Source organism: Vombatus ursinus, unplaced genomic scaffold (assembly GCF_900497805.2).
Source record: "Vombatus ursinus unplaced genomic scaffold, bare-nosed wombat genome assembly UNPS02014173.1, whole genome shotgun sequence".
NCBI lineage: Eukaryota > Metazoa > Chordata > Mammalia > Diprotodontia > Vombatidae > Vombatus > Vombatus ursinus.
In genome coordinates, this window is record NW_020953951.1 from 214,673 (window position 1) to 282,252 (window position 67,580).

The 67,580-nt window shown below is 39.0% G+C and overlaps 2 protein-coding genes across 10 annotated transcripts; both read left to right on the top strand.

Annotated features, from left to right (window-relative positions):
• The first annotated feature begins 11,148 nt into the window (after positions 1 to 11,148).
• Positions 11,149 to 26,839, top strand: LOC114041411 (zinc finger protein 883-like). Of its 9 annotated transcripts, none has more exons than XM_027859847.1 (7): positions 11,149 to 11,213; positions 15,683 to 15,800; positions 20,359 to 20,543; positions 21,508 to 21,553; positions 23,266 to 23,408; positions 23,645 to 23,758; positions 24,425 to 26,839. In XM_027859847.1, exons 5-7 carry the CDS (start codon positions 23,270 to 23,272, stop codon positions 26,023 to 26,025), a joined length of 1,854 nt encoding a protein of 617 aa, XP_027715648.1. In that variant the 5' UTR covers positions 11,149 to 11,213; positions 15,683 to 15,800; positions 20,359 to 20,543; positions 21,508 to 21,553; positions 23,266 to 23,269; the 3' UTR covers positions 26,026 to 26,839. The 9 variants fall into 9 exon arrangements, with proteins under 9 accessions (XP_027715648.1, XP_027715647.1, XP_027715644.1 ...); XM_027859846.1 differs by having other exon boundaries at positions 20,359 to 20,531; XM_027859843.1 differs by lacking the exon at positions 21,508 to 21,553.
• Positions 26,840 to 47,098: 20,259 nt separating this feature from the next.
• LOC114041428 (zinc finger protein 3-like) lies at positions 47,099 to 53,467 on the top strand. Its single transcript, XM_027859882.1, has 5 exons — positions 47,099 to 47,144; positions 47,689 to 47,772; positions 48,006 to 48,064; positions 51,739 to 51,796; positions 52,672 to 53,467. The coding sequence occupies exons 1-5, from the start codon at positions 47,099 to 47,101 to the stop codon at positions 53,391 to 53,393; spliced, it is 969 nt and encodes a 322-aa protein (XP_027715683.1). The 3' UTR covers positions 53,394 to 53,467.
• Positions 53,468 to 67,580: the final 14,113 nt, after the last annotated feature.

The following is a 67,580-nucleotide window of genomic DNA, read 5'->3' on the forward strand; positions in this document are numbered from 1 at the left end:
AAAACTATTTATTTTGCTGCGGAAATCCTAGGCACTAGAAAAAAAATGAAAATGAAAATAAAGTCAGCAGTGAGAAGAAAATGGGCAAAAGCCAGGGGAAAATTGTATAGTGCATAGATGCTTTTGGATACTGTTTAAAGGGATATATCATACTCGACACACCTATTTCTTGGGATTATAGAGGTAACTGGCATTAACTCAGAGGCAAGCTGTGAGGACATGGATTCTGAAGATAGTTCTGCCTCTGCTTTTTGGATGAATGAATGGTGCTTAACAAATTTTTTTTTTAATTGAAGATGGATTAATAGTTCTTGACCTTTGCTTCTAGAGGCTATTGGTCAGTGAAAACATCCAAGTCTTGAGTAGAATTTGCCCAAAGGGTCAAGCTGATTTTGGTGCTGTGTTTCCCAGATTGACACTAGGAAGAGAGCAAAGAAACGGAACTCGAAAGTGGTCTGACTGGATTTTACACTGGAATGAAGAGAGACCTTATGACTTTGGGCAAGCCACTTTATCTGAGCTTGTTTTTTCACCTACAAAATGCTGATTACATTTACTCATGGTTATATTTACCTTTACAGTTTACAAAACTCTTTATTTATGACAATCCCATGAATAAAGAGTGTAAGAATTGTTATTTCCATTTTACAGATGAGAAAGTTGAGGTTCAGAGAGGTAGTAAATTACCAGATTCACATAGTAAGTGATAGAATCAGGACTAGAAGTCTTCTTTCCACATCATCACATTGACTCAAGGGATTGTGGTGAGGATCAGATGAGACTATGTATGGAAGAATCCTTTTAATTGAAAAGCTCATATAAATATGACCTTTATCTTCCTTAGTGTCCCACTTGAGGGCAGTAAATCACCAGCCTGAGTTACTCTTTTGCAGCTATTGACTTTCCCCAAAGTTTTCAATAAAAGCTGGCTGATACATTGCAGTATTTTTTTGCCTGTACTTTAGAGCTTTTCCCCCGGAATGAGACAATCTTTTATGTCTCTATTCTTGAGGTTAAAAATGCCCAATGATTATGGACACCCTGTGGGTGAAGAAGGACATGAGACCGTCACTGATGCTCTGAGACCATCCAATTTTTGATATCCTGATTATTATCAATAAGTCAACAAGTATGAAGTCCCTACTATATGCCAGGCTGTGTGCTTAGGTATGAGGATATAAGAACCCAGAACAGGGCCTAAGCAGTGACACTGAGATGTGGAAGTAATTGGGAGCCCTAGCTGAGAACAAAGGAAAGATGCTCAGTCTTTATTGGCCCTTGGGTACTTTTGTCTACTTAGCTTGGCCAACATTTGAGATCTAGGGGTTGGACCAGCAGGCTTAGAACAAGAGAGCACACTAGTTTAAAACTAAGATCCATAGAACAAGGAAATAAAGAAATAAGTCCAAAAGGGACCAGCATTGGTGTCCCTGAAAGAGGCAGCTTTTTTATCATGGACTAAACTGGAAGTTTGTATATGTTAACCCCCCTCTTGTAGCTCAACTCCATCCCCCCACCAACCCATACCACTAGAAATACTACATATAGAAATACTATATATATATAGATAGATAGATATATAGATAGATATATTAGAAATACAGTATAATTAGGGATACTTTAAAATGCAAACATTTGACTTTACTTGTTATCTGGTGTGCTGCCTACCAAGGCAGTGGCTTGAAGCACTATAAGCCCAATTCAACTTTGTTGATCCTTGCAGAAACCTAAATAACATGATACCACTTCCTTATGAACACCTATTCATCCTTTCTGGTCCTTAGTCCCACTTAATCCTTAGTCAGACTTAGTGTTCCTTACAGGGATCCTTCAGTCAAATTTCTTTACAAAACTGAATTTATAAGCTGATTGACAAATAATACTTCCATATACAATGTACTTCACCTTTGAATGCATTAAATTAAGTTTCATTGCAAATGTGCAACTTTCATCTTGTAGATACAGCTTTTGCTGTATTGAAATGTATCACATTGAAAAACTTCTGACTTGGACCTCATGGTCCCAGTATTCTGCAGGGGAAGGGAATAAGTATTTATGTAGCTGTGCCAGAAACTGTGCTAAGGCTTTTCCACAAATATCTCATTTGATCCTCACAACAACCGTGTAAGATATTATTATATTATGAGGTAGTAATAATATTATGGATATATTAAGATCCCCATTTTACAGTTGAGGGAACTGAGACAGAAGTAAAGTGACTTGTCCAAGGTCGCACAGCTAGTGTCTGAGGCTGGATTTGATTTCAGGTCTTCTTGTTTTCAGGCTCAGCATTCTATAGCACCACTAGCTGCCTTCTTCAGAGAAACAAACGATCAGAAAGGCAAGTAGCATCCTTCAAAGAGGCCAGAGTATGTCAGATTTTCAGGGGAGAATGAGGTAATACAAAGCTGAAACTCAAGGAAGGTAGCTCACATACTCAGAAAAGGACGAGTCATTTCTTTCTGAGAGTTTAGAGAGTAGGAAAGGTTTGCTGAACAGAGCCCAAGATGATAAAGCTGGCTAGCTAAAAGTGGGTGCTGGCTGGGCCACAAGTTCTAGCATGTCATGTTGAGGGCTGGAGAGGAGAACAGCAGCTTTTACCAACCAATTCTTTAGCACAGGAACTAAAAATGTGTTGGTATCAGGGCCCAAACTAAGAAGGAAGTTAGGCAATACAGACCAAAGAAAGTGGACATATTCAAGAACTTGTAAGCTACAATATTGTAACCTTTTAGCAGGTTACTCAGTTACTTTTCTTCCCACGCCACCTCCATCCCCAGCTCTCAAATTGAATGTATGCTAAACCCTGCTTATACGTGTGTGTGTGTGTGTGTGTGTGTGTGTGTGTGTGTGTGTGTGGTGTCTCTCCCATGATAGAATGCAAACTCCTTGAAGCAAGGACTATTTGGCTTTTGTCTTTGTATCATAAGCCTCATCAGTCTTTCTTCAGGCTGACAATTTTATATTGCTAATATAAATTTTAATATTTTATTGATGTCTTTTGTTTTTATAGCACATTTTCCTCTGTATCCCTTTCCTCATCTCCTTTCAGGGAGCCATTGCTTAAAACAAACTGAATATATGTGTGAGTGTGTGTGTGTATGAAAAAAATTTCTGTAAAACTAATCAGTGTATCAAAAGTCTGACATTACAGGCAATGTACCACACCTATTATCCCCACCTCTACAAAGAATTAGAGGGAGATGTCTTCTCCTATCTCATATTTGGGGCCAAACTTGTTCAATATAATTTTGTAGCATTCACTTTCAGTTGTTTTCTTGTTGTCATTCTATTTGTTTCCATTTTGTAGTCATTGTGTATATTTGTTTTCTTGTTCCACTTTACTTTGTATCACTTTATATAAGTCCTTCCATGCTTCTCTGAATTCATCATGTTCATTGACTCTTTCAAAACAGTAATATTCTATTACGTTCAAATCCACAATTTGGTTGGTCATTCTACTTGGTTTTCATTTCTTTCCTACCACAAAAAGTGCTGATTTAATATTTTGGTGTGTGTCTGGGCTTTTTGTCATCGACTTTCTTATCAGCAACTTGGTAGCCCAGTAGATAGAAAGCTGAACCTGGAGTCAGAAAGACCTGAATTCAAATCCAGCTGCAGACACTTATTAGTTCTCTGACCCTGGGAAGTCACATAACCTATATTTGTTTCAGTTTCCTCAACTGTAAAATGAGGATAATAACAGCATCTACCTCACGGGATTGTTGTGAGGATCAAATTAGATATTATTTATAAAGAATTTAGCAGAGTGCCTGGCACTTAGTAGTTACTACATAAATGTTTATTCTCTTCCATTAGGATATTTGCCTAGAGGGAGAACCTCTGGGTCAGTTACTGATGAACATTTTGGCCACTTTGCATAATTCCAAAATGCTTTCCAAGATGATTGGACCAATTCATAGCTCTGCCAAAAAGGTATTAGTGTGCCCATCTTTCCAAAACTCCCCTTCCCAACACTAACTACTACCATTCCTTATCATTTTTGCCAATTTTCTGGGTGTGAAGTGAAACTTCAGAGTACTTTAAATTTGCATTTCTCCAGGTTAATATTGGTAATAATTTGTACTGTTTATTGTATTGAAATGAATTTCTATAAGGGTTCTGAAGTTTAAAAATATCTAATATTCAATCAACAAACATTTATTAAGTGCCTACTACATGCTCAGCACAGTGCTAAGTGCTGGGGATACAAAAAGAAAAAAAGACAATCCCTTCCCCCAAGGAGCTTACAGTCTAATGAAGGAGACAATATGCAAAGAAGTATCTATCTATACATATATATACATATATACATATATAATAGGATAAATGGATAAAATTAACAAAGGGAAGGCACTAGAATTAAGAGGAGTTGGGAAAGATTTCCTGCAGAAATGGGATTTTAGTTGGTACTTATAGGAAGCCAGGGAGATTAGTAGTCAGTGTAGAGGAGGGAAAGTATTCCAGGCATGGGGGACAGTCAGAGAGAATGCCCAGAGCTCAAAGATGGAGTGTACTCCTTGTACAACCAGGAGGCCAGGGTCACTGGATTGAAGAGTATGTGTCAGGAAGTAAGGTATAAAAAGACTGGAAAGGTAGAAGGGTCCTAGGTTATGAAGAGCTTTGAGTGCCAAACAAAAGATTTTGTATTTCATCCTGGAGGCAATAGGGAGCCACTGGAGTTTATTGATTAGGTGGAGGTGAGTTGTGTGTGACAGGATTAGACATGTGCTTTGGGAAAATCACTTTGGTGGCTGATTGGAACATGAATTGGAGTGAGGAGAAACTTAAGGCAGGTAAACTCAGGAGCAGGGTATTGAAATCAATAGTCCAGTCATGAGGTGATGAGGGCCTGCCTCAGAGTGGTAGCAGTATCAGAGGAGAGAAGGGAGCATATTTGAAAGATGATACAAAGGTGAAATTGACAGACCTCAGCAGCAGATTGGATGGGGGGGAGGGGCGTGGTGAGAGATAGGGGTCCAGGACAACACTAAGATGCAAGCCTGAGGGACTGGGAGGATGGTGTTACCCTCTACAGTAATAGGAAAGGTAGGAAGTAGGGAGGGGAGAAAGTTTAGGGTAAAGCATAATGAGTTTTGTTTTGAACATGTTTAGTTTAAGATGTCTACCATTTTTAGTTTGAGATATCTGAAAGGCAGCTAGAGATGTGAGATAGGATGTCGGCAGGATAGGTAGATTTGAGAATCATTAGCATGGAACTAGTAATTAAATCCATGAGAGAAGAGAATATCAAGGTAGTGTCAAAGAGGTCAAGGAAAATGAGGATTGAGAAAAGCCTATGGATCTGGCAACTAAGAGATCATTTGTACCTTCAAGAGAGAGCAGTTTTGGGGGCAGCTAGGTGGTGTAGTGGATAGAGCACTGGCTCTGGAGTCAGGAGGACCTGAGTTCAAATCCCACCTCAGACATATAACATGTACTAGCTGTGTGACCCTGGGCAAGTCACTTAACCCCATTGCCAAGCAAAAAAGTTTAAAAAAAAAGAGAGAGAGCAGTTTTGATGGAATGATAAGGTCTGAAGCTGGATTATAAAGGGCTAAGAAGAGAATAAGAGGCTAGAAAAGAGAGGTACCTGTTGTAGACAGTCTTTTCAAGGAGCAGAAGAAATGTAAGACAATTGTGGGGTTGGAAGGATCAAGTGAGAAGTTTGGGTTTTTTTTTTCAGGATGGGGAGGAAATGAGCCATAGATAGGGAGAGATTGAAAATAAGAGAATTGGGATGACAGAGGGAACAGTCTGTCATAGGAGTTGAGACCGAATGATGAAGAGTATGGTTTAGTAAGTGAAGGCAGAGGGAGAAATGAAAAGTCAAGAGGTTATTGTCAGATAAGGGGATTTTCAAAAATCTTGAACATGGAAGTGATATTTTAAGGGTGATGGCAAGATCAGGGGTATGACCATATTATAAATGTCTTGGTATGATCATTAGCTTCTAATATCTGAAATGCTGTCGGGTGGAAGATGTGGTAGATGTTCTGCAGGTCCACAAAGAATAGGACTAGGACCCATGCAGCTCAGAGAGGGTGAGGGAAGGAGTCTATGCTTTCTGTTTTAACTCATTGTTCTTGCTAATTGATTGTTAAACCCTTCAAATTTGGTTCCTTCTAAACTCTGAGCTCTGGGATAAACCCTGAGTGCTTGAACCTAGTTATGGTTCTAATTATGAGGAGTCAGACTTTGCCTTAATAGATCAACAAGCACCCCTGAAATATACCAAATACTGTATTAAGCATTACAGATACAAATCAATCAGCAAGCACTTCCAGTGCTTAGCACATAATAATCACTTAATAAATGCTTTTTTGAGTGAAATATATAATAACTATGTTTTACATAATTGATAGTATATACCAGCATATTTACATGTGTACATTTATCCACATATGATATATAATCTGTATTATATTCTAATAATTATTCAAATTTCAAGGAGTATGACTTCTCTAATCAGAAAGCTAGGAGATTTGGTAGCTTAACATGGAGACATTGGGTGTAAGACCTGAGTATTCTCATGAGGACGTATAAATGGGGTTTATGAAAGGCAAGTGTTCTGTTTGTACCCTTTGCACCACATTTACCCACTGCTAATGAATCTTAAACCATCAGCTAGATGTCCCAATGGATTGAGCATTGGACTCAGGAAGACCTGAGTGAAAACTCAGTCTCAGATGTTTACTAGCAAGTCACTTAACCTCTGCCTACCTGATTTGCCTCAACTGTAAAATGGGGATCGTAATAGTGCCTGCCTCAGAGAATTGCTGTGAGTACCATATGATATAATAGTTGTAAAGCACTTTGCACAGTGCCTGGGACATAGTAGGAACTTAATGAATGGTTGTTTCATTCTTCCCTCTTTTAAAACCCCTTTCTGTGCCCTGGGCCAGCATTCACATATTTGGACCATGGGACTCTTCCTTTCTGGTTTCCCTCATGTTGAATCGGCAGTATTTCAGAGAATGTCACCTTTGGCAACCTGATCTTAAGTCAACTGTTTTACAACTGCCTTTGTTCACGAAGTCCACCTAAATTGAGATCACTGATGCTCGAGTGTATGACATTCAGCTGTAATTCTCCAGATCTTGATTACATTCTGTCTCTAAATCTCATAATGGCCGTGTCACCAAGTGTGTCTCAAAGTCATCAGTGACTAAACTGTCTACTTAGAGTGAGATGGTTGAAGACAATCTTCATAGTACAAACTGATGCTACAAGTGCTGAAATGTTTAGTTTGCACCCAGCCTATCCAATTATCTGGTAGCTTTTTATTCTCTTCTTGCTTTAAGTAATCAAGGAATATCACCTTTTTTTTTTTTACTTAGAAAATTGTAAAGTTTACAAAGCATTTTTTCTCACAACCACCATTGAAGGGATGTCATATAAAGAAACGTGGAAGGCCTGTAGAAATGTCTGTTATTATCCCCATTTAACGGATGAGAAGACAGGTCCAGAGAGCCTATTTTTTTCATTCATTAAGTATCTTGACCAAGGTTGCCCAGGTAGTATGTGGTGGAGTGTAGATGTGAATAATATGCCCCTTCCACTAGGCTATGTGTCACTACCTGTATTTAGCACACAGCTTGGAGAGCTGCATTGGCTTCTATAGGTCCATGTTTCTCAACCGCTTTTCCTAGCAATGAGCTACAAAACCTTTGCCTCTGAGGCTCCTTTAACTTTGATGAAACCTATGATCTGATTTCTCTTGTTTCCTGCCTTGTGCTTCTCCCATCACTAGATTGCTCACCCCTGGCTCCTGATCCTCACCCCTGAAAGTTTCAGGAACTCTTAAGCTGAGGCTATGAAGGAGTGAGCTGTCTGTCTGCCTTAAAGAAGTCAGATAGTTCACTGCCCCTCCCCCACTATAGTTTTAGTTGGGAAACGTAGCTGAGTGGTTTATAAAAAAAAATAGGCAAAAATTCTTTGATTTTGAATTGTGAAATAGCAGGTAGGAGATTGTAGTGGAGCCTACATCACTGTTCAGGGGATGTAAAGGGGGTTGTTATGAGAGAAAACAATCTTCTTATAGGCAAGGGAGAAATGGAAGGGGTCGTTAGATTCAGTATTTCAAGATAGCAAACCTTTTTAAAGCATCTGTTTTGAATAAGGCCTTGAATGCTATGTGAGAAATATAGAGGTAGATACTACACAGGGCCTGATTTGGAAGAACTTGCTCTCTAACAGGAAAAAAGGCATGTACACAAATAACTATGACGAAAAAGAGACTGAGATTTGCAAAGGAAAGATCCATGCAAAGTACTTTGGACAAATTGAGGTGGAGTAGATCAACTGCAAGAAGCATCATGATTCAGTGGGTAGAGAGCTGGCCTTCGGATCAGGAAGATCTGGGTTCACATCCTGCCTCTGATACATACTTGCTGTGTGGCCCTAGACAAATCACTTAACCTCTTCATACCCCAGGCAATGTCCAAGATTATAAGTTGCAACGCAGGTATTAATCTACATTAATAGTGAGAATTTACTCACACCAATGAATTCACAAGATCCAGTAAAACACACACACACACACACACACACATACACAATTATTTTCACTTGGTGAGGACAGAATAGGGTGAAGGGGAGAGGGAAAGGCTCATGTAACAGGTGATACTTGAGCTGCTCCTTGAAGGAAGAGGAGCATGTCAGCCAAAGCATAGCAATAGAGTACATATTTTAAAATGTAAGGTCCAGACATCCATATTTAGGTGCCATAAGTAAGCACCAGGGATGTGTTGTTTCAGGAAGTGGTGACCTTTGATGATGTTGCTGTGTATTTCACACAAAAGGAGTCAGAGTGGCTGGATCCTGCTGAAAGGTATCTCTACAGAGAGGTGATGCTGGAGAATTATGGGAACACTATGTCCCTGGATAAGAATTCGTCACTAAGGTGCCTTTTGCTAAAGTGCCTCCATGAGAAGAAATTCAAGAGCCACATTCAAAGGCAATTCAATTAAATTCAATAAACATTCACTAAGTGCCTACTATGTGCCAGGCACTGCAGTAAGCTTTGGGGATTAAAAGAGTCAAAAGACAGTTCCTGCCCTCATGGAGCTTACACTCTAATGAAAATATAGGTTCCTTTTGCTATCTTTCTGTGTTCTCCTGGGAATTACATCAAGGATCTAATGTCTTCATCCTGGTTCTGTCACTGATTCCCTGGGACTTTGGGCAAATGTTTCCCCTTTTGGCCTCATATTGGTCCTTATGCCTGACTTTCAATGTGAATTGGGCTCTAGTGAGACTGTCCTTGATGGTGACATAGTTAAATCATAAGAAGGAATAGGTTTAGGAAGAAAGTTAGCTTAAATTTGAACATGTTGAGTTTGAGGTGCTTGGATACCCAAGTTCTTTGAGCAATTGGAAATTTGGATCTGAAACTCAGGGGAGAGGTCAAGGTTGAAGATCTAGTCAGTTGATCAGTCAACTAGGATTTATTAAGTGCCTAGTTTGTGCAAGGCACTGTGCTATACACTAAAATTACAAAGAAAGGTTAAAAAAAAACCAGTCCCTGTTCTAAAGGAGCTTATAGTTTAATGGAGACAATATACAAACAACTATGTACAAACAAGCTATGTAGTCAAAGGGAAAGGACTAAGATTAAGGAGCACTAGGGAAAGATTTCTTGCAGGAGGTGAGACTTTAGATGAGATTTGAAGGAAGCCAAAGAAGTCAGGAGGTGGAGATAAAAAGGGACAGGCATGAGGGACAGCCAATGTCCAGTGAATTCACTCAGAGTTTAAAGCATAAGTGCAAGGAACAGCAAGAAGGCCAATGTCTATAATAGAGTTCCATCTCTATTTCTCTTTATTTCCTAGTTCTTTGAAGCTTTAACATAAGGGAGGAGAGAGAGAGAGAGGGAGAGAGAGAGAGAGAGAGAAAGTTAGCAAAGCAAAAAAAAAAAGGTAGGAGGAAGAGGCAAGTCTTATAGCTCCTGTGCTCTTCAGAGGTTCAAACTGTCCTCTTTGTGTTGGGGGATGCCCCCGTCCTGCTCACCAGTCCCACCCCCATCTCCGGAGCTACCAAGTGCAATTTCAGCAACAACTACTTTCCAAAAGCTCCCCTGCTGCTTTCTCTCAGAACAGCTTTCAAAGCCTGGGGGGAATCTCTTTTATTCTGTGGATATATACCAGGATAACAATCTGACAGGAAGACTGCAACCGTGGGTCCCCATCATCTCCTTGGGTTCCCTGACCTTGGTTCTGCTCCTGCTCCCTGTCCTTGGCCACTTGTCATAGCACTTCTTCCTCTTGTATATCACCTCCTTGAGAGTCCCAAACAGAGTTGTTTTAAGAGTGCAGAGGGGAGAAGCTAGAGGGGCAAAAAAACGGACTGTACCTTGCCTTCCTCAAACCTTCAGGATTAGTAATCCCTAGAGGAGGCCTGAAAGGAAAAATCTGTCAAATCGCAGAGGAAACAGCCCACCAGAAAGTAGGAACAAAGGTGACTGAACTGGGGCTACCCTCCTTCTGAGGCTGTCCTTTCCACAGCAGAGAGGAGGTTCTATGATCATTCCTCCAAGGCACACCCTGACAGAGGTCCTGGGCTCCAGATGAGGCAACATCCTTAGGGATGGGAGGGAAGAGAAGAGGAAATACTGAACTCAGTAAGATGGCCTCCATTGACTGGGACTCCCTTTAACTCCCTATTTTTTCCATCCTAGGTCATCTGTCTCTAGGGGGCTGGGGGCTGGATGACTGATCAAGCCTGTTTCTCCCTATTCCTCTCTTCTTTTCCCTAGTTTATGGCCCTTTTCCCCAAAGGCTATTCCCCCTACCCCATCCCCCTTAAAATATTTTTTTATTCAATCATGAAACAAGCATTTATTAAATGCCTACTGTGTGCAACATTGGCTCTGCTCTCAAAGAGTTTACAACCTAGAATAACAATTTGCCAATTTTGTGTCTCTAACCAGATGGAGTGGGATATTCCCTCCCAGCCCCCCTAGTAGAAAAAAATAAAAATAAGACTCCTACATTCTTGTCTTAACCCTCAGCCCCTTGTCTAAATCAGAAGACGTAGCCTGGGCTGCCGAGCTCTATGGTTCCTAGCGCGTCCTAGAGCGTCCTAGAGCGGAAGTGCGGGGAGGTGGGGCCCGAGGCGACAGAGAGCCAGCGGAAGTGCGGGGGGCCGAGGCGAGGGACGATCGCGGCACTTCCTGTCTGCCTGTGCGCTGGCTAGGTGGCAGCTGGCGGGCGGTAAGAGAGCGGGGCTAGGTGGTGGAGTGGGCGCGGGCCCCCTCCCTCCCCCCACCTCCACACCCTCTCCATCACCACCACCACCAGCATCCCCCAGCCCAGAGGGCCGACCCGGGGTCGGAGTCGGGAGGGCCCGGCTGAGCTTCCTGCGTCACACCGGCCCCGGTCCTTGTAGTCCTAGCCATCCCCGCCTGGCGGCGACTCTAGAGAGCAGCCCGGCTACGGTCGGAGGCTGTGGACTGGTGAAAAGGTGGGACTGTCAGTCTTGCAGTCAGCTAGCATTAATTAAGCGCCTGCTGTGTGCCGGGTGCTGTGCTAAACGCTGGGGCCACAAAGAAAGGCGATGACAAACGGTCCTCTGGGTCCTCTGCCCGGGGTAACTTGGCAGCCTGGCAGGGGAGACAGCATGCAGACCCCTCTGTACCAGCCAGATGTGTGCGGGGTAAATCGGGGTAGTCTGGGCGTTCTTAACTTTTGTGTGTGGGTCCTGAATCCCTTGAGAAGTGCGGTGAAACCTATGGACCCTTTCTGAAAGTAATGTTTTTAAGTACATAAAATAGAGGATTACAAAGGAAACCGTATGGGAATACAGGTATAGAATTCTTTTTTTTTTTTTGGTAAGTTCTTGACCAGACTGCCGTAGATGATGGTTAAGATCCCTTCTAATTCTAAATTTATGCTCCTATACTCTGAAGTCAGTTAACTTTATTGGTCCTCAGTTTTTTTCCAATGTCAGATAAATTGGTTAGACTGCAGTAAAATTGGTTTCCCTTTGTAATCCTATGCATTTTATGTATTTAAAAATAATCATTCTGAGAAGGGGTCCATAGCTTTCACCAGTCTGCCAAACGGGTCCGTGACACAAAAAAGGCTAAGAACTTCTAGGCTAGATGATCTCTAAGGCAACTAGGTGGTACAGTAGGTAATGGATGAATGAATTAAATATTTATTAAGCAATACAAATAGAAAAGTAGGGCAGTCCCTGCTCTCAAAGCCCACATTCTAATTGGGGAGACATCACATGTAGGTTTCAGCTGCAAATTAGATTGAAAGGTCCTATGGTCCTTAGGGTGTAGGGGCAAAGGAGATAGTCATTCTGTTTCTTTAATATCATTTTTTTTTAAAGTCGTTTTTCCCCATGGCTGTTGAGTTCAGGGTCCTGGGCTGTCACTATCAGAATCTAAGGGGAGATGGTGGTCAAGGTGATAGTGGTGGTAGTGGTTTGACTTGCCTGGCAAGTCATTAGATAGAGGGCTGAGCTTGAAATGAGGAGGACCTGAATTTGAATCCTGCCTCATTCACTTATTAGTTACTAGCCCTGGACAAGTCATTTCACTTCTCCCATCTTCCAGTTCCTCATCTGTAAAACAAGCATAATTATAGCACTTTCCTTGTAAGGTTGTTGTGAAGTTCAAATGACATAATATGTAAAGTGCTTTGTAAATCTTAAAGTACCATGTAAATATATTCTAATTATTATTTTTAAGGTCCCTTCTAACTCTGGATCCTCTGATGTAGTATAATCCTTTTATTTTACCAAATAAATCAGGTTGTAAGTAGTAGAGAGGAGGTTTGAATACATGTCCTCTTTTATCAAATCTAGAGTTCTTTTCTGATTGCCACACTGTCTTTCAAGTAGGAGATCAGGGAAAGGAAGAAACATTTATTAATCATTACTTTGTGCCAGGCACTGTTTTACAAATATCTCATTTGAGGTAAGTGCTGTCCTTATCCCTATTTTATAGTGGAGGAAATGGAGGCAAACAGGGGTTAAGTGACTTGCCTAGGGTCACACAGTTAGGGTTAGACCAGATTTTAATTCAAGTCTTGCTGACTTTAGGCCCTGTGTTCTGTCCACTGCACCACTATCTGCCTATCAGGCTTAGATTAGGAAAGGCCTTATGTAGAAGATGGTGTTTGAACTGAATTTTACAGGAAGCTGTATTCGAAGGGGAAGAGGTAAGGTGGGTATTTAGGGAAGAGGGGAGGTTGAATATTTTATGTAAGGAATAGCAAATAGACCCTTTTTACTGGACCATAAAGTATGTAAAGGGGTGTAATATAGGCTGAAGCCAAACTGAAGGATTTGAAATGGCAAACAGGAGCTTTTATTTTATCTTAGAGGCAAAATAGAATTATTGGAGGCTCTTTGGGGAGTGACATGATTAGACATGGCTTTGAGGATATCACTTTTGAAGCTCTGTGGAGCATGGATTAAATAAGGTAATATGACAAAATTGTCTAGGAGATCCTTGACTAAGTACTGGCTACCAGTGATGCAGAGATAGGAGAAAACTGCAGTTTGTTATGCTAAGAATGAAGGCTACACTGAACACTTAGTATTAAATCAGTGAGCCCCAAGCAGCAGTTTTAAGCTACCTTATATAGATTTTGAATACATAAGTAGGATGGGTACAATAGAATTTCAAAGAGCAGCTGGAGAAGATAAGGATTTACACTTTAGAGATGAGATGGCAGAAGGGGAAGATCTGTGTTAGAAAAAAAACAGGATATGAGCCAGTTAACACAGGAGCTGTAGTTGCTATCCCATACTTGGTTTTACAAACTTTAACATGGTATGTAATGTGCTTGTGAAGTAAATGGCAATAAGAAGGTTAAACTAGATATGTTTTTATCACAGTACTCCCTTTTCATCTATATCACATTTGTGTATCTTAGATCACATTCATGTTCATTCTGTCTATCACTTCTTGGGATATCTTCATAAAATTTTTGGCAAGCATTTCTAAAGACAGATGCAATATGATTGTTAATACACAGGGTTTTCAAAACTTCCTTAATCCAGCCTGTGTATTTTACAGCCAACCCCAAATGTCCCAGGTATTCCTTCATGTTTAATGTGTTCTAGTTCTGTTCCTAACTTTCAGTTTAGTTAAGATAATTGGAAATAATGAGGATTTGATCAGATACATGGGTAACATTCAGCTCCCATCAAGGTATTAAATGTTTGCAAAGTATGCTTTACGCTATGCCACTGATTCTGTCCAAGTTTCAAAATCAAGAGATCCTTCCTGTGGCTATGGGTGTCTAGTTTTAGAAGTTAATCTAGTCCAGACATTTTCACAAAGATGCTGGAAGTGGACCTTACACTGGGTTCTTCGAAGGGAATTTTTTTCCTATTAGCCGGGAAGACAATCCAAAGGGGTAGACAATCTAGAAGAGGTAGTCTGGCCAGATCCCATATCAAGATTTGACCAGGAATAACCAGACAAGAATTATCCGAACTGGAAAGATCCCAGAATGATCGCTAACTCCTCAAAGTTAAATGGAGGCTTCTATCAGATTCGTATGGTGCGTGGTAGGGATCACTCAGAATTTGTGTCAGACCAGACTAGTCCCAGGACGAACCGTATTTTTGGCCAAGATGATACAATAAGTAATCATACAAGTTTCTTGCTTATTTTTTCTATGGGAAATAGGGTGAAGGGATGCAGGATTTGGAAGATTCCTCATCCTAGCCTGAGTACCCACCCAGAAACAGAGTAGAACCTCTCTTTAAAACATGAACTTCTTCAACCAGATCTTTGCATTTGAATCCTGAATCACAGCCCTATGCTCATCAGGGTGCTGGTGCAACTGCTTGAATAGCTTCCTTAGAATTTAATGACTTAGATCTAATGCAAGAGATAGGTAGATAATACAGACAAAATATGCAGGATACTAATCTGTCTCTGGTATTTTACGAATAGTGCTGCAACTTTGCCAGCCAGTTGATTTTTCCCATCCAGAAGTCTCCCAAGATGAAGTCTGCTTTATGCTTGCTAGGGGGTTGTCAGGCTGGAAATCTTGAGCTTGGTCCAACCTAGTTGGTCCTCTCTGAGTCACAGACAATTGTGACAATTGTCTGGGAGTGGGTAGACTAGGCAGTGCTGCCAACAACCCATCAGGGACACTGAAATAGGAGAAAACTGCAGTTTGTCATGGTCAGGCTCTCCTAAACACTTGATGTTAAGTCAGTGAGCCCCAGGAGCCAGTTTTAAGGTACCCTATTACATAATAAGCAGGATGTGTACATTGGAACTTCAAAGAGCAGTTGAGGAAGATAAAGATTTACACGTTAGAGAAGAGATGGCAGAAGGGGAAGATCTATGTCAGGGAAGACGGGAAGCAAGCAGCTTAACCCCAGAGCTGTGATTGCTTCCTCAAGCTTGATTTTGCCGACTAGTGTGGTAAATGATAGGCTTATCTTAAGTAAATGGCAGTAAGTCAGTTAAGTCAGAAATGTTCTTATTGCAGGAGAAACTTCAGAGAGTGAGGCCAATTAGGAGACTAATACAGTAATCTAGATGATAATTTTATTCTCGCAACAACCTTAGGAAGTACATGCTATTAGTGTGTCAGTTTTATGATTGAGGAAACTCAAGCAGACAGGTTAAATAAGTTGCTCAGAGTCACACAGTTAGTAAATGTGCAAGTCTGAATTTGAACTCAGGTCTTTCTGACTTCAGGCCCAGTGCTTTCTCTACTATAGAGAGCTGCCTCTGTTGAAAATGATTCCAAGGTTGCAAACCTGAGTGACAGGAAAGATGATGGTGCTCTCAACAGAAATAAAGAAATTCTTTAGAGGTGAGTTATCATTGGGAGAAGGTAATGAGTTCTATTTTGGACTTGTTGAGTTTGAGATGCCTGTGGAATTTCTGATTGAAAATAGCCCATAGGTGGTTCCTGACACGGAAGAGAAAGACTAGGGCTGGGGATATGGATTTGAGAATCATCTTTATTTTATTTTCTTTTTTAAATAGTTTACTTATTTTTTAGTTTTTAATGTACATTTCCATAAGATTTTGAGTTTAAGATCCCCCCATTTTCCCCCCCACACGATGGCATGTAATCTGACATAGGTTCTACTTATACATTCATATTAAGCATATGAATATATACATTAGTCATGATGTATAGAAGAATTAGAACTAATGGGAGGAACTGTGAGAAAGAAGAAATAAAACAGAACAACTAAAGAAAAGGAGAGCAAATAGCATGCTTCAATCTGACTCCATGGTTCTTTTTCTAGATGTGGATAGCATTTTTCTATCATGAGTCTTTTGAAGTTATCTTCGATCCTTGCATTGCTGAGAAGAGCTAAGTCTATCAAAGTCAGTCATCGCACATTGTGGTTGTTACTATATTCTCCTGGTTCTGCTCACTTCACTCAGCATCAGTCCATACAAGTCTTTCTAGGTTTTTCCTGAAGTCCACCTGCTCATCATTTCTTACAGCACAATAGTATTCCACTGCATTCATGTACCACAGCTTGTTCAGCCATTCCCCAATTGAGAGGCATCCCCTCCACTTCCAGTTCTTTGCCATCACAAAAAGAGCTGCTAGAAATATTTTTGTGCATGTGGGTCCTTTTTCCTTTTTTATGATCTCTTTGGGATATAGCCCTAGAAGTACTACTGCTGGGTCAAAGGGTATGCACATTTTTATAGCCCTTTGGGTATAGGAGAATCATCTTTTTAGAAATGATCGTTAAAGATAAGGTCACTAAGAGAATTTAGAGAGAAAAGTTCCGGGATAGGATCTTTTGGTACACCCTCAGTTAGGAAGTAGGACACGGATGATGATCCAGCAAAGGAGACTTGAGGAGTCTCTTTTATTAGATAGGAGAAACAGGAGAAAGCAGTGTCACATAAACTCAGAGAGTATAAAACATCTTAAGAGCATTGTCTTTACCCTTGAACATCAAAAGGTCATAGATTTATAGCTGTAAGAGGCCTTAGAGACCATCCAGTCCAATTCTCTCGTTTTCTAAATGAAGAACCCAGCCCGGTGAGGTTAAATACCTTGCCTGAGATGACATAGGCAGTATGTGGCAGAAGAAGTATTTAGACTCAAGCCTTCTTATTCCAATCCAATACTCTTTCTGGTTTACTGTGCTGTCTTACCACATTTGCAGTCTTGTTGGGGAGGTAAGATATGAAAACAGATAAAGAAAAGAGTAATTATACAATTAAGTGATAAGATACTAACTGACATTTATGTAGTGCTTTAAGTTTTTCAAAGCACTTTACAAAATTACCTTTTTTATTGTATTTGTTTTTAATTTTCAACATTCACTTCTATAAGATTTTGAATTTTAAATCTTCTCCCACTTCCCCCTCCCCAAGATGTCATGCGATCTGATATAGGCTATACAGGTACATTCCTATTCAACATATTTCCACATTCGTCATGTAAAGAAAAATTAGAACCAAAGGAGAAAACCATGAGAAAGAAGAAAGAAAAAAAAGAGAGAAAATAGTATGCTTTGATCTGCATTCAGACTCCATAGTTCTTTCTCTGGATGTGGAGAGCATTTTCCATCATGAGTCTAATGGGATTCTTAGATCCTTGCACTGCTGAGAAGAGTTAAGTCTATCAAAGTCGATCATTGTACAGTGTGGCTGTTACTGTGTACGGTGTTCTTTTGGTTCCACTCACTTCACTCAGCATCAGTTCATGCCTTTCCAGGTTTTTCTGAAGTCCACCTGCTCATTATTTCTAATGGAACAATAGTACTCCATTACATCCATATACTACAGCTTGTTCAGCCATTCCCCAGTTGATGGGCACCCCCTCAATTTCCAATTCTTGGCCACCATAAAAAGAGGTGCTATGAATATTTTTGTAGATTTACATAATTACCTTATTCAGTTCTTACAGCACCCCATGAGGTAAATATACAGGTATATTCTCTAAATTTTACAAATGAAGAGACAGACTCAGAGGCATCAAAATCAACATTTAGCACCTCTTAAGTGAAAGCCCCTATACTGGGCTCTGCTGATAGGAAATAAAGTGATCTCGGCCCTCAAGAAGATTACCTGTGGACGTTGCATGTACACAGATAGAATATAAGTTAATAACCTGCCCATAGTCACTCAGTTAATAAGTGTCAGAGTCAAAATTTGAACTCCTGTCTTCCCAACTCTTAACAGCATTCTTCCCACAATTTTATATGCCTTTTTTAAGAGTAGTGTTTGTTAGAAGTGATAACAATTTTTCCTTTAGGCATCAGGAACAAGTCTAAGCAGAATAGCTAAAGACTAAAGGAAAGATAAAAGAGAGCCATTTCTATAGCGTTCCAAAAGTCTTAGTGCAGTTTTAGGTTACTAAAGCTTAAAAACTGCATTAAAACTTTGGAGAGTATTGTATGATATTACATGCAGAGATACATACTTGCAGTGTAGAGTAATACAAGGTTTGCATCTAAAGGGATTAAGGAAATTGACAGAACTAGGAGAATAAGGAATCCTTAGTGTCCATAGCTACTAAAAGAGGAAAATCTTACACATTTCTTCAGACTAGAATTCATCTTTCTGGAGGTTACTTCATTATTATTTTTATTTATTTATTTTTTTATTTATTTTTAGGCATTTGGGTTTAAGTGACTTGCCCAGGGTCACACAGCTAATGAGTGTCAAGTGTTTGGTCTGAGGCTGGATTTGAACTCAGGTCCTCCTGACTTCAAGGTCGGTGCTCTATCCACTGCACCACCTAGCTGCCCTTGGAGGTTACTTTAGATGAACAATTTGAATAATAAATTAATCAGTGTCTCTCTTAGCTATTCCCTCATACAGCTGGAGAATGACTTAATCTGCTTTCCCCTGCCCTGTGTCCTTGGGAGATAATTCTATACTTTGATGTTTTGGCTGAATGACAGCTCATTCTTCTAAGCTTGCTCTGTTTTTATCATCCACAGATCTCTCTCCGTCTGTGTGTAGGATCAGGAATCTTATTAGGGAGACAAGTTATCCCAGGAGTCAGTGATTGCTATCAGCTTCTCTTCACCCGGCATCCCTCTTAGACTGCATCATCAGGAAATTTTTTTTTTTTTAGCCATCTACTTCATTGTAGCATGGTAGTTAATCCCTCTACATCTGAGCTTCTCTTTTCAGATGATGACTACCTTGGCTTTCTTATGACCTGTTCTCCTTATGTCACCAGTGACCACAAATTCAATCCCTCACTGTAAAAACATTTATATAGCACTTTACAATTTTCTAGAAACTTTCTTCACAACCACCACAAGGTAATACTGTAAATATTATTATTCTAGTTTACTAATGAGGAAACCAAGGCTCTAGAAATTTAAAAGATCTTTCAGAAGCCATATAGTCTGGAAGTAGAGTTAGAACTATAAGCCTACTCTCCTCCGTCTAAACCTGTTGCTTAGTTTTTGTCTCTTTCTACAGTTGCTGTACTTTCCTCTGGACTCTCTGACTAAATTACATACTACTTAAAGACAAAATGAATAAGTATCAATATAATAGGTATATTTATTACCTTATTGACTAATAATAATAATTAAATTAATTAATTTAATTATCAATGACAAAACAATAAATAAAATAATTGATAATGATTAAGTCATTAATTATTATTAATTATTAAGTGCCCAAATCAAAATAAGGATATTATGAGTAGTCATGGTATAGCATGAAGACCCCCAGAGCCCTCAGACTAAGTATGAGTTAATGAGAGCTAAATACTAAATGAGAACTTTCTACTAGATGATCTCTAATATCCCTTCACCTTGAAATCTATCATCCCATGACTTAGTGCCTGCATGTCCTTTGGAATGTCCATAACTATATTTCAATAGAAACTGTACTATTCTGTGGCTCACCTTCATACAGCATTGTTGGAAGACAGTGTGATCAGGATGGAGCTTTGTTTCAGGGAGAAACTTGAGATCATTCAAAGCACTGTAAAAATTCTTAAAAGCGTGTTCTTCCATTTGTTTAATTCTACATAAGGCCTTTGCAGGTCGTTTTCCATTTGCAATATCTATCTGAGATATATGAATTGACAGACCAGATCTATGGATTATCTATATTATCCTCCATCTCTAGAGCCAGAAGAATCTGATGAGCCACAATGTATATGAAAGTGCTTTGTAATTATTAGTATTTATCATTGCTCTTATCCTTCAGAGGATCGCTGGTGCCTTCATATTTTTTATATGTTTTATATGTTTTTCCCCTGAAGTGAAGTGGAACTTGTCTTTCAAGGGTAGTTTCCATCCATTCCGAAAGGTTCTTGTGGTAAGCAATAATCCTGCCCATTATTTGGGATTTGGTGGGTTACGTTTTTGTAATACTACATTTGTCCTTCTGATTTTGTTATTGTAATTCTATTACAGCCGTGCCTTAATGCCTCATGGCATGGAACCAGTCATGACTTCTAAAAGCCTATTCCTGCGGTGTGCAAATTCTGGTGGTTCCTGTCAAGCTGTAAAGACTTCAAGTTCAAATCCAGCAATAGATTATCATCTGAGGACCAGCCTTGCTAAGTACAGAGGCTTATCAGCAGAAGGTTGGCCACCAAGTAATGAATATTTTCTTTCTACAGTAGCTCATGAATCTCTCTGCTAAAGTGTGAAGAGGTTGCAAGCCATATTGGTGGAGAGAATAGCTTTTGAAGTAGTGAATTCCTTATCATAACATGTTGGCATCTCATGGGGGAAGAACATAAACAGGGCAAGTGATTCATAACCTGGAGTACAGAAGTACCATGTACCTAAATAAAGAACATGAGAAATATGTCCAGTGTTAATTGACCCTTATTTATGTTTGTTAGCTTAGCAAAGAGTTGGAAGTCAGGGTATGGCCTGTTTTATTTGTATCTCTATATATGGTAACCCCCAGTAGAAAGTAAGTTCTTAAGGCCGAGAGTTGTTTATCACGCTTTTCCTTGTATCCCCAGGACCTAGACCAGTGCCCTGTTCATAATAAGCACTTTCTAAATGCTTATTGAATTGGATTTTCAGATAGGACATGAGGCCAGAAGCCTATTTAGCAGGCCTACACAATGTGCAGCTTGCCAAAGAATTTCAGGTGGCCCTCGAAAAATGTAGAGGAAAACATCCTCCACATTTTTTGTGGACCACCCGAAATCCTTTGGCATGCCCGTGGGCTGTAAGCGACCTGCAGGCCGCAGGTTATGCAGGCCTGATATACAGTATAGGAAGATAGATGGCATTTTTTTTTTCACCAAGGACTAGACCTACTAAAAACTCTATCTTGTAGAATATTCCTGAGGAAACTAGTCAGAATTCATAACAGGATGGCAAACAGCTTCCAAGTTGTCAAGTAGCTTCTGAAGACACTAAACCTTGAGTGAAGTGGTACTAGCCTGAAACCTGAGAAGGAAGCAAGTTTGGGGGCCCAGATGTGGACGATTTGTATCTTACTGGGAGTTGTTTGTTTTGGTTTTTTTGTGGGGAGGGGGACAGGTTTGACTTGCTTTATTTTTTTAATTGTTTTATTGATTTTTTTTTCTTACATTGTAGTAATTTCCTGGTATGTCCTAAACCTTAAACAAAAATGACCAAGAAGGTAATGTTGCCTAATTGTGTGTATAACATTCTTTCTCTGTAGTTCCCCACTGGAACCAGAAGAGATTCTTACAATTAATCTGAGTTCATCTGCCTTTTGTATTGCTCTTGTTTACATTATTATTGTTATTATATATATTGTGCTTATACATTAGTTTATATGAATTTTCCCATGTTTCTTTGAATTCCTCACCATTATTTCTTATGGTATGGTAACATTCCATTACATTTATATATCCCAATTTGTTCAGCCCTTTCCCAGTAAATGGGCCCCGGGGCTCACCAGGTTTTTGCTACCACCAAAAGTGCTTCTAGAAATATCTTAATATATATAATACTTTTTTTTTCTGTCAACTCTTCCTGAGATGTATGCTTATTTGTAGGATTTCTAGAACAAAAAAGGCTTTCCCAAGCCTCAGCTGTTAGTTTGAAGTTGGGAGGATAGAGAAAGCAATTCTTTTCCTTGGTCTCACAATCCTCTGCTCCATATGGAAGATTAGAGAGGTGAAGGACAGCTTTAGGCAGCTAATTACATGGTATTGGAGCTAGAACTAAATCCCGATAAAGGTCCATATAAAAAAGAAAAAAATTAAGTAGATGGAAACTAACAAGAGTAGGTAGATGTTCACATATCTTTGTTAAACCATGAACCATGAACCTCATTCTTTGCAGTTTCACCCTTACTTTCCCTATTGTGTATCTCCCTCTATAGGCCTTTATAAGTACATCTCCTTTTAAGTCACCTAAGAGATAATTGTACTTAAAAGTTTTCTTTGTGATTTTCCCTTTTGTTTGAGGTATTGGGAATCCCCAGAAAACTGGGATTATGGTAGCAGCTTGAAAACTGAACATGATATCAGTGAACTAAACTCACTGGTGGGAGAAAGGTATCCTGGTGCTTGTATTTACCTGGTCACCATGGCTGGATCATTACTGATGAATTTCATACTGTAATCTGTGTATCAGGCTTTCACTTCAAAACTCTGCCTCTGTTGTTTTACATGTAATCAGCAGTATGTTAAAATATCTTAGAAGATCTGACCTTAAGCCTGCTACTTAGGAACTCACTGTGATTTTCTAAACTTCCCTCAGATTATGTAGATCACCAGTACATGTTGTATAGATATAGATATATATCTCAGAGCCAGTTATATGTCTTTAGTCTTTGTTTTCATTTCCTATTGTCATCCAGATATATTAAAATATCCATGGATATTTTAAGCTACCTCTTGTTCTAGGTAATCAAGGAATAAGCTCTTACATAGAATGGCTACATAGCACCTTACTAAACTATAAGCTATATGAGGATAGGAATATGTTACTATGTATTACCTAAACTTTACTTTTTAGTGCCTACCTGCCATAGTACTCTGCAGTAGTATGATTAATAAAATTTAATTAAATGAATCTTTAGTTTCTGATTTCTTATCCAATCAGTCTGCTTTTATACTAAGGAAGAAGCAGTAAACCTCTTCTATGGTGGATTTGTAGTCAAAGGATCTGAGTTTGAATCCTGCTTCTACCACTGACCACTTATATGACTTTGGTCAAGTCAAAGTCACTTAACCTCGTTGGGCCTCAGTTTTCTCATCTGTAAAATGATGATCTTGGATTACATGTCCTCTAAACTCCTTTCTATATCTAAACCTATGTTGTGAAAATTCTTCTTTGATCTAAATTCTATATATACTAAAATGTTTCTTTATACAACAGGAATATGTTATTTCAGCAGTTGGTGACTTTTGAGGATGTGGCTGTGTATTTCTCAAAGGAGGAGTGGGGGCAACTGGACCTTGCTCAGAGAGAGCTTTACAGAGATGTGATGCTGGAGAATTATGAGAACCTTCTCTCACTGGGTTAGTATTTATTACTGTAGTGAATCAAACCTCTCTGGAGCTCTACCTCCTCAATGAAACAGCTTCATGAACTATTTCCAGGTCTCTGTACCTAGACTTTATTACCATGTTATCTGTGACATTACCCATTTCCTCTCATGTGCTGCCTGTATACCTCAAGCAAAGAACTCAGTTTTCTGAAAGTTCTGGCTTTCTAAAATAAATGACCATACTTCATCTCATTCATTTTCAATCAGGATTTCCAGTTTCCAAACCTGATATTATCACCCAACTGGAACAGAGAAAAGAGGCATGGATCCGAGATATTCAGGGCCCTAAGGAAAGGGAGTTCTCCCAAAATGCTTGTAGAGGTAAGTAAGTAAGAGATGCATTGGAGTCACAAGGCAATAAGAACACAATTGTTTTGTGAGCTGGTGCATAGTACCAAGGAAAGTTTTTTTCTCTGTACTCCATACTTCTCCTTTCTGTGAGTACAGGAATACCTCATCTGGAGAACTATCTCCCTTTCCTCTCTCTTTAATCTCACTGGTTGGCTGGTCACAGCCCTTTGCCAGTCTGCTTCCAGATTTAGTCCTACCCATACATTCTGTCTGCTTGGCTCCTCAGGGCTGTGTATACTTCTTCTTTTGAATCCCTTAAATCTCATCTGTTTCCTAGTTCAGTTTGACTTCAGTATACTTGTTCTCTGACTATCCCAAACATTCATGCTTTTCTTTTAGTGTTCTGTCTAACTTGTTTCCTCAGTCAAACTTTCCACCCTTTTTGTTGGACTTGTTCAGTTGTTTATGATCAGCTTATTCTCTGGCCTAGGATTCACTTCCCACTCTAATAAACACCTGGTTACCCACATGCCCAGCCTCATTCCCATGTTTGATTGCTGGGCTTCTTATAGAACTCTTAATTCTGCTTATTCCTAATCTGCATTCATTTCAGTTATGAATTCCTGTTTGTTCTCTTACAGTTTATATTTTTCTAATAAGGAAAAGAGATAACATTTGTTTTTTTGTTTGTTTCAGGTTATAAGAACAGATCCGAAAATGAAAATTTGACTGTAAGGCAAATTCCTCAAGAAGTTGAATTACTTGGAAAAGAATCAGAAAAACACCTAAAAGATGTTGCCCAGGTCCCAGACTTAAGACGAACCTGTGGCCGGGAAATTAGCTTGGAGAAGCAGATAAGAAACCACAGAGAGAAAAGACAGAATAAACTAGTTTTCCAGCAGAGGGTTCCCCAGCAAGTTTCCCCAAAGAAAACTACTGGAAGAGAGAGAGGTCGTGAATGTAATGATTTTGGTAAAAACCTCATTTTGAGTTCTAATGTAGTCACTCATCAGAGAGTTGAAAGAAACCATACATGTACTGTGTGTGGTCAGAGTTTTTCCCATCCTTTAACCTTAATTCAACATAGGAGAATTCATGGTGGAGAGAAGCACTATCAATGTAGTGATTATAGGAAGGATTTCAGTCACAAGTCACAATTCATAAGACAGCTGCTAATTCACACTGATGAGAAGCCCTATGAATGTAGAGAATGTGGGAAGTCCTTCAGTCGTAGTTCACATCTTACTTTACATCAGAGAATTCATACTGGGGAGAAACCCTACAAGTGTAACAAATGTGGGAAAGCTTTTGGCACGAATTCTGATCTTATTCGACATGAGAGGATTCATACTGGAGAAAAACCATATAAGTGCAGTGATTGTGGAAAAGCTTTCAGTCAGTCTTCAGTGTTTATTCGACATCAGAGAATTCATACTGGAGTGAGTGCCTATAAGTGTGATGACTGTGGGAGAGCCTTAAGCAGTAAGTTAAGCCTTATTGAACATTGTAGAATTCATACTGGTGAAAAACCTTTTCAGTGCCATGAATGTGGAAAAGCCTTCACTCACTTCACAAGTTTAATTTATCATCAGAGAATTCATACTGGAGAAAAACCATATGAGTGTAATGAATGTAGAAAAGCCTTCAGTCGACATTCAGTCCTTATTCGACATCAAAGAGCTCACACTGGAGAGAAACCATTTAAGTGTAGTGAATGTGGGAGTGCTTTTAGTAGAAGGTCAGTCCTTAATGAACATAAGAGAATTCATAGTGGGGAAAAGCCATATGAATGTCATGAATGTGGAAAATCTTTCAGTCGGAGCTCCACCCTTATCCAACATCAGACAGTTCATAATTCAGACAAACCTTATAAATGCAATGAATGTGGGAAAGGTTTTGGATGCCGCTCACATCTTACTGTACATCAGAGGATTCATATTGGGGCTAAGCCTTACCAGTGTAGTGTGTGTGGGAAAGCTTTTAGTCGAAGCTCCATCCTTAACCAACATCAGAGAATTCATACTGGAGAGAAGTTGTATAAATGTAATGAATGTGGGAAAGCCTTTAGTCGGAGCTCCATCCTTAACCAACATCAGAGAATTCATACTGGAGAAAAGAGGTATAAATGTGGTGAATGTGGGAAAGCCTTCAATCGGAGATTTAGCCTTATCCTACACCAGAGAATTCATTCTGGAGAGAAGCAATGTAAATGTGATAAGTGTGGAAAAGCCTTCAGTCGGAGAACCAATCTTCTCCGGCATCAACAAATTCATACAGAAGATAAGTCTTGTGAATAGAATATTTAAATGAAGTCTTTTGCTGCCTGATGATTGAACAAAGAGAAATCAAATCCAGCTCAGTTTGTGAATGTAATTGGTATTGGAGAAGGATTATCTCTGGATCAGAGTCCATTATTAATGGAGTAATATAGTAAATTGTAAAATCTTGTGAGAACAGTAGATAAGTTTTTCTTCAGTTTATGTAGCATCCAGCCCTAAGCAACCTGCAAAATATTCATTTTGTTTGAATGATGCAAGTAATGCTTGAACTGAAACCTTCCATTAGAGCTGATTCCTTTATCTTCATATGAAAATTCTAGTCTGAAAATCCCTAGGATGAAAACTAAGGGGAATATTTTACTTCTGCCTGAAAATAGTACAACTTGAATAGAATAATCTAACTTCTGTTCCTACAAGCATTATTCTGAGAGATTGTTTATCCTCCATAGGTCAAGAAGATGGTGCCACAGTCCTTGTTGATTAATGATAAAGGAATGTGGAAAGAGTAACTATAGGAAAGAGAATAATGCCTGGAATTTTGTGTGTTGGTGGCTAATACACCCATACTCCCATAGGTAATAAGTAGTTAAAACAGAACTAGATACTAGCAATCTTGATTCTCAGGCAGGTGATCTTTTAACTATATTCTTCTGCCTTTCTCAATGGTGGATCTGCACAGTATTAAGCAGATAAGTAAGAAAGTACATCTGGAAAAATCTAGGAGAGCAAAGCATTCCCCTGTTTAATTTTGTTAATGAGTCATTTCAGTAGTGTCCGACTCTTTGTGACCCTGTTTGGAGGTTTCTTTGCAAAGATACTGAAGTAATTTGCATTTCCTTCTCTAGTTCATTTTACAAATGAGGAAAGTGAGAGAAACAGGATTAAGTGACTTGCCCAAGGTCCCACAGCTAGTAAGTGTCTAAGGCCAGATTTGAACTCGTGAAGATGAGTCTTCCTGATTCCAAGCCCAGCATGGTGCCACCTAATTGCCCCTGTTCCTTAAATATTCCCCCTCATTTCTACTGGTAGATTGAGGGGAAAGATGTAAATAGAGCTACTAAAGGGAAGAGACACGTTCAATGGAAGAAATCAAGGTTGTGGTTGCCAACTGAAATCTGAAGCCAGCTTTTATCGGAAATAGATGTTCATTAATTGATTAGACCTGTTTGTAGGGAGTAGGCCGGAGGAAGATATGAAGAGGTAATTAAACAATTGCTAGATGGCTGATTGTTGTAAAGATGAGAGAACCAGGAAAGTTATTGTATGGATCTTAATTGTTTCCTAAAAGAGGGAACATGCAATGGTATCAAATGGAGCAGACAAGTCCAGGAACTAAATTGGCAAAACTTTGGATCTGGTTGGGAGGAGGGTATGGAAGACTAGAGCAATTTGTCAGCAACTTTATCAAACACATTCTCTTTGGAAGTGTGTTAATGGGAAACATTTTGATAAGGGTCATGAGCCAGAAATAGGAGTAATGCTCTGTATGAATATACTATGGACCGTCTGTACAAGAGGAAGAACTAAATAAGATAGGAAATAGAAGAGAAACCTGGAATGGTAGCAGAATATTGTAATAATGGAAGGATTCAAGACCATTTCTGAAGCTATCACTCTGGTCATAGCAGATGACAAATTATTGACAAGCTTCTAAAATGACTTTGCTTTTCAAAAGAAGAACAGGTGGAACTAATAGTTTGGGCCTAATTCTGAGTAATAAATGGCAAAATAGAAATGATAGGAACTTTGGAAAAACCTGACCATTCCATCTTATGAATTTGTGATAGGTAAGGAGAGAAAAGCCAGGGATAGAAGCACACTCTAGATGTTGAGAAAATTGAGTTTCAAATAATTTAGAGATAGGGTAGGTTAACATTCTAGAGAAGAAGTAAACCCATAAGTGACCTAAAGAATGAAGTTTTGACAACAAATATTCTAGTGAAAGAGGAAACGTCTCGTGAAACATGGATGCACAGGGTATTCATTCACCACCTTATATTTCAAAGGCATGTACAGAGGATGGAAACAAAGACAGACGTCTTAGAACAGATACAAGAATGACAATGTTAAGAGAAATGTCTGAAGTCATGACAACAAAGAAGGCACCTTTTACAGAAATGGTGTAGCTACATTTTATACACTGCAATTCATTTACTTGAGATTAAAAGTTTAAAACTAGATGTATTGATACTGAATATTAAATTTACAATAAATCCTTTTAAAAATGGATCTGACACCTTAGAAATCTCCAGCTTTGATGGAGAGAAAATAATTATTTTGTGTCTGTTTTATCAATAAGATCTTTGAACTGGGAAATACAAGAATTATTAACAGAATCAAAGCCCAAAATAATTGAGAAAGACGGTGGTTGAGTATCTAAATATAGTCAGCGAATGTAGTTAACCAGTCCTGACCAAACTAGATCCAGGCTATTGAAAGGATTTGCTCTGTGATTGATGAACAGGAGAGCAAACTGCCTTTAAGCAGTTCTTTTAATGACCCTATACTTCTTTAATCAAAAGGCCATCTTTTTAACACCACTAATTTTTTGGTAACATATAGCTGTGAGTCATGGAATATATTTCTGAAGTGTTAAAATCGTATCTCCCCTAAAGGGGCTGAGAGTTTATTAGTACTATACTATTAATAACTGATTATTAATGTCATCTAGACTTTTCCTCCTGTTTTCTCTAAAGGACATGTGTGATTGATCTGATTACTCTTAGCCCTCAAGGAACATGCTTGTTAATCTTGGGGACAGTCCCACCCCAGTAGGAAACCCAATTTCTTTTTTTTAATTAATTTATTTTTAGTTTTCGACATTCACTTCCATAAGCTTTTGAGTTTTAAATTTTCTCTGCCTCCCTTCCCCCTCCCCAAAATAGAATGCATTCTGATATCGACTCTACATATACATTCTTATTAAATATATTTTCACATTAGACATGTTGTAAAAAAAATAATTAGAACGAATGGGAAGAACCACAAGAAAGAAGAAAAAAACTCAAAAAGAAAATTGTATGCTTCAAACTGCATTCAGACTCCATAGTTCTTTTTCTGCATGTGGATAGCGTTTTCCATCATGAGTCTTTTGGAATTCTTAGATCCTTGTATTGCTGAGAAGAGCTAAGTCTATCAGAGTTAGTTATCGAACATTGTGGCTGTTACTGTGTACGGTGTTCTGGTTCTACTCACTTCACTCAACATCAGTTCATGTAAGTTTTTTCAGATTTTTCTGAAGTCTGCTCATCATTTCTTAGGGCACAATAGTATTCCATTCCATTCATATACCACAAGAGACCTAATTTCTGTTTAGAATATAAACAATCCAGTCTGAAAGAGTCCTTGCCCTGGGGAAAGGAACCCCTGTCCTCGTAGAATTTAGGGTGACCCAGATCCTGAAGGAGAAAACTAACCAGAGAGGTCTGGATGGAGATAGCTTCCCCCTCCCCCAATTGTTGAAGGCTGCTGAATCTCATGATCAAGCCACATTCTTAACAGGAGGAGCTGAAGACATTTATTCTACCTCCTCATTAAATGTCCACCAATCAAAGTTGATTTTCACTTGTCAGAGAAATTTCCTTTCAGAGAGTATTTAAGGCATCTCAGGATCTTGCTTGGCATCCTTGGTTACCAAGGGAAACCACTGACCATAAATTTGTTGTTAGCCTAATTAAGAAATTAATTATTAATTACCTAGAAAATTACGGTTAATGACTTACATGAAAATAAAATACATCAATAAATATTTTTGGTCCAGACCTATAATTATCAATGTAGGGATCTCCAGGAGCAGATTTTTAAAAATTCATTTTCTTTGGACCATAGTAGAATTGTGATTACATTGATGCAAGCTCTGATTTTGTTCAGTCATGTCAGACTCTTCAGGACCTCATTTGGAGTTTTCATGGTAAAGATACAGGAGTAGTTTGCCATTTCCTTCTCCAGTTTATTTTAGAGATGAGGAAACAGAGACAAACGATGTTAAGTGACTTGCCTAGGGTTACACAGCTAGTAAGTGTGTGAAATCAGATTTTAACTCAGATTTTCCTGACTTCACCCAGAGCTCCACCAAGCTGCCCCCATCGGCATCTTCTTTATAGGGATAAAGAGTTGCCTAGAGCAGGGAGAAGCTCTGACCTGCTCAGGGTCCCACTGCCAATAGGCATCAGAGTCAGGTCTTTCTGTTTCCAAAGCCAGTTCTCTCTACTAAGACACATGGTCTCTCATATCCCATTATTATTTGACAATCCCTTGAATATTTGAGTTTCGTGTCCACTTCTCCCCCCTCCCAAGTCTGATTCAGACTTAAGTTTTTTGGGGGTTCTTTTTTTGTTTGTTTTGTTTTTTAATCTAAAAAACATCTAAACATAGGAATAGGGTTGCTTTAGCTATATTGGCAAGATAAATGCAAACCACTAAGACTCCCATATCTTTTTTAAACAAATACCTCTTTAACCTTCCCTCCCTCATCTTGTATTTGAAAAGTTGATTTTTGAACTGAGGTTTCAAACTTTATCCCTGTTATATGTTACTTGATTAGATTTGGCTGAATGTTCTAGCCTAGAGATATCAAACACACTGTCCACTGCATGCAGCCCACAACACCCCCAATGTAGGCCAAACCAGATTAAAATTTAATTAGAAAATAATTTAAAAATACAACAAAACATAATGTTAACATTATTTTCTAAGTCACTATGTGGCCCACAAGAATCCTTATATACAGTTTAGTAACCCCATTTCTATTTGAGTTTGACAAATATTCGAAGGCCAACACCCCAGAGTCAGTACTAATCCAATGACATTTCAGTAGAAACTTGCCAAGCTAATATTGAACAATTAGCAACTATTCTGAGTTTCAGTGATTCAAGTAATTCAAATCCATCTTACTGTGTTATTACCTAGTCCACACTTTCTCTAGGCAACTAGGTGGTTCAAGGGCAGCTAGATGGAATAGTAGATAAGTTCTGGGCCTGGAGTCATGAAGACCCAAGTTCAAATATGGCCTCAGAAACTTACTAGTGGTATGACCCTGAGCAAGCAAAAATTCCTAATAAACAGTACAATAATAGTACATATTGCTTTCCATTTTTTATATTTTACTAATTATCATAAGGAAGTATATGTATTTTAAGAGTTGATATTTTGAACCCAAGTAAAGGATTTCAATATATCCCTACTAAATATCAGATTCAGCTCATGGTTTTGATCTTTTGGGATATTTTTGGGTTCTTATTCAATCATTTAGATCATAGGTCATCCTGGATCATAGATTTAGAACTATAAGCCCATTAGAGGTCATATAAGCCAATCCTCTTGCATCCTATTTTGAAGGTGAGGAAGCTGATAGCCAGAAAAGTGAAGTGATTCGCCTAAGGTCACAAAGGGAGTAAATGAAAAAGTCAGAATTTGAACTCAGGTCCTGTGATTCCAAATCCAGTGTTCTTTCTATGGTACCATGCTGCCAGTGTTATGGCTCTCCCTTCAAAATTTGTTTCATCTGCAAATTTGATAAGCATTCCATTTATGCTTTCAACTAAGACAATGATTTTTTTAAAAATGAATAATGAAAAACTAGGAAAAGGTCCATTGGGCACTCCACTAAAGACCTCCCTCCAAACACTTAACTCTATCATCTACCCATGTCACTCTACCTTATCCAGGAGGATCTGTTAATTCATATTGGAAAGGAAACTCATGAACGTAATACATAAAGGAAAGCCTTTGTCAGTCACTTCTCACTCAATGCCAGAGATACCACTCTCAAGTAAATTTGTGTATATGATAGGTATTAGGGAAAGAAAATGTTAAGAAACTAGAGGGTCCACAGTGTATGAAAATCCCAAAATAGGTTATCAACACACTGATAACTAAATTTACATATTTGGAGAACTGTTCAACCACTCCTATATGCTCTTTCCTCACCCTGTTACTAATTCATTTCCCAGAGGGGTTATCCAGTTTAATTCTCTTTCACTTTTCTATAAAATTATATTAAAGTACAAAGGACCTAGGAAGGAAGATGTTATCCACCTCCAGAGAAAGAACTAATAAATAGAAGTATACATAGTATGATTTTACATACATACATACATACATATATGTGTATATATATGTGTGTGTGTGTGTGTATATATGTATATGTCAAATGGTGGTCTTCTCTAGTGGATGGAAGAGAGGGAGGGAGACAGTTCAGAAATTAAAATGTAACAAATTAGTTTTAAAAAGAAATATTAAAGGATTTGTAATTTTCTCTATATTTTTTAGCTCTGAACTTCTAACCACAGGCAGAACCCTGGCATAACACCTCAAGGTCATATCCCCAGATTATATCCCAGATTAACAATGTTGAAAAAAAAATACAAGAAAAATTAATAAAGAAAAAAATACACTTCAATCTTCACTTAGATTCCATCAGTTTTCTCTCTGGAGGTAGATAGTATTTTTCATCATGAGTCCTTTGGAATTGTCATTGATTGCTGTAATGATTAGAGTACCTAAGTCTTTCACAGTCGATTACCATTACAATACTGCTATTAATGTGTAAAATGTCCACCTAATTCTTCTCACTTCACTTTGTATCAGTTCATATAAGTCTTTCCACGTTTTTTCTGAAATGATCTCCTTCATCATTTCTTACAGCATAGCAGTATTCCATCATAATCATATACCACAACTTGTTCAGTAATTCCCCAATTGACAGACATCCCCTCAGTTTCCAATTCTTTGCTGCCAAGAAAAGAGCTGCTATAAATATTTTTGTACATGTGGGTCCTTTTCCTTTTCCTTTGATCTCTGAGGTATAGACCTAGTAGTGGTATTGCCAGGCCAAAGAGTATGCATGGTTTTATAGCCTTTTGGGCATAGTTCCATATTAATCTCCACAATGGTTGAACCAGTTCATGACTCCACCAACAGTGCATTAGTGTACCTAATTTTCCACATACCCTCTAGCATTTATCATCTTCCTTTTCTGTCATGTTAATCAATCTGATAAGTGTGAGGTGGTATCTTATACTCAAGATAAATAGGAAATAATTGAGAGAGGGAAGGCACTAGAATTAAGAGTAGTTGTCAAAGACTTTCTGTAGAAGATGACATTTTACTTGGGACTTAAAGGAAGCCACAGAAACCAGTAGGATGAAATGAGGAGGGAGAATTATATATTTATAATTATAATTCCAGGGATGAGAGACTGCCAGAGAAAATGCCAGGAACCAAAAGGTGGAGCGTCTGATGTGTGGTACAGCAAGGAGGCCAGTGTCACTGGATGAAAAAAGTATACATAAGGTGTAAGAAGATTGGAAAGTTAGGAAGTGGCTGGGTTATGAAGGGCTTTAAACATCAAATAGAGGATTTTGTATTTGACCTTGGAGGCAACAGGAAGCCACTGGAATTTACTGAATAGTGTCAACAGGAAGTCACACCTTCACAAAACTTACTTGAAAACTAGGTTCATTACAAGAAGAATGAACATGCATGTGGAAATCAAAGGCAAGCAAAGAGTTCACAGTCCTTATAGAAGTTTACATTTTTATAATAGCAGGACAAAGGGAGGAGGGCATACCAGGAAAGGGTATGACATGGAAGACGGAATAGTGCAGCAAAGGTGGGAAAAAAAGACAAGACCACTCCCCACAGAGAGGAGCGAAGTGATGGCAAAAGCCCATTCTTTTCCCTTGGGAACTCCTAGACTATGAAGATAGGAGGGACAGCTTATCTGGACCCTCAGTTTCCTCATCTGTAAAATGGGTGTAATAGTAGCAACTACCTCACAAGGTTGTGAAGACCAGCTGAGATAACATGTAAAGTGCTTTGCAAACCTTAAAGTGTTACATAAATGCTACTATTATTAGGTAAACATGAGTGATATAATTCTTTACTTTGGCAACAGAAGCATAGTTCTTATTTACAGTAGCTTCTAAATCCAAGAAAACGTTTAGAGCTCCAAAGGTTCTATGGATGTGACCAATTACGGAATGATTCTATCTTTTCTGGTTCAGTGCTTACATATTTGTTCCTAAATAAATCACTCCCTTTGGCTCTACCCAGTGTACTAGCCCTTTTGCCATAGATTAAAAAAGGTGGGGGGAGAGGGGAGGGAAGGTAGTGGGGAAAGCAGTTTAGAAAAATCAGCCACTACATTGACTATGTCATGTTCCACACCCATAGTTCTCCACTTCTGAAAAGAAGGGAGGTACGTTTTCTGAATTCTTCTCTGGGGTCATTTTTCCGATCATTATAATTATGGAGTATTCAATAGTTTTGTTATTGTTGTTCTTTCTATGTACATTGTAGTCACTGTAGATTGGTAGTAAGGTGTCAGAAGTAGAGTGTCTGACCTAAAGTCAGAAAAACTCATCTCCCTGAGTTCAAATGTGGCCTCAGACACTACTCCCGACTTCTCTCCTTTCCCTTGGGGCAAAGTTATCTCCTCCCTCCACTAGGCTCACCCTACCCCCGGAAGAACCACAGAGTTAGGGAAGTCGGGCTCCTCCGCGTCTCCTAGAGCTTCCCGGAAGTGTGGTTACAGAGGAATGGTAGTGAACTTCCTGTCACGGGCCGCAGTTCCTGTGGTGGGCCACTCGGCATCCGGCGGGTGAGCGAGCTTCCGGCGTTGGGCACTAGGCCTCTCAGGTTCACCTGGAGGGTGCCACGTAGAGTGAGGGTCTTGGGGCGAACTCCTAAGACTGGCACGAGACCAGTGAATGAATGGCTTCTCCATCCCAGCACCCGCCGTCAAGATGGAAGAGAGGAGCCTGGGCTGGCGTCTGGGGGTGGGCTGTGCGCTGGTCCCCTGACCCCTGTCTAGTTTTCGGGCACAGCCTTTGTCAGACCCTTTGGACAACGTGATGCGGCCGGAGCGGTGGCGTAGGTGTCGAGCGACCTGTGTTCTAGTTTGTGTCACTGAGTAAATTGTGTGGGGTGGGGGAAGAAGAGAGACACTGAATGACCTGTCTACGTCGTGTCATCCTTGAAGTGATGATCACGAAACCTGAGGAGCAGATGATCTGATTAAGTCAAAACTACTCTATCAAGATTTTTTTTTCACAGCAGGAAAGGAATAAATTACTTAAGGTTTCAACTTTTATGAAACAACCAAAAGGAATGTTTATATTCAATCATTTGATCATAAGCACAGACAGCGCAGTCTCAGATTATCTTGAGATGTACATGGTCACTTGATTGCTATGGAGCATAGAAGAAGGCTTCATCAGATGAAAACAGTGTATTATCCTGGGCAGCAGAATAACTAATTTTAGTACAAGTGGGCATGAGTGACTTAAGTAATCTGAAGTTGGGAGGTCATGGGCAATTTTAGTTGTTAAGAAGAAGACTAAAGGACAGGAACTCTGGAGTGGTATTATTTGAAATAGTACTGATTTCATGTGAAAGAACCATGTGATGAGCAGAGTTCCAGGGTCTAAATTTGGAGGTGATGATCTAATATTCAGAAGGTGGTTTGAGAACCAGGAATGATGGGGGTGCTTTTATATGAATAGAAAATTCCAAATGAGTAAACTCTGCCATTGCAAATGGGTACTTTCTTTGTAAGTTGTCCAGAGTTCTGAAAGATTAAGTGACCTGTTCAGGGTCACTTAGCCAAAATGTATCAGTTAGTACTTGAATCTAGATCCTCATGACTTCAAAGCTAGCTCTCTTGTCCACTACACCATGCTTCCTCTCAAGAAGTGTATTGTGGCAGGTGAAAAATGAAATGACTGAGGAAACAAAGGTTTGAGCTTCCAAGAATATCAGCTTATTAAGCAGTGCATGCTAGTTGCATAACAAATCAGGACTAGATCTCCTCAGCTTTGGTATTGGACCCCAAATACAGAGGGAGACAGATTTTTATGTATTAAAAACAATCAAGATCAAGTAATTACAAGAAAACAACTAGGATATAAAATTAGGTCATCTGATTTCTAGTTGGAGGAAAATGGAGCTTTCTGAGTTGGCATGGGGAGTGAACAGGTGTAATTCCCTAAAGAAGTGTTCCACTTTCCCTAAGCATCCATATTCAATCAAAGAAAACATGGTAACAATAACTGACCAGTATGGGGCTGGTTTTCATATAAGACATATGGGTTGTTTGAGATACATAATTGTGAGAAAAATTCTTGCATCAATCTTCAGATCTGACTAGGTTTCTAGTTAGCATAACCTAGATCCTTAGTTAAGGGTAGAAGTGGTCAAATTTCACAACCATGCAGGGTTAGGTTCAAACAGTGCAATAAAGTTTCCTTACAAGTCTCATAATTGAATGAAGTTTTCTCACAAGACAGAAATTGGACTAGACCACGGGTGGGAAACCTGTGGCCTCGAGGCCATATATGGCCCTTTGACTGAATCCCAATCCGCAGGTTCCCCACCTCTGGACTAGACCTATAATTGAACAGAAAGGAAACTGACCCAGGTCCAGAATTGAATCACAAGATGGTGTCAGTGTAGTTCACTCAATTCCAACAATTCCCTCAATTCCCCCGTTTGATTCATGGGAGAGTAGCCAGTCCACTCCCTACATGAATCAATTATCTATAGGCCAAATCTCTAAAGTTCTTTATATATTCATAATCAGAATTACTTAAATCAAGCTACAGATCAAGGTACTTAGAGGACTATTGTGGGAGGGGAGATTTACGTGTCACCAAGGTAATCAAGAAAATTCAGCAAACATAAACACCATGAAACAAAAGGCCAAAGCAATACAATGATGATCATCAATATTAAATAATATCAAGTCTCCCTGTAACCTAGTAACCCACTCCTAATGTCCATTTAATCATCTTGTCTTGAATCTCAGATGTTCCATGTACTCCTCTGATCCTTGGATATCTTTACTTGGACCATTCTCAGGATAGCTCTGAAAAGGGCACTGCTTCTCTGGTTCCAAATCACTTGTAGAGATTCCTAGATAATTCTGATAAAAATCTGCTAGTAACAATATTTAATGCAGTTTAGTACACTTGTTTACATTTGGCTTTTCAATAACTAGTTCATGTGAAAATCAGTTCAAGATTATGGTTCTGATCCTATTAACAATAGAGCTATAAGAAGAACACCAAATTAGGAACCCATAATTCACCTGAAATTTTAGAGAATTTCAGTTACTATATTTTTTCTTTACCTAAACCCTGATATAAAAATCTTTTTAAAAAATTCATTAAGTAAATGAACTCTTTGTCTTTTAGAGTTATCACACAGGGGAACTCAACTGTCCCCCCTCAGAACTTGATAAATCCAACCAAAAATAAAGAAACTAAGGATGTAAACAATATTAGAAAAGTTGGATATGACAGACCTTTGGCATGATTTAGACATAAAGGGTATATCATAAGCAAATTAAAAGAGAAAGGAATAGTCTACCTGTCAGTTCTATGTGAAGGGGAAAAATTCATGACCAAACAAGAGATAGAGAGCATTACAAAATGTAAAATAGATAATTTTGATGGTATTAAATTAAAAGGCTTTTGTACAAACAAAACCAATGCAACCAAGATTAGAAGGAAAGATGGGAAACAATCTTTATAGTAAGTATCTCTGATAAAGGTCTCATTTCTCAAATATATAGAGAACTGAGTCAAATTTACAAGAATACAAGCTATTCCCCAATTGATAAATGGCTGAAGGATATGAACAGGCAGTTTTTAGATGAAGAAATTAAAGCTATCTATAGGTATATGAAGAAATACTCTAAATCACTTGTGATTAGGGAAATGCTAATTAAAACAACTCTGAGGTATTTATCAGATTGGCTAATTTGACAGAAAAGGAAAATGATAAATGCTGGAGATGTGGGAAAATTGGGAAACTAATGGGCTGTTGGTGGAGTTGTGAACTGATCCAGCCATTCTAGAGAGCAATTTGGAACTATGCCCAAAGGACAACCAAACTATGCATACCTTTGATCCAGTAATACCACTTCTAGGTCTGTATCTCAAAGAGATCATAAAAAAGGGAGAAGAACCCACAGGTGCAAAAATATTTATAGCAGCCTTTTTTGTGGTGGCAAAATATTGGAAATTGAAGGGATGCCCATTAATTGGGGAGTGGTTGAACAAGCTATGGTATATGAATGTAATGGAATACTAGTGTGCAATAAGAAATGACGAACAGACATATTTCAGAAAAACCTGGAAAGACTTATATGAACTGATACAAAGTGAAATTAGTAGAATGAAGAAAACATAGTCGACAGGATCAATAACACTGTGATAATCAGCAATGAATGACTCAGCTCTTCTCAGCAACACAATGATCCAAGACAAATAAAAAGGGCTCATGAAGGAAAATGCTATCCGTATCCAAATAAAGAACTGGTGGACACTGAATGCAGATAGAAGCTTTTTTTTTTGCATACTTTATTTTTTCTCATTTTTCCCCCTTTTGATCTGTTTCTTCTTTCACAACTGTGATTAATTTGGAAACATTTTTACATAATAGCACATGTATAAACTGTATCAAACTGCCTTTTTCAGAAGAGGGGTGTGGAGGGAGGGAGAAAAATTTGGAACTCAAAATCTCATAAAAATGAATTCTAAAAATTTTCTTGTCATGTAGCTGGGGAAAAAATAAAATATTACAAAAATAAATAAAATTATCAGACAGATACTTTAAAACAGGAAAATAATTTCACTTTCTTTACAATTATCAATACAATTTTATATGTAAAATCCTTAATCCAATTTTCAGAACTTATTACTGGAACATACTCAAAGCCTTAATTTCTGTGCTAGATACATTTGGGAGTCAATCATATACATATGTATATAGTTCCTAGAAAAAACAGTCTAATCCTGTTGCTTTCACCAAATTTACTATTTTACTTGATTAGAAAACTTTCATATTACATCTTTGTCTTATTATTTTATCTAATTCCCCCTTTAGTAGGATATAGTCCCTCTACTACAATTTGATGACAAATACAGATCAAAATTCTTAGTTTTTTTATACTTGCATCCTATTATAATAACTCAGAGATGTTTCAGTATGGAGCTGTTAATAGATTTAGTATAGTATTTAAAAAACTCATACTGCTTATCTGTCCTGACTATAGAAATTTGCTATGAAAGGAAAAGGAGTGATATAGTTATAACAACGTCAAGACGTCCCCTCAAGGGCGCAAACTGATCTAACATATACCACAAGAGAGGAGAAACTCCCTTAGTTCTGTTTGATTCCAGGCATAAGTAATATCTGACAGCCAAACATGTAGTCACAAGGTATCAAAAGCCAGGCTCAAGATTAACCAACTGGGAAAATTTCCTGTTCAGACAGGAAATGGCACAATGGGGAAAATGAGTCAAAAGGCTCATACCTCAGGACATCCCAAGGTTGTCTCCTAAATTTTCCCCAGGGACAGATGTCCACTTGTAGCAGTTCTTAGACTGCAGCACATGCCATTTTTCAATATTGGTTTCATGAAAATTCAGACAACCATCCCTGTAGTCAAAACTCAAAATAATAAATTATAGAGTTTGTACTTCAAATAGAAAAATTTCACTACCTATAGCTTAGGACTTGAATATCTTTAAATCACCCTATAAATTTTCATAATTTTTATAAGTGATAGCTAAGAATGTTCAAATGAAAACTTACTATTATAATAAACTTGTTATTATATCTTAAAGCAAAATATATCCCATTATATATTTAACATTTTTTAGATATCTATTTTTATCACATTCTTTTAAAAGCTCAATTCATAATCTAACAGCATCCAGGGTTTTTTCAAATTTTTTTTTTAACAGCATTTCTGATCCAATGGTTTTCCAAATATCACAGTATAAGAGAGATGGCATCAATTTAATCTAATGCATTTCCAAATTATCATAAATAGAAAATCATTTGTTTTATCACCTTTGGAATATTATACTAATAACATCTAAAACCCAGTATGTAATTACAATCAATTAAAGAAATAATAATAACGGTGAACATTTATATCATGCTTACCATATGCCAGTCACTGTGCCAAGCACTTCACAATCATGATATCATTGATCTTCACAACAACCCTAGGAGGTGGTTACCTTTATTATTTTGTCCTTTACAGATCAGGAAACTGAGGCAAACAGAGATAAGATAACTTGCTTAAGATCACACAGTTAATAAATTTCTGAGACCAGAGGGTAAATCAGGTTTCTGTGCATTTTTTCCAGCATTTTCTTTTTGCATTAGATGTCACAATTAATAGGAGAACACACTTAAAGAGCCAAATCAATTCCTTTTGTGTTCATAACCTAGTCCTACCCTCTCTTTCCCCAGGGGTTTTCAGTTTTCTTGTTGAGTCGTTTTAGTCATGTCCAACTCTTCATGACCCCATTTGGGATTTTCTTGGCAAAGACACTGGGGTGGTTTGCCATTTTCTTCTCCAGCTCATTTAACAAATGAGGAAACTGAGGCAAACAAGGTTAAGTGACTTGTCCAGGCTCACACAGCTATTAAGTGTCTGAGGCTGGATTTGAATTCAGGTCTTCTAGACTTCAGGCCCAAAGCTCTAGCTACTGTACCACCCAGTTTTTAATCCTAGTGAAAGATATGGAGAGATTCCAAGTGGCAGCCTCATGTTCCCGTCCCCTTGCTTTGGAGCTCACAAGATTCTAAACACTGCGGAATACACTTCCAGAATGTTCTTTCAGGGGCAGAATACTCTATTTCCTAATCATATTCCAAACTATCTAAATAACAATGCTTCTCTATCTCTTAGCTGACATAGAGAGAAAGTGACTTGCAGAAATGGAAATGATGCAAGAATTTTTAAAAAGAGGTAAAATAATAAATGAAATGAGAGGAATAGAGGAAAGAAAGAAATGAGTGATGGAGAAGAGACTTGAAACAAAAAATTAATAGCTTAAAGTTAAGAAGAGATACAAAACCTTACCCTAGTAACAGATTCTGCAAAATTAGAATAGCTTAAGTAGAAATTTAATGACTAGGAGACAAGATGTCATGTTTTACAATCAAAGCAGTAGTACTGTTCACTGGTTATCACTTTCAGAAGTGACCTTGGAGCAGATACTCTGTAGCAACCTCCTTAAATTTTGTCCCATTCTCCCTAGGCACTTCTATATCATGGGGAAAAGTGCACCCCCAGGTGTTGGGGAGGTAGGAAAAGTTAGTACTGTTCTTGCTATATCTTCTAAATGATAGAAGCTAATTGATATGAATTTACATTAACATTAATTAACAATATTAATATTAATCACTTAATGATGCTGGCGCTCCAATCATTGGCAATTCATGTTAGGGAGAACACATCAGGGCTTGAGCCAGCGCCAAGAAAAGGAAACTCTATTGTCCCTCAGGAGTATCCCCTAGGACCCAGAAAGGAAAGTGTAGCCAACCTTGCTCTGTAGGACCTTACTCCACACTTCCCATGAGAGTTGGGTTGATGACCCCCAGAGCTTAGAAAGGCTACAGAGGAGTTTATACTTTATCCTGGAGACAATAAGAAGTCATTAGATGAGAAGTAATACAGGGTTATAGATTTAGAGTTGGAAGGGACCTCAGAATCTAGTTAGACCAACCATCCTCATTTCACAGATAAGGAAATTGAAGTACTGAGAAGTAAAATGACTTGCATTATATAAGGATCACATAGGAAGCAAGTGTCAAACACAGGATTTCAACCCAGTTCCTCTGAATCACAGCCATAGCCTCTTTCTATTGACCCTGATGTGGTCAGAACTATGCTTTAGAAAAAAAAAAATTAGGGGCAGCTAGGTGGTGCAGTGGATAGAGCACCAGCCCTGGATTCAGGAGGACCTGAGTTCAAATCCAGCCTCAGACACATAACACTTACTAGCTGTGTGACCTTGGGCAAGTCACTTAACCCCATTCCCTAGCCAAAAAAAATTTTTTTTAAAAAAAGAACTGTGCTTTAGGAATATTCATTTGAATTGTATAAGGAGGGATTAGAAGCAGGGAGAATTAGGGAACCATTACAAGAGTCCTGACAAGAAATGATGAACTACAATGGTGGCCATGCGTAGAGAGAGAAAGGGATAAATGTTAGAAATGTGGAGGTAGAATGAATAAGACTTGACAGTTGACTGGAATAGAGAGTGAGGAAAAGTGAAGAGTTGAGCATAACTCTAAGGCAATGGTTCTTAAATTTTTTTTTTTTGGTCTCAGGACTCCCTTATATTCTTAAAAACTATTGAAGACCCCAAATATCTTTTGTTTATTTGGGTTTTATCTATTGATATTTACCATATTAGCAGTTAAAACCAATAAAATGTTTAAACTATTTATTAATTCATCTTCTTAATATTATGAAAATAGTTTGACTTTGTTGACTCCTTGAAAGTTTCTCTGGAACCCTCAGAGGTCCTCAGACCATACTACATTTTGAGAACTGGAACTCTAAGGTTATTAATCTGGGTTCTTAGAAAGATGTAATACTCTCGACAGAAACAGTGAAATTAGGAAGAGGGATTGGTTTAGGGGAAATAATAATGAGTGCTGTTTTGGAAATGTTGAGTTTAAGATGCCTGCAGGGCATCCAGTTAGAAATGACCAATAGACAGTTGGTGATACAAGACTGGCGCTCAGAAGAGAGACTAGAACTAGATATCTAGAACTGAGAGTCTTCTTCATAGAGATGATAATTGAGCTCATGAAAGTTGATAAAAAAAATCTTTGAGGGAGATGTATAGAGAGAAGAGAACAGGCAAAGGACAAAATTTGGGGACATCCATATTTAGGAGGTAGGTAAAACAAAGACAAAAATATAGCAAAGATTAAAAAGGAGCAGGCAGAGGCTACAAGAACCAAGAGTATCTTAATCTTGATTTATCAATATTTTCCTTCACTGACATAAAGAATTATACAGACAAAATGCCAAAGCCTAGTGTCCTGTAGCAAAACTTCTTTTTTAAAAGATGATTCAACATTGTACATAGTACAGCAATATTGCAACGATAATCAACCATGACTTAGCTACTCTGATCTGTACAATAATCGATAATTCCAAAGGACTTATAATGAAAAATGCTAACCACCTCCAGAGAGAGAGAACTGATGAACTCTGAATGCAGACTAAAGTTTTTTTGTTTTTTTTTTTCACTTTTTCCTTTCTCTTTGGCAACATGGTTAATATAGAAACGTGTGTTATGACTTCACATATATACCGGGTATAACGTGCTTGCCTTCTCAATGGATGTGGGAAGGGCTGGAAGAAGGGGGAGAATTTATAACTCAAAAAATATTGAAAATAAAATTGGGGGGGAGATCCTTCAATTCAGACTCAAAGAATAACATTCCTACAGTTCTTTTAAGACTTACAAAACGCTTTCCTTATAACCTCAAGAGTCAAAAAGTATTATCCTCATTCTGTAGAGGGCGAAACTAAGGCTTGCAGAGTAGAGAGGTGGCTTAGTGACCAGGGGAAAGTGTTGGAGCTGGAGTCAGACCAGCCCTGAGTTCAAATATGCCTCAGCAAGTCACTTTTTCAGTCTCAGTTTATGCTGATTGCACAGCTAGTTAAGTCCAAGGAAGGAAACAAGCATGTATTAAACTCTTACTATGTCCTAGGCACTGTGCTAAGTGCTTTACAAACACCTCATTTGATAGGTACTATTATTATCCCCATCTTACACTTTAAACTGAGGCAGACAGAAGTTAGGTGACTTGCCCAGGGATACAGACACACTTAATAATGGTCTAAGGGCACAGCTGAATTCAGGTCTTCCTGACTCCGGGCCCAGCGCTCTATGCACTAACCCATCTCGCTGCCTGGGAAGTGGGTTTAATCCATGGTTCCTGATTCTATTACCCTGGGGAACAATCCCGCTTCCTCAGGTCATATGCTACAGTTCTCCTTCAAGACGTAGGGAAGTTCTATTTCTCGGGTACCCTCGAGGCCGAGGCCAAGGTTGCACTGGAAGCCACTCTTGGGGGTGCTGGACTATTGCAAAGAAAGGAAACACTCAGGGAAGGGGTTGCACATCCGCTCCGTCCACTACTCTCAGCTTGGATCGGAAGCAGCGTACAGGACCAATCCCAGAGGCCTCGAGCCTTCCCACCAGGCTGACCACCGAGACGCCCTCCCGGGCGGCGCGCTTCCTAGAGCGTCCCCGGAAGTACGGGCGGGCCGAGAGGCCGCAGGCACTTCCGCTCCGGGGCCCGACTCGGCGATCGGCACGTTAGCGGGATCCGGCCTCGCGCCACTGGGCCCCGCGGGGACGCGACCCTGAAGTGGGGGACGCCGCGCACGGCGCTGACGTCTTTCCCTGACGTCGCGCGCGCTCGGGCCTGCCTGATGAGTTCTCTCCCGAGTCCCTTCTCCTGCCCCCCAGGAAGTTGGTGGCATATCGCCCTTTGTCCGTCACACTCTTTCATCCCTCGGACTGAAGGTTTCTGTTATCTCGGACGCACTAAAGCAGAAGGCCAAAGAGGTGCCAGAAACGATTGGTCGCCATTTCCTCCCCCAACCCCACCCCCAGCCCTCCTTTTCGAGGTACTCAGAGCCGGCGCTCCTCATGGCTCAGATCTCACCCCTTCTCCCCCATCTCCTACCCCTTTTAACTTTAAACTAGGTTTCATCTACCCAGGGAGAAGGCTAGTTTATACTTCAGAAACGGCTCCTGTCCGCCCCCATTCGGAAGAGTCTCTGGGAGCCTTGATATAAATCAATCTGGACCTCAGAGTTGGAATTTTACTAGTCTTTCCTCCTCCAGTTGCCTTCCTGGATTGTCTCGAAGTCAGCTCCCTGAGGGCAGGGCTCGTGTCTCTAACCTTTGTATCTGTCCCAATAAAAAGGCACGCCGCTTTGTTCAGAACGACCAGTGGTTTTTGTTTTGTTTTGTTTTGATGTCTCTGGAGGTTGTTTTGAAAAAAAATTTTTTTTTGCAAGGAGAATTCAATTTTTATATAGCAAATGCTTACTTGCATTCAAAAAAGCAAGTGGCTTTATTAACCATGTTTCAGTACAACAGATATTTCTAAGTTTTAAAAGTTTTATACAGTTTTATTATGCTAAGGCACATATGCTATGTGCCTTAAAGAATTTATAGTCTTTTTTTGGAAGATGAGATTTAAGTCATAAAATTAGAAAAGATAGAGCCTTACATGATTATTTGGTTAAGAGGCAGGGTACAATTGGTTATCAAGACAACAGAAGCAATACCAAGCAGAAAGACAAAACACTTTTTGAGGGAAGAAAAAGAGAGACATTTCAATTTGAAGTTATCATTAGAGGATTAACAGAAGTAAAGGATCATTACTGTCTATGAAAGCCAAAGATTTTGCTTATTTTTCAAGTCAGTAGTTCTGTCAAACTAATATTTTAAAATATACTATTGTGTTTGAAGCACTACTCTGAACCATGTTGGGATTAAATGAGATGGTGGTTCCTGTTTTCTTAGAGATGTAGCATTGTGTCTCCAAGACTACTGCATTTGAACTTGAAAGAGCTGTGCTCCACCACTTACTAGCTGGGGATCTTAGGGCTTTACTTCTTGGGAACTTGGTTTCCAAATCTGTAAATGGGGTTAGTAACACATTGCCACCTTCATAGAACTCTTATTAGATTCAAACAAGGTCATACAGATAATGTGAACTGTATAAGGCAGCTTGGGGTGGTGACTAGACATCTGGCCTCAAAGCCAAGGAAGATATAGGTTCAAGTCCTGCTTCTGATATGTACTGTCTTTGTGACCTTTGGCAAGTCACCTGATCTTTTAGTGCTCTGGGAAGCTCTCTGTGCAGAGAAGATTCTGACCTGTACTGTAGAGATTTTTCTTCACCTGGGATTTCTTATATGAATGAAATCACAAATTTATCCCTAAACTGCTACAAAAACGTTAATCTATTATTATAGCTCTATTGTAGGAAAGAGATGCAGAATTGTCATACAAAATAGAACATAAATGTGTTAGATACAGTGTTGTATGTGGTCCAGGAAAACGAAAAATCATGTTTGACTTAGATTATTAAGAGCTTCATTCAGAAGTTGGCATTTGAGCTGGATTTTGATGGGTGGGTAGGATTTCAATAGATAGAAAGTGGGGGAGGAGACCAAAATCTCTTTGTAAGTACCTCTCCCCGTGCTGCTCCTTGATAGTAATAAGAACTGATGTTTATATAAGAGTTAGAAGTTTTTTGAGGTATTTAGTATATATCCTGAGTATCACAACAGCCTTGTGAGGTAGATATTACAGGTATTATCCCCATTTTATAGATGAGGGACTAAGGTTTGGAGAAGTTGACTTGCCCATGTTTACACAGCTAGACAGTATCAGAGATGGAATTCCATCCAGTCTTATTAATTCTAGGTCCAGCACTCCTACACTACCACACTGGCCCATCCCATTGGAGAGGGAGTGAGACTCAAACTTTTCTTGTCCTTTGTTGCTGAGAGATAATTCAGCATTTGAGATTTTAGCTGAATGATCATTTCTTTTCACCTGGTTCTTGACTTACTTCAGTTTTCTTCATCCTCAGGTTCCCACCCGTTCATGAGAACAGGAAACCTTAAGGACTCGAGGGTTGGAGACTGGTCAGAGGTCCATGCCTGCTCTCATTGCCATCAGCTTCTCTTCGCCCAGGAGATCTCTTGGGCTTCATCCTCAGGAGTCTGCTCCTCCAACATCACCAACATGGTACTCGGCCCCTCTGGTCTTAGAGATCACCTAGTCCAGTACCTTTGTCTCCAAGATGAGAAAGCTGGGACTGTGGAGAGGTGAAAGGAATTACCCACAGACATGAAGGAATTTAGGGCAAAGCCAGGACCAGACACTAGAAATTCCCTGTCAGGATGTTCAGCTTCATCTTGCTATTGCTGTTTTTAATTCATCTAGATTGAGTATGTTTCAGTTCCTTTTCAATATATTTGTTTCATAGATTACAAAATTGCCTACTTGGAGGTTTTATTCCTGTCTGAAATATAGATTATCCTGATGTAGGAATGGCTGATGTAGGAAGGGTAACTGTATTAGACTAGTATACATAGAATGGAGTCTGGACTGAAAGTGACATATTTGAGAGCATTGAGGGATTAACTCTCAAGATACCTGAAAAGAGGAGGATATCAAATGCATAGAAAACGATCAGACATCACAGCTGATAGAAGGCAATTGATAAAATGTGCCTGGTTTACTTCACCACAGATTTCAGCCTTAAGTATCCTGGTTGGTATCTTAGTTTGTCCACTAGTAGCAGATCACTGATATCACTGAAACATATGTGGACCCCAAGCAGCTGTTTTACCCAAGATGAGATAACTTCCTGTTTCCACATCTCTCAGCAAACTGCTTATCCACTATCCTTGCACCTTATCACTCAAGATCATCAGAGACCAAATTGCTTATACTGACATTGGTAGAAATAAAAAAATTTTCATCATTAATTAATGTTAATTAACACATTAATATGTGTTCGCACCATGTATGTCCATCCATTTTTCATTTTCAGTTTTTCCTAGCAGTTATCTAATATATTTTTAAGCTTAGTAATACATACATACATACATATCATATGTATCCATATATACATATACACATATGTACATACTTATAATCACATACACACATACACACACCTCTTGTGCACAGAAATAAATAAGTATTCCTCATATGGTTTGAACTTCAATTTTGAGCTTATCCCTGAGCCACTGATAATGTGTTGTTTCAGAAGCCTGTGACCTTTGAAGATGTGGCTGTATTTTCACTCAAGAGGAATGGGGACATCTGGACCCTACTCAGAGGGATCGCTATGGTGATGTGATGCTGGAGAATTATGGGAACCTGGTTTCACTGGGTAAGATCTAATTCCAACAGTTATCTTCTAGAGCAACCTTTTTTCTGAGAAAAATTCAAGGACCCTCTTCTGAAGCCAAAGAGATATTTCTCTCTGACCCCTTCCTATTATGTCATCTGTGTTATTGGATTTTTTCTCTGCATCCTACACCTGTAGGGGCTGGATTTGAGTTCTGAGACTGTTACGATTTCTGATCACAAATGATCATGTTCCATTTCCTTCTCCACGTTCAGGATTACCAGTCTCTAAACCTGATGTCATCTCCCAGCTCGAGCTGGGAGGAGGGTCATGGGTGCTGAATGATACTGGACTTAAGGAAAAAGATCTTTAGAGGTGTGTCCAGAGGTGAGTAAATAAGAGCCTGTCCCATTGGAGATAGAAAGAAAAAGAACATAGTAACTCTATGACGTACAGTTTGAAATATCAGAGGAAAATTTTCTCTAGGCACCTCACTGTGCCTAATTAATGCCAAATTAAAGTGTCCTCCCTTCTGTTTATTGCCTTTTTCTTAACCATAATAATTTTTCTAACTCTGCTCACAAGTTTGTCCATCTTATCTACCTTCTTAGTCTCTCTTTTCTGTAGGAGTGTTAAGAGGGGGAGGAGGAAATGGTTTATAGAGTCTTCAGCCACCTCTTTTCATCTACAAATGAAAGGCAGTCTAGGGTCCAGAACACTTCAGCCTTATTCTGTATAAAGAGTAGTACTGATTTGTTCTGAGATACTCTGTTGCTAGTAAAAAGGTTCTCCTAGAGAGAAGGGATGAACCTTTTGCAAATTATTTTGCCAAAGTGGGTCCCATCTCTAATACCACTTTGCCCCTAAACCATTGAGTTTTGGCCATCTTTGATAACCTGTCATCTCCATTTCTGTATTGTGTTCACCGAGTTTACCCATTTATTAAATACCTGTTGTGTTTCATCCTAGGAGCTAAAAAACTATCCCTGCCTTTTTGGAATTTATAGTATAGTGAAAGATAGGATACATACACTCACATAACTATAATTATAGTACATGGTATTGTATTAGAAAGGCATTATAGGGGAGCAAGTTTATGCCTGTTCAATCCTCCATTGTCAAACAAAACATTCTTTGTTCTCATTCTTTTCTGGTATTGAACATCCTTCTGACCTTGTCCACATTTGCTCCTTTTTCTGTTCTTTCCTGGCTTTAAAAAAAAATCCATACCTTTGTCACTGACAGTGATGTGTGAATAGGTCCCCTATTCATGGTTGTTTTTATCTATTAATTTATTTAACTGTATATTATAGGCTTTCCACTTTGTTTCTCCTTAAGTAGATTAGTTGTACGGGAACTATTATAGAGAAGTCATATATCTATTAAAAGTTTAGAATTTATTAGAGATAAGAGGGATGCTATATGAATGAATGAAAGAAGAAGGAGGGGAAAGGAAGGAAGGAAAGAGGGAAAAGAGGAAAGAAAAATTTGTAAGTGCTTAATATAGGCAAAACACTGTGCTATGTGTTTACAGATAGAAAAGCAAGATAGTTTCTGACCTCAAGGAGTTCACATTCTAACAGGAGGAGTTAACACATATAGGAGGATTCAGCTATAGGGCATTGGTCACATACATTTTCTCTGTCCTTCTAAAATCATTCAAGCTTCCTGTTTCTCACAGTTACAGAGTTGTAATCGCTGAATGTCTTTATCTGTTAAATAGATATTTGATCATGTCAGAAAGAGTGTCATACTGAGGTTTGAGTACAGCTATATCAGGCTACCAGTTCAAGATTCAACAAGCTTTAACTACTGCCTGTTATGTGAAAGATACTGTTAAATGCTATGTATACAAAGACAAAAATGAAAGTCCTTGTCCTTAGGAAACTTACAGTTTACAAAGGGGATAATGGCTCTTACAAATGTATCAGGTTCTTTATGTTGGTTTAACATAAGGAAAGCTTCATAACAATCAGAAATGTCCAAAAGTGGAATGAACTGACTTAGAAGATAGTAGGTTCCTTATTACTCAAGGTTTTCAATCAATATATGAACTTCATCATAGTTGTAAAGATGATTCCTCTTCAGGTATGGGTTAGACTAGATTACTTTTCTGAGATTCTTTCTAGTTCTGTGATTCTATGAATCTGAACTTTGGATGGTTCTCAAGATACCTATTTTTATCTTCCCCACTTTGTTTTATAGGATCATAGATTTAGAGCTGAAAGAGACCTTAAAGGGCATTGAACCTACCGCCCTCATTTTACAATGAGGAAACTGAGGCACAGTGAGATTAAGTGTCTTGCCTGTGGTAACATTGCTGGTATCTGAGGTGGGGATTTGAATTCAGGTCTTTGTAACTCCAAATACTCGATTCCAACTAAATTTAATAATTTAGCAAATAAATTCACCTCTGTCGGAGAGAGAGGGCTAAGGGTCTCAGTTAAGGCCTGGGGTTTTTTTTTTTGGTTAACATAGGTGGTGCCCAAGAAGTTCTTGCTTTTTGTAAATAGGTTGTTTCAAGATCAAAGAGCAGGATTGGGCAGTGGGAAATTTATTTCTGCAGGTGCAAGCCCCAATACTTTAGCTTTCAGCCCACTTTTATAAAGACCTACAGTGTCTTCATTCCAGACTTAATTCAGTATTTCTCTACCCCAGAAAATAGCAGGAATGTCTTTTGCCTTTTTTTTTTGTATCCCCAGGGCTTAGCATAGTGCCTGACACATAGTCAGCACTTAATAAATGTTTATTGACTGGCTGACTGATTCCTGACAGGGATAGATATGCTATTCTTTATTTGAGAAGTAGACAGTAATATCTCTTCTTCAGTGTCATTTCCATTAGTTAAACCATTTTTAATGGAAAAAGCAATGTGCTTACAGTCAGGAAGGCCTGGATTCAAATGCTGCCTTAGACACTTATTAGCTTTGTGACTATAGTTAAATCACTTCACTTCTCTGAACCTTAGTTCCCTCATTTGTAAAATGGAAATAATACTAGTATTACCTACCTCACAGGATTGATGTGAATATCAATAAGATAGCATATTTAAAGCACTTTGTAAACCTTTAAGCACCACCAAGGTAGAAGATATTGTAAGTAGAATCTCAGTATTTTTCTCTTGCCTATTCTTTTGACTTTGCATACACTTGTTTCTTTTGCTATTCCTGCTTGTTTTTGCAAAATATCTCTATTTCCCATTCCCATTCCCATTCCCTTATCTCTATTACTCCCCCTCCCCATTTGCAACTTTCTTGACTGTTAATTCATTTGTCTTTCATTCCAGATTCTTTATTTTGTTTCTTTTCATAGAGAAGATTTCTGTCTATTCAAGAGCCATGATTTCATGGGAAAGAGGGTAAGGAGGAGACCCTGTGGATCATAGATTTTTACCTCTAAACTGGCTGAATGTGTATTTTTGAGTGTGAGTTTTTAAGTCTTTGATTTTTTTTAAGTCCTGATTTTAATAATCTAAAGTTCATAGAATTGAGAACTAGAGGGGATCTTAAAGACCATCTAATCCAATCACTCATTTTACATAGGAGAAAACATTCCCAGACTGGTTAAGTGATTCCCTGGTGTCCCACAGGCAATAAACAGCCTTGATTCCAAATCCAGTGCTCTTTCCAGTGTACTATTACTGAGTATTGCTTTGTGTGGCTGTATCTACATGCTATTATGACCCACATAATGATAGTTTTTTGTTTGCTTGTTTCAGGTTTTAAGAAAAAAATCTGATGATAAGGATTTTTTTACTCTGCTTTCTAAAGAAGTAAAATTGCATGGAAGGGTATCAGAAGAACTCCTAAGAGATGTTAACCAGGTCAGGGAGTTAGGAGAAGCCTATGAACTTAGCTATTTAGAGAGAAAGAAAAGAAATACCAAAGGAGAGAAATGTCTTCAGTCTGCTTCCCTGAAGAGAGATTCCCAGCATGTCATAGTGTTCTACAGGAAAACAGTTAGACAGGAGAAAGGCAAAAAATATAATGAACTTGGAAAAACCTTTGGTTACAGCTCAAACTTGTTATACATCAGAGACATCCTACAAAAGAAAGAGTCCATAAAGGTAATACTCATGGCCAAAGTTTGCCCAAAGTTCTGTCCCCATGCACTATAAGAAAATTCATAGTAGAGAGAAATATTTTAAATGTGGTGAATGTGGGAGAGCCTTCACTTATATGGCAGCTTTTATACAACATCAGAGTGTTCACATTGGAGAGAAACCTTATAAGTGTAATGAATGTAGTAAGGCCTTTAGTCTACATTCAGTCCTTATTTGACACCAGAGAACTCATACTGGAGAGAAACCATTTGAATGTAGTGAATGTGGGAAAGCTTTCAATAGAAGTTCAGTCCTTCATGAACATCGAAGAATTCACTCTGGAGAGAAACCCTATGAATGCAATGAGTGTGGTAAAGCATTAAGTTGAAGCTCTACCCTTATTCAACATCGGAGAATTTACACTGGAGAAAAACCTTAAAACTGTAAAGAATGTGAGAAAGCTTTTAGTACCCGGTCAGGTCTTCATGAACATCAGAGAATTCACAGTAGGGAAAAGCCATATGAATGTAATGAATGTGGGAAGTCTTTTAGTTGAACCTCAGATATCATAGCACATCAAAGAATTCATACCGGAGAAAAACCATATGAATGTAAAAAATGTGGAAAAACCTTTAGTAGAAGCTCAGGTGTTAGAAAACATCAGAAAATTCATGAAGGAGAGAAACTCTATGAATATGATAAATGTGGTAAAACTTCCACACATCTCACAGATTTTATTCAACATCAGAGAATTCATAGTAGAGAAAAACTTTATGAATGTCATGAATGTGATAAGGCCTTCAATTATGCCTCAACTGTTACTCGACATCAGAAAATTCATACTGGGGAAAAAACCTACAAATGTAATGAATGTGGAAAATCCTTCACCCATTTTACAGGTTTTATATACCATCAGAGAATACATGCTGGTGAGAAACCCTATAAATGTAATGAATGTGGGAAAGCCTTCAATAGGAACTCACTTCTTACTGAACACTGCAGGATTCATACTGGTGAGAAACCTTTTAAATGTAATAAATGTGGGAACGCCTTCAGTTACGTCAAAGGTTATAGTCACCATCAGATAATTCATAGTGGAGAGAAACCTTTTGAGTGTAGTGAATGTGGAAAAGCCTTTAGTCGCCATTCACTCCTTATTCAACATCTGAGAGTCCATACTAGAGAGAAACCATTTGAATGTAAGGAATGTAGTAAAGCCTTCAGTAGAAGGTCAGTCCTTCATGAACATCAAAGAATTCATACTGGGGAGAAGCCATATGAATGTAATGAATGTGGGCAAGCCTTTGGTTGGAGCTCTACCCTTATCCAACACCAGAGAATTCACACTGGAGAGAAACCTTACGCATGTAATGAATGTGGGAAAGCTTTCAATACCAGATCAGGCCTTAGTGAACATCAGAGAATTCATACTATAGAGAAGTCAAGTGAATGTGATGAGTGTGGGAAAACCTTTGATAGGAGATCAAAACTTACTCAACACCAGAGAATTCATGCTGGAGACGAATCATGTGAATGTAACATTTGTGGGAGAGCCTTTGCTTGGCATTCACTTCTCATTCAACACCAGTATAATTGCACTCAAGTTAATTTGGAAATGTGATGGAAATGTAAAGGAGAACTTTATTGACTGGAGTTCATAATAGGTTAAAATCCCATAATAGAATGTAAACTTTTTAATGGCAGTTGCTAATTTTTATTCTAATTTAGTTGGCACAGCAATCTAGCCCAGTGCCAAATGCAGAATGATAATAAAATATGTTGTTGGTGGTGGAATTATTACACTGATAATTATATAGAAACCTTCAGTAATAACTCCCCCTTCAGTCACAATGAGAGAATCCCAATCCAGTAATACCTAGGATGATAACAAAAAAGAATGTTAAATTTCTACTCTGATCTTACTCTCTGCCCAAAAGTGGTATGAATTGGATAGAACAGCCTAATCTCTCTCCCAGAAGTACCATTTATCCCCTGTGAGTTTGGTGGTACCATTGCCAGGCATTGGGAAGTTTGGCATCAGCAACTGTGTATAAGGAGCATGGCAACATCAGAAATGTTATATGTTAAATTTCTGAATGGTGATATATATATATAGATATATATATATATTTTAGCTAGGCAGTGGGGTTAAGTGACTTACCCAGGGTCACACAGCTAGTAAGTGTTATATGTCTGAGGCCGGATTTGAACTCAGGTTCTCCTGAATCCAGAGCCAGTGCTCCATCCACTGCGCCACCTAGCTGCCCCAGTGATATTCTTTAGGCTATTGAAAGTTTGATTTGGAGAGACTGGAAGATCTCAAGGGTCCTCAGAGGTCATCAAGTTCAACTGGTAAACAAACAGTAGCTCCCTTTACACGATAATGGTAGCTAACAGAACCTTAAAGGCTGGCAGCTGTCTTTCCATACATCATCTTATTCAATCCTCACAGTACAATAGCTCTTGGGGGAGGTATTACAGATATCCCCATTTTACAGATGAGGAAGCACTCTGAGCGAAGTGAAATGACTTGCGCATGGTCATACAGCTAACTCCCAGGTCCAGCATTCTAGCCATTCTGCCTTGCTGTTGCTGTTGTTTTGCCTTCTTGAAAAGCCTCCATTTGAAGACCTTGTGTGATGGAAAAGCCACTATTTACTGAGGCAACCCATTCTACTTCTGAACAAGACAATCTAATTAATGATATGTGTTTTCCTTATATGTCACAGAAATCTGTTTTTGTAACTTCCCACTGCTCCTATTTTTGCTTTCTAGGGCCAAGTGGAAGAAGTCTGATGCTTCTTCCACAGCATAACCCTTCATCTACTTGAAGACAGCTATCATGTTCTTCTCTCTTCTGAGTGTTCTTTTCCAGGCTAAACATTCCCAGTTAACTGATCTTTCTCTGGAAAGATCTTCAGGCAGTCCTCACCATTCTGGTCTTCAGCACCCCTGGCAGCAACAGAGGGGGGCAGCCGGGAAGGGCAAGCTGTCATTGAGAAGGAAGGCATCTCTGTGTCTACTTTTGAGGTATTTTGTTACGTTGTTGAAGTATTGGGAAACTATTATTGTTTATTGTATTTCCTGGGGATAAAATTGGTATTTCTTTCTCTTTGTTGGGGGAGGGGGCAGGTGACTTACAAATTAGAACCTGATTTCACATGCTTGTTTTTTCTGGCCTAATTTACCAGAGTCGATTGAAAAAATGCCCATTGATGTGGCGACTTGAATATTAGCACCTTATTGATCAGTTGTGCTTCTGGGTCCCTATTGTGACCACTCAGTGGCTGTCACTTCCCTTGAAAGATCAGGGCCAGCCTGCTTGCCTGCCACGTTTTAGAAATAAAGCTTGGGTATGGGTATGGGTAAGAGAAATTAATCTTGGTATGGGACAAGAGCCATTTTTGGTTGGAGTCAGAATGGAGCCAGAGAGCTGGTATTGTATCTAATAGCTAGAAGAGATTATGGATATCCTTATTTTATAGATGAAATGAAGCCAGAAAAGTATGGTGAGTTGCTCTGTAATGTGGCAGCTAGGATTTAAACCCAGGTCTTCTGACTCTAAATCTCTGCTTTTTCTATTACATCATGTTGTTGGAGCCTTGAGAATCATGAGAGGCCAAGACTTTGGCTTAGGGATGTTTTCTGGATGAGATAAATTGTAAATTTGGTGGCCACCCAGGATAAGCATTTGTACACACTTCTGATTATGTTCTGATCATCAGAATATAAACCTTGCAAATAAACCTCAGAAAATGATTCATCAAGCCATGGTAACATGTTGACAGAGAGGTAACCTAGGAAGAAAGTAGGTGTTCTGGTGCCAGTGAGCACAGGGAAGGTGACAGCAGAGAAAAAAAGACACATACATGGAGATTAGGGTGGGGTAGGTCTGTGAACCTAGAGATTGTTACTGTTTTAGTGACCAATAAGATCAGAGATTGTATATCTAGGTTATCAGGGTTTAGATTATAATTTCAAACAGTAGTTCTCAAAGGGTGTGCCAGGAAACTCATTTCCACGTTTCCGAGCTTCAGTTTGCTGCCTGTTCTTCCCAGCTGAAATGCTCTACTTCCACTTATATGTCACAGAAATCTGTTTTTGCAACTTCCTACTGCTCCTATTTTTGCTTTCTAGGGCCAAGTGGAAGAAGTCTGATGCTTCTTCCACAGCATAACCCTTCATCTACTTGAAGACAGCTATCATGTTCTTCTCTCTTCTGAGTGTTCTTTTCCGGGGTAAACATTCCCAGATAACTGATCTTTCTCTGGAAAGATCTTCAGGCAGTCCTCACCATTCTGGTCTCCAGCACCCCTGGCAGCAACAGAGGGGGGCAGCCGGGAAGGGCAAGCTGTCATTGAGAAGGAAGGCATCTCTGTGTCTACTTTTGAGGTGTTTTGTTACGTTGTTGAAGTATTGGGAAACTATTATTGTTTATTGTATTTCCTGGGGATAAAATTGGTATTTCTTTCTCTTGGTTGGGGGAGGGGGCCCTTTGTGAGAGAGCCCTTTAAGTGCTGGGGAAGTAAAGAGGGAACAGGGGAACAGAAAAAGAGGAAGAAAAATACTAGGTTCCAGATGATGGATTTGGAAGTCTAACTTATGTTAAATGTTCATTATAAGACAATCCTTCACAGCAATTAATATTGCGCCATGAGCAAAAAATAATCAAAACCCACTGGTGTAGAGGAATCTGTAAGCCAATGTCCAGTGTTTCCTGAGAATGATCGACAAGGGATTCAATTCTCTATGGACCTGAGGTCTTCAATGCACCAAGGCTTAGAGCAATTTCTTGTAGTCACACAGGTCAGTCAGGCAGCAGTCAAGAAGAAGTTAGTAGTAAGAAGTCTCAGAGATATGACCTTTTGTGAAGGAGAAAGGACCAGAAGATCAGGGCTAAGATTTAGAGGGTGCCATGAGTTATAATAGTAACAGAGTAGACTGTCACAGAGATAGACAAGTTATAGAATGTTAGAGGTAGAAGAAGCTTTAAGGGACCATCTAGCTAATGTCTAATACCAGGTTACTCAGATTATAAGTAGCAGAACTAGAACCTAGGTCTTTGGATTCTTTCCATTACATGATACCTTTACAATTCAGGTTAACTATACTTAGAAGGAAACGCTAGGCTCTGTGTGGCTCTGATCCTATTCTACACCTTTGACTTCCTTGTTCCCTTGTTCTTGTACTATTCATAGCTTTTCAATATAAGAAGAATGGAAGGAGATATCTTGAACAACTATAACTAGTTGTTAAGAGAAGAACTCTTAAGGCAAAGAAGTGGTCACGGAACATAAGATGGACAATTTTTATTTCCTAAGTTTGGAAAATTTTGCACGAACAAAACTAATGCAGGATATGGGTATGCAGGGCCAAGTGGAAGAAGGATAGGCAGGAATTAGATAGATATGTGTAGATATGGAATAAATAGAATTAGAAGAGAAACAATCAATTGGGAAAAAAATCTTTGCATCCCTTTATCCCTGATAAAGGTCTAATATACAAGCCATATAGGGAATTGATACAAATATATAAGGACAAGAGTCATTCTCTAATAGATAAATGGCCAAAGGATATAGATTTTTTTTTTCCAAAAGGACCACCTCTTTCTTCTACACTACAGGTGTAAAAATATGGGGATAGGTAAAGATATTCAAGGGTTTTGAGATATGGTATAGAGAAGAAGCAGCTCACTGAAGATGGTTTCTATTTTCTAAGCAGGAGTCAAAGATTGCATTGAGAGATGCAGTATCCAGGAATAAGGAGGCTATGATAGTCCCACTGTGGTACTCTGCCCTGGTCTGATCATATCTGAAATATTGTATTCAATTCCTGGGGCCACATTTTAGGAAGGATATTGATAGTGAGAGAGTGTTCAAAGGAGGGCAACCAGGATGATGAAGGGCTTTCAGTTAATGCCATATGAGGATCATGTGAAGGAACTTGAAATGTTCAGCCTGGAGAAAAGAATAATTATAAGATAGGTTTGTATGGTGCTATAAATCACTTTATAAGTTCATTTGAACCTCCCAACAACCCATGAAGTAGGCGCTTCACATATTTTCCCCATTTGATGGAGGGTTTATGTAACTTGCCCATGCGAAGGTTTAGAGAGGACATGAAGCTGTTTCAAAGTATGTAAAAATCTGTAACCTGAAAAAAAATGGAATAAGTAGAAGTGTCCAAAACTGGAATTTTGGATCAAACAATAGACCAGATGGCTTCAGAGCTCCCTTCCAATTCTTGAGATTTTTATTGTCTATAAATACTCATCCCTCTCTCTCCTTCCTTTCTCTTCTTCCATTCTTCCCTTCTTCCTCGTGCCATGAGGATCAGTTGAAGGAACTTGGGATGTTTAGTCTGGAGGAGAAAATAATAATGAGATAGTCATATAATGTTCTATATTTATATTTGAGCCTCACAACAACCCATAAAGTAGACACTGTAGGTATTACTATCATTTTACAGATGAAGATATTAAGGCTCAGAATGTTTATGTATAGGTGGGCTTGGGTAGTCCCTTGAAGTACAGTTTTATGATGCTGTGTAGGGAGATATGACTCCTAATTGGCTGAAGAAGTGGGGAGAGACAGAGACAGCACTAAGAAAAGTTGAGGAGACAGGACAAATCACAGACTTTGAATAGCTAATGGGAGTTCCTAGAGCCACAGGCATGTGGGGAAATCCAATACTTCAACATATTCTAGTACCTGCACCTATAGAGACTGCTAAGAGCAGATATTTTCAGTGAGATCATTCTTTTCTTGGTTGATCTGAGTTTTCCTCTCACTCATGAGTTGCAGAGTCACTTTATTCTTGTTATCTCTCACCTAATTTGTATGACTTTCCTGATTACTATTTTATGGTTTGCTCAATATCTATGATTGTTTTTGTGTAATAAGTGTTTGGTGGGAGGGAGCTAAAATGGCTGAGATGGAGCTGTTACCCTTCTGGCCTGAGTTGGGACTACTTCCCACTCTTAGCAATCAAGGAAAGTGACTTTTATCCTAAATTGTAAAAGAGCACCATACCTTTAGACCACAACTATCTAATATTTAATGGATAGAGAATGTGTAATTAGATAGATATGTGTATAATTCTTCACCAATACCCTTGAAGATAGAAAAGGAATGATTGTCAGTCATGATTTTCCTACTGCTCTCCAAAATTATAGAAATCAGTCTTCTTTAGAAAAGTAAAATGGAGCATTTCAGATCATATCTATTACTCTATCCCTTTAAAGCCCTTTTCATATGAAGCAGTTCAGTAATAAAGTGGGATGAAAAAATGTTTTTGTGAAAAGGAAGAGATTAATAACTCTCAAAGGATGTAAGATATTGCTGCTGTTCTAGATGAACATTGTGTTACCTAATAGAAAAAACTCTTTTAATAATACACTGCTAACAGTTGTTCATGAAGAAACATAGTTTTCAGACAGGCTTTGGACAGTTTGGGCTAGAAAATGATATAAAATACAAAGACTAAAATTCCTTTGTGAAAAATGCAGAATGATGCCTTGTTTATATGGGAATAGCTTAAGGTTATAAAAAGTTAAAGATCTTTTATTTATAAAACACTAGAGAAATATAAGAAAAGAAATAGTTTCAAGAGAACTAAATAGCTGGACAACTGTGTTAAAGGTGTCAGAGCTTCCAAGGGTAATGAGTACCTTAGCTAATTTGCATGTAACTGTTTTATGATTAAAGGAAGTAAAACTTTAAAACTGAAAAATAATATAGATATTTGGAGGCAATGGCATAATTTTAAAAGGACTATTGCATTTGATAAGGGAAATTTAGGGAGTTGTGACTTAACTTTAAGTGAACAGTGAGTCACTAAGAGGCAGGAGGCTCTCTCAGTTAAGCCATTGATGGATCTAGGAACTGGGTATAAGAATCTGAGAGAATAATCCAACATCGAAAACTGAGAAGAATAGAAAATCCAACAGGGGATGCCGAAAAGCTGGTCTGTTGGAGCTGAGGCATTTAAAAGTCCTCAGCAAACACTTGGCTTCAGCTGAGTGATTCCTGATTGGTCAGAGAGAGAATTGACTTCACTAGGGCAGAGCTCCAGTGACAGCTATTGTCCTGCATTGCCACCTAGAGTTGGAGAGAGGTGACGCTGATATAAGGGTTTGCTCTCAGCTGCCACCTCTTGATAAGAAAAAATACACAGACTTGGCAGCTGCTTTGAAATTCTGGTGAGCTCACAACCTGACCTGTGTTGCTGTGAGCTCCATTCTGATTGAACCAAAGTAATATCCAGGTGAGAGAAAAAATGGCTTGGCATGGTCTGTATAGTAGCTAGGTGATAAAGTGAACAGAGTACCAGGCCTGGAGTCTGGAAACTGTTGTTGAGTCATTTTTCAGTCATATCTGACTTTTTGTGACCCCTTTTGGGGTCAATAAGATCTGAGATAAAATCCAGCCTCAGATGCTTACTAGCTGTGTGACTGAGCAAGTCACTTAACCTCTATTTGCCTCAGTCCCTCATTTGTAAAATAGGGACAAACTGGAAAAGGAAATGGCAAACTACCCCCAGTATCTTTGCCTAGACTTCATCCATGGGGTCACATAGAGTTGGACATGAATGAACAAAAACAACAATGGTCTATGTAAGCCCAGAGATAGCCAATTTGAGGAGCTTTGCAGTTCTCTAGTTTAAAAAACACTGCAATTCCTATTAAGTGCTAACACTTTCCAAACACCCTTTGAAAGGCAATGGTTAATTGAAAGAGCTTGTAAATGCTTCATCTAAAGAAAAAAGAGATGATATCTATAACTGAAAAGTAGTAAGGATCAATAGTCAAGCACTGAGCAGAAAAGCAGTTTTTGTGTGGGGAAAATATTTCTGAATGGATTAATAAATAACATTGAAGCCTGCAGTCCAGAGGTCCAAGTTACCCTTAAGTACATGAGTTTTCCTCCCTCATGTGCTTCCCTGACAGGTTCCTATAAATGTGTGCCCAATCTTCACCACAGTGAAGTGCATTAGTAGAAAAGTGTGATCCTGGTTTGTATGTGTATTATGATATATTTTTATGATTTATTGGATGAAATTTATTAGTATCTATATAGACAAGCTAGCCTAGCTGAGTCAGCAAGGTATCCTAAAGGAAAGACAGGAGGCAGCATGTGCCAGCTAAGTCAAACCATTGCCACCACCTTGATCATCATCTCTCCCCAGACCCTGATGGAGACAGCAATAGCAATGCCCAGTGCCTGCAGCCCTCACTTTGGGAAACAACTCCTGTCAAAATGCAGCCTGTGAACTACTCCTGCAGGGGCTGCTGCAGCCACATCTATTAAAAGACTCAGAAAAGAAAGTTCTTTTCACCAAAATCCTTGACACTGTCAAATGATTCAACATTGGAAATTGATATCATTAGCAGAATAACATTAAAAAGAGACATTACCATAGCACCAGCCCTGGAGTCAGGAGGACCTGAGTTCAAATCTGGACTCAGACATAATACTCACTAGCTGTGTGACTCTGGGCATGTCACTTAACTCCAATTGCCTCACCAAAAAAAAAAAGACATTACTACCTGCTTTGCTGCTGCACCCTAAGGATCATGGAACTTTTCTAAGTGACTTGCAGCACAAAATTTCCATACATGTTGTCTCTCCCATTAGAATGAGTCCCTTGAGAGCAGAAACTGTCTTTTCTATTTTTATTCCCAGTGTTTTGTACATAGTAAGTGCTTAATAAATGCTTCATTCCAAATGTTGGAGAGATGTGGAAAAATAGAGACACAAATGCACTGTTGGTGGAGTTGTGGACTAATTCAAGCATTCTGGAGAAGAATTTGGAATTATACCCAAAGGGCTATAAAATTGTGCATACCCTTTGACCCAGCAATACCACGACCAGGTCCATATCCCAAAGAGATCAAAGAAAAAGGAAAAGGACTTATATGTACAAAAATATTAAGAGCAGCTCTTTTGTGGTGGCAAAGAATTGGAAATTGAGGGGATGCCCATCAGCTGGGGAATGGCTAAACAAGTTGTGGTATATGAATGTAATGGAATACTATTGTGCTATAAGAAATGATGCTTTCAGAAAAACCTGGCAAATACCCCTTCTAGGTCTGTATCCCAAAGAGATCATAAAAACGGGGAAAGGACCAACGTGAACAAAAATATTTATAGCAGCTTTTTTGTGGTGGCCAAGAGTTGGAAATTGGGGGGATGTCCATCAATTGGGGAATGGCTGAACGAGCTGTGGTATATGAATGTAATGGAATACTATTATGCTATAAGAAATGATGAGCAGACTTCAGAAAAACCTGGAAAGATTTATATGAACTGATGCTGGGTGAAATAAGCAGAACCAGAACATTGTACACAGTAACAGCCACATTGTACAGTGACTGACTCTGATAGATATAGCTCTTCTCAGCAATGCAAGGATCTAAGACAACTCCAAATGACTCATGATAGAAAATGCTATCCACATCCAGAAAAAGAACTTTGGAGTCTGAGTGCAGATGGAAGCATACTATTTGCTCTCCTTTTCTTTTGTTGTTTTGTATCTTCTTTCTCGTGGTTCCTCCCATTAGTTCTGATTTTGCTCTATATCATGACTAATGTGAAAATATGTTTAATATGAATGTATAAGTAAACCATATATCAGATTGCACACCATCTTGGGGAGGGTGGAGTAGAGGGAGGGGGAGAAAATCTAATTCAAAATCTTATGGAAGTGAATGTTGAAAACTAAAAATTAATTAATTAATTAAAAAGAAAAACCTGGCAAGACTTACATGAACTGATGCAAAGTGAAGTGAGCAGAACCAGGAGAACATTGTACATAGTGACAGCAATATTGTATAACGATCAACTGCGAATAACTTAGCTATTCTCAACAATACAATGATCCAAGATAATTCCAAAATACTAATGATGAAAAATGCTGTCTACCTCCAGAGAAAGAACTGATGGAGTCTGAATGCAGATTGAAGCATACTTTTTCTTTTACTTCATTATTCTTGGCGGGGTGGGGGTTGGTCTGTGTTTTCTTTTGCAACATGGCTAACATGGAAATGTTTTATGTGTCTGCATGTGTAATCTATATCAAATTGCTTGCCTTCTCAAGGAGGGGGAAGGTGAAGGAGAGGGAGAAGATCCAGAACTCAAAATTTTAAAAATGTTTTAAAAATTTGTTTACATGTAATTGAGAAATAATAAAATAAAAATTAACCAGAAAAAAAATAAATGCTTCATTCATTCATATTATCTCTTATGCCTTAAGTGGTAATCCTTAAGAATGAAAAATACCCTTAGCTATAAAACTGTGCATACCCTTTGATTCAGCGATACCACTACTAGGTCTGTATCCCAAAGAGATCATAAAAAAGGGAAAAGGACCCACATGTACAAAAATATTTATAGTAGCTTTTTTTGTGGTGGCGAGCAATTGGAAATTGAGAGGATGCCCATCAATTGGGGAATGGCTGACCAAGTTGTGATATATGAATGTAATGGAATACTATTGTGCTGTAAGAAGTGATGAGCAGGTAGACTTCAGAAAAACCTGGAAAGACTTGTATGGACTGATGCTGAGTGAAGTGAGCAGAACCAGGAGAATATTGTACACAATAATAGCCACATTGTGTGATGACTGACTTTGATAGACTTAGCTCATCTTGGCAATGCAAGGATCTAAGACAATTCCAAGACTTGTGATAGAAAATGCTAAACATATCCAGAGAAAGAATTATGGAGTCTGAATGCAGATAGAAGCATACTATTTTTGCTTTTTTTGTTTTTTGTTTTTCTTTCTCATTGTTTTTCCCTTTTGTTCTGATTCTTCTTTCACAACATAACTAATGTGGAAATATGTTCAACATGGTTGTATATACATAACCTATATCAGATTGCTTGTTCTCTTGGGGAGGGAAGGAAGGGAGAGAGAAAATTTTGGAACTCAAAATTTTACAAAAATGAATGTTGTAAACTATCTTTACATGTAATTGGAAAAAAATAAAATACTATTTTTAAAAAGTGCCCTTATTGTGAGTGATGGTGCTGTAGATAGAAAACTCATTGGCTGGGGCTAGAGTGATGAATGGTGAGTGGGGGAGGTATATTTCCCATCAACAAGGAGTTTGACACTTAATAATGTGGTTACTTTCTGGGAATCTAGACCTGCCAGCTTGAGTTCAGGTTGTCGTGAGTAAACTAAACCCACAGAAAAAGTAGGATATTGATACATGTAGGTGAAAGATGTGAAGCTCTTCCCTAGACAGTATACATTTTAATGATACCTCACACTAATGACAATATCACACACCTGACATGTTATATATATAGTTTAACATGATACATATGTAATTTGACCATGGGAAGATTCAGAACGGACATGAAACCCTCTTCAAGTGTTTGAAAGGCAGTCACATTGAAGAAGAATTGGTTACAGCTGTCCAAAAGTGGGATGGTCTACCTTGGATTTCCTCTCACTGGCTGCCTTCAAGGCTGGAAGATTGCTTTGGAGAATTCTGGATCAAACACCAGTTAGACTAGTAAGGGTAACCTGAGTCTGGGTGTAGATTTCAAGGAATCTGTGAATTTGGGTAGGATAAAAAATTACATTTTATTTCAATATAATTGCTTTCCTTTGTAATCCTATTTCTTTTATGTGTCACCCTAGTCCCAAAGCCCATTGGTATAGGATGTTCTCCTTATTGATGAAGATCAGTGCCCTGTGCCTGTGTAAGGGGAGAAGTGGAGTTGGTGAGATTGAGAGTTTCACTCTCTTTAGTTTTTTTCAAGACTCTTAAATCTTCAAGTCGATTCAGGGCTTGTAGTCATTTCTGGTGCTCCTGGCTTCCAGCTTTGAGCTGGGAGAAAGAAGAGGCCAACACCACTTCAGGTTGTTGAAAGAAAAGACTCTGGGAAAATGCTAGAGAAACCGGCAGTCTCCATCATGTCCCCATTCCCAGCTTGCTACATTAGAAACTGTGGGAATTCCCCTTCAGTGAGATCTGGGACTGTCTCTCTTGGTTGAGCTGAGTTACCTTGCTCCCAATGGGAGAGCTCCTTCACTCTATACTGTCTGGTGGATATTCTCTTATGTATACTTTCTCTGATTTCTGTTTTGCTATGAGTTGAATAAAAGTGTTTCTTTACTATTCACTATGTTTGTTCATTGTGAAACTGGTATTTGGAAGAAAGGGAGTCAAGCCTTGGATACAAAAGTTAGGGCTCTTCTCCCCCACCCCATAATGAAAAAGCAATCAGAAGTTAGATTGAACCTGATCACATCCCCTAGACCAGGAGTGGGGAACCTGTGGCCTTGAGGCCACATATGGCCCTCTGGGTCCTCAAGTGCAGCCCTTTAACTGAATTTTCCCTCCCTTTTTCTTCCCCTCCCTCCTTTCTTTTCCTTCCCTCTCTCTTCCTCCCTTACCACTTCTTCCTTTCTTCTTTTTCCCTTCTCTACTCACTCTTCTCACCTCTTCTACTTTCTCGTACTCCTCCATCTCACCTTGCCCTCTCTCTCCTTTCTTCTCTCTCTTCCCCTTCTCTTCCTTCTCTTTTCTTTCCCCTCTCCTCCCATCCCTGCTTTCTCTCCCACTTTCTCTTTCTTGTTTCCCTCTGCCCAGGGCTGTTCTGTCCATGGATTCAGTCAAAGGGCAGCACTTGAGGATTTGGAGGGCCACATGTGGCCTGAGGCCACAGGTTCCCCATCCCTGCCAGAGACTAACAATATTTAAGAAAACAGAAAGATATAAGTCTAACTCCATGCCCCCTCTCTCTGAGAAGAGCAGGATGGTCTCTGGTCCCAACTTCCTGCTTCCCTGCCCAGCAGGAATTAAAGTCTCCCTTGGAGAAGTGTGGGGGAAGAAGAGACTAAAAGATTTCTGCCTCCTTTCGAGCCACCCCACCCCACCCCACCATGCTATATTCAAGAGACAGCCCCTCAAAACACATGGGCCTCACCACATAGGCATTTAGAAACATTATTCTGAGAAGGGATTATAATACAGGAATATATAACAAAGGAACATATATCACAAAAAAGGTTAAGAACCTCTGGATGACATAGTCTCAAAGGTTTTTTAATTCTTGAAATTCTTGTTCTTAGTACTCATCTTTCTCTCCCTTTGCTCCTCTCTTCTCTTCTCCCATTAATTTCTCTTTCTACTGTTTCTTCCTTCCACTCTTCTCTCCCCATTTTCCTCTGTCCTCCTCTTCCCTTCTTAAGGCCCTTCCTCTCTCGCTTCTTTCTCCTTTGTTCCATCTGACCTCTAAAGGCTCCCCTTTCTTCCCTCCCTTCTTTTTTTCTCCTCTTTCTCCCTTATCACTTTTTCTTCCTCTCCTCTTTTTCCCTCCTCCACTCCCTCTTTTCACCTCTTCTTTCTCTTCCTCCTCCATCTCATCTTGCCCTCCCCTCCTTTCTTTTCTCTCTTCCCCTTCTCTTCCTTCTCTTTTCTTTCCCCTTTCTTCCCTTCCCTGTTTTCTCTCCCACTTTTTCTTTGCTGTTTCCCTCTGCCCAAGGCTGTTCTGGTAAATATTTAACATGTGGCTCTGAAGGGGGAAAATACACACACTCAACACAATTTTAAGCTTCATCTGCATTATTAATATTTTCTCCATCACTTACTTAAGCCTAGGCAACTGACAAAACAATAAATCAAGCCGTGATTTATAGCATTTGCTGATTTCCAATGTGTAAATGTTCATTCACAATCCAGCATGAGCTGGTCCAGCATGCCTCTACCTCTGCCCCCTCTACTGAGTTTTTTTTTTTTTTTTTTTTGTCTCCTAACTTCTTTTCTCTCTTTTTCCTCTTCTTTCCTTTCCCCTCTTCCTTTTTATCTCCCTCTCAGCTCTCCCTTTTTCTTCTTCCTCCTCTCAATTCTCTTTCCTTCTTCTCTCCTCTCTCTTCTTTCCTTTCCTTCTGTCTCAGGTCTCTCCAGCTGTCCTCTCAGCTGTCCCTACCTCCTCTCCTCCCTTACTGCCTCCCCTCCTCTTTCCCTACTTTCCCTTCTCCTCCTCTCCCTTCCTTCCTTCTTTCTTCTTCCCCTTTTCTCATCTCCCTCTCAGCTCTCCCGTCTCCTCTCCTTCCTTTCTGTGCTTTCCATCCTCTCCCATCTCCTTCCCACCTTTCTACCTCCCTCCCCACTCTCCCTCTTTTCCATCCCCTTCATCCTCCCAGTCTTCTTCCTGTTTTTCTCCTCCTTCCCCTTTCAATTTCTCCTCTTCTTTCCTTCCTCTCTCTCTCAATCCTCATTTTCTTTCTAACTAACCTCAGCCTTTCCCCCATTCTTCTTCCCCCTCCCTTCTCCATTTTCTCTTTCCTCTACCTTGATCTCTTCCCTCTCTTCTTCTGCCCCTTTCTCCTCCCCTTTCCCTTCTTCCCTTCCCCCTACTTGTCTACTCTCCCCTTCTTCATTCCTCCTTCTCCCTCCCCTCCTTCACCTCTCTCCTCTCCTCCCTTTCACTACTCTCCCACTTCCTCTTTTTACCTCTTCTTCTTCCCTCTTTCCTTTCTTTCTCCCTCTTCCTCTCTTTTTCTTTTCTCCTCTCCCTCCTCTCCTCCCCTCTCCCCATCCCTTCTCTTCCCTTCTCCCTTCTTCCCTTTCCTCCCCTTTCTCTCCTCCCTCTTTTCCCCTCTGTCCTCTCTCCTCCCCTCTTTTCTCCTCTGTCCTCACCTCTTTCTTCTTCTTCTCTCTCTCTTTCTCTCTCTCCCTCCCTCCTTCATCCTCTCCTTCCCTCTCCCCTCTTCCTTTCTCTGTCCTCTCATCGCCTCCCTTCTCCTCCTTTCGTCTCCCCCTCTCTCATCTCCCCTTTTCCCCTTTATC

Bases quoted from the DNA above. Each gene is read 5' to 3' on its own strand.
- LOC114041411 (XM_027859847.1), top strand. From the start codon at position 23,270: ATGTTATTTCAGCAGTTGGTGACTTTTGAGGATGTGGCTGTGTATTTC. The intron at 23,409-23,644 runs GTTAGTATTTAT...ATTTTCAATCAG, and splicing joins TGAGAACCTTCTCTCACTGG to GATTTCCAGTTTCCAAACCT. The intron at 23,759-24,424 runs GTAAGTAAGTAA...TGTTTGTTTCAG, and splicing joins CTCCCAAAATGCTTGTAGAG to GTTATAAGAACAGATCCGAA.
- LOC114041428 (XM_027859882.1), top strand. From the start codon at position 47,099: ATGTGCCTGGTTTACTTCACCACAGATTTCAGCCTTAAGTATCCTG. The intron at 47,145-47,688 runs GTTGGTATCTTA...TTTTCACTCAAG, and splicing joins TTTCAGCCTTAAGTATCCTG to AGGAATGGGGACATCTGGAC. The intron at 47,773-48,005 runs GTAAGATCTAAT...CTCCACGTTCAG, and splicing joins TGGGAACCTGGTTTCACTGG to GATTACCAGTCTCTAAACCT.